This window comes from Aristolochia californica, unplaced genomic scaffold (assembly GCF_029961685.1).
Source record: "Aristolochia californica isolate CCGP_79_NKW_82.1479 unplaced genomic scaffold, dmAriCali1.0.hap1 SCAF_12, whole genome shotgun sequence".
NCBI classification, from domain to species: Eukaryota; Viridiplantae; Streptophyta; class Magnoliopsida; order Piperales; family Aristolochiaceae; genus Aristolochia; species Aristolochia californica.
The window spans coordinates 25228638-25296503 of NW_027181793.1; the positions used below are offsets into that span (position 1 = coordinate 25228638).

General features: G+C 37.7%; 9 protein-coding genes and 1 pseudogene across 14 annotated transcripts; 4 read left to right on the plus strand and 6 right to left on the minus strand.

The window, feature by feature from the left end:
• The first annotated feature begins 1132 nt into the window (after nucleotides 1-1132).
• LOC137946237 (uncharacterized) lies at nucleotides 1133-3469 on the plus strand. Its single transcript, XM_068792454.1, has 4 exons — nucleotides 1133-1931; nucleotides 2651-2721; nucleotides 2809-3007; nucleotides 3120-3469. Exons 1-4 carry the CDS (start codon nucleotides 1812-1814, stop codon nucleotides 3312-3314), a joined length of 585 nt encoding a protein of 194 aa, XP_068648555.1. The 5' UTR covers nucleotides 1133-1811; the 3' UTR covers nucleotides 3315-3469.
• Nucleotides 3470-5488: 2019 nt separating this feature from the next.
• Nucleotides 5489-6617, minus strand: LOC137946533 (chaperone protein dnaJ 8, chloroplastic-like). Its single transcript, XM_068792870.1, has 3 exons — nucleotides 6260-6617; nucleotides 6066-6134; nucleotides 5489-5942 (listed from the first exon to the last, which is right to left on the minus strand). Exons 1-3 carry the CDS (start codon nucleotides 6458-6460, stop codon nucleotides 5745-5747), a joined length of 468 nt encoding a protein of 155 aa, XP_068648971.1. The 5' UTR covers nucleotides 6461-6617; the 3' UTR covers nucleotides 5489-5744.
• Nucleotides 6618-7994: 1377 nt separating this feature from the next.
• LOC137946136 (uncharacterized) lies at nucleotides 7995-11867 on the minus strand. 2 transcript variants are annotated; one of them, XM_068792336.1, is made up of 5 exons: nucleotides 11848-11867; nucleotides 11543-11710; nucleotides 11030-11451; nucleotides 8330-9064; nucleotides 7995-8208 (listed from the first exon to the last, which is right to left on the minus strand). In XM_068792336.1, exons 2-4 carry the CDS (start codon nucleotides 11631-11633, stop codon nucleotides 8339-8341), a joined length of 1239 nt encoding a protein of 412 aa, XP_068648437.1. In that variant the 5' UTR covers nucleotides 11634-11710; nucleotides 11848-11867; the 3' UTR covers nucleotides 7995-8208; nucleotides 8330-8338. The 2 variants fall into 2 exon arrangements, with proteins under 2 accessions (XP_068648437.1, XP_068648436.1); XM_068792335.1 differs by lacking the exon at nucleotides 11848-11867 and having other exon boundaries at nucleotides 11543-11730.
• Nucleotides 11868-13626: 1759 nt separating this feature from the next.
• LOC137945678 (transcription factor MYB3R-1-like) lies at nucleotides 13627-22530 on the minus strand. 2 transcript variants are annotated; one of them, XM_068791650.1, is made up of 12 exons: nucleotides 22230-22530; nucleotides 20868-21062; nucleotides 20522-20576; nucleotides 20171-20228; nucleotides 19822-19916; nucleotides 19396-19499; nucleotides 18371-18499; nucleotides 16563-18222; nucleotides 16003-16292; nucleotides 15430-15547; nucleotides 14662-14874; nucleotides 13627-14297 (listed from the first exon to the last, which is right to left on the minus strand). In XM_068791650.1, exons 2-12 carry the CDS (start codon nucleotides 20969-20971, stop codon nucleotides 14154-14156), a joined length of 2970 nt encoding a protein of 989 aa, XP_068647751.1. In that variant the 5' UTR covers nucleotides 20972-21062; nucleotides 22230-22530; the 3' UTR covers nucleotides 13627-14153. The 2 variants fall into 2 exon arrangements, with proteins under 2 accessions (XP_068647751.1, XP_068647752.1); XM_068791651.1 differs by lacking the exons at nucleotides 19396-19499; nucleotides 19822-19916; nucleotides 20171-20228; ... (1 more) ...; nucleotides 20868-21062; nucleotides 22230-22530 and having other exon boundaries at nucleotides 16563-18217; nucleotides 18371-18405.
• Nucleotides 22531-23980: 1450 nt separating this feature from the next.
• Nucleotides 23981-28997, plus strand: LOC137946310 (uncharacterized). Of its 2 annotated transcripts, XM_068792551.1 has the most exons (6): nucleotides 23981-24044; nucleotides 24309-24643; nucleotides 24789-24970; nucleotides 25263-27095; nucleotides 27449-27593; nucleotides 28234-28997. In XM_068792551.1, the coding sequence occupies exons 4-6, from the start codon at nucleotides 25266-25268 to the stop codon at nucleotides 28869-28871; spliced, it is 2613 nt and encodes an 870-aa protein (XP_068648652.1). In that variant the 5' UTR covers nucleotides 23981-24044; nucleotides 24309-24643; nucleotides 24789-24970; nucleotides 25263-25265; the 3' UTR covers nucleotides 28872-28997. The 2 variants fall into 2 exon arrangements, with proteins under 2 accessions (XP_068648652.1, XP_068648651.1); XM_068792550.1 differs by having other exon boundaries at nucleotides 24309-24970.
• A 913-nt stretch (nucleotides 28998-29910) lies between these two features.
• On the plus strand, nucleotides 29911-34885 carry LOC137945320 (glyoxylate/hydroxypyruvate/pyruvate reductase 2KGR). 3 transcript variants are annotated; one of them, XR_011110984.1, is made up of 3 exons: nucleotides 29911-30456; nucleotides 33799-34492; nucleotides 34656-34885. XR_011110984.1 is itself a non-coding variant. In XM_068791161.1 (2 exons), the coding sequence occupies exons 1-2, from the start codon at nucleotides 30034-30036 to the stop codon at nucleotides 34315-34317; spliced, it is 942 nt and encodes a 313-aa protein (XP_068647262.1). In that variant the 5' UTR covers nucleotides 29911-30033; the 3' UTR covers nucleotides 34318-34580. The 3 variants fall into 3 exon arrangements, 1 of the variants encoding a protein (XP_068647262.1); XR_011110985.1 differs by having other exon boundaries at nucleotides 34701-34884; XM_068791161.1 differs by lacking the exon at nucleotides 34656-34885 and having other exon boundaries at nucleotides 33799-34580.
• Nucleotides 34886-35394: 509 nt separating this feature from the next.
• LOC137946238 (exocyst complex component EXO84B-like) lies at nucleotides 35395-42919 on the plus strand. The gene is made up of 7 exons (XM_068792455.1): nucleotides 35395-36163; nucleotides 37760-37857; nucleotides 38650-39700; nucleotides 39880-40395; nucleotides 41206-41394; nucleotides 41516-41652; nucleotides 42344-42919. Exons 1-7 carry the CDS (start codon nucleotides 35990-35992, stop codon nucleotides 42504-42506), a joined length of 2328 nt encoding a protein of 775 aa, XP_068648556.1. The 5' UTR covers nucleotides 35395-35989; the 3' UTR covers nucleotides 42507-42919.
• A 1356-nt stretch (nucleotides 42920-44275) lies between these two features.
• On the minus strand, nucleotides 44276-45584 carry LOC137946164 (uncharacterized). The gene is made up of 3 exons (XM_068792375.1): nucleotides 45365-45584; nucleotides 45041-45200; nucleotides 44276-44941 (listed from the first exon to the last, which is right to left on the minus strand). Exons 2-3 carry the CDS (start codon nucleotides 45176-45178, stop codon nucleotides 44801-44803), a joined length of 279 nt encoding a protein of 92 aa, XP_068648476.1. The 5' UTR covers nucleotides 45179-45200; nucleotides 45365-45584; the 3' UTR covers nucleotides 44276-44800.
• Nucleotides 45585-45937: 353 nt separating this feature from the next.
• LOC137945694 (la protein 1) lies at nucleotides 45938-60802 on the minus strand. Its single transcript, XM_068791675.1, has 10 exons — nucleotides 60627-60802; nucleotides 60451-60529; nucleotides 60197-60346; nucleotides 48833-48975; nucleotides 48580-48728; nucleotides 48341-48412; nucleotides 47841-48225; nucleotides 47230-47377; nucleotides 46830-46908; nucleotides 45938-46356 (listed from the first exon to the last, which is right to left on the minus strand). Exons 1-10 carry the CDS (start codon nucleotides 60675-60677, stop codon nucleotides 46239-46241), a joined length of 1374 nt encoding a protein of 457 aa, XP_068647776.1. The 5' UTR covers nucleotides 60678-60802; the 3' UTR covers nucleotides 45938-46238.
• Nucleotides 60803-61321: 519 nt separating this feature from the next.
• The window catches only part of LOC137945211 (V-type proton ATPase subunit B 2-like), a 6828-nt pseudogene continuing 283 nt past the window's right edge, over nucleotides 61322-67866 (minus strand).

Consider the following 67866-nt stretch of genomic DNA (forward strand, 5'->3'; position numbering starts at 1 on the left):
CCTGAGCCTTCAGGCTCGTGATTCGTGAACACCCATGAACAGCGCTCCTTCTGTGACTCTGACCTGGCTTCCGAGCGTAAGAAAGTCATAAATCGATTCACTAGTCTTCCGCCCGTCTCTTGTTTCTTCCCACGTTCAATGACGATGGCTCCGAATTAACGAAGAGAGAGAAGGGGCGGTTGGGTTGACTCTGCTCATCTTCTGGTCTGGGCTCGCCCGTGTCCACATCCATGTCTCCATCAAGCTGAGAAAAGATAAAACAAAAGGGAAGACAACCGTATCAAGGCATTGAAGAAGGAGCCAAACCCACCCATCTGTAAATTAAATAAAAAAGCCAATCACCGACAGATTTCTCAGAACGACTGCCAATGAAAACAGCTTTCCAGCTCCTTTTCCTCCTCCCTACGGACGGCTTTGAAGCAATCAACCGTCTCGATTCACAAGCGGCTGAATCTGGACTCTGGAGTCTTCCTCAGGCCTGCAACAGCGTAGGGGTTGGCTTTCAGACTTTCAACTTTTCATCTTTGATGGGTATGGTGACTGGTTTCTGTTTTCTTTCCCCCCTCGCACGTTACAGAAGCTGTTGCTGTACCATCTCTTCTGTACAGGGTATTTTACCAAAATATCCCCCTCCTGCTACCAGTTTCTTTTGCACTTCTAGATTAACGACCTCTGAGGACTGTTCCTGGTTAAGATTGGGATTCCATTCTTGACGAAACCTGATATGGACGTGAAAAAGGATAAGAGGATGGAGATGGATCGTTTAGATTTGAAAAGAAGAAGACATCCTTCTTCCTTGGAAAGAATTCCACAAATTTTCTTTTACTTCTGAGAGATTGGAAGGGAGGATTTTGTAAAACACAGAAGGGAAAAGAAAAATAGGAAGCTTGAGATTGGTCAGAGAAACAGCTTCGCAGGCAGTTTGTTGATTGCTTCCATGTTAGACTTTGTTACAGATAAATCTGGCTGAACAGAGTTGGGAGAAACGTGACAGCAATTAGAAAAGGAAAGGGTAAGGGGTATTTTGGTGAACTGGAAATATTTTAATGGGGAAGAAAGGGAATCCTAAGTCACCACGCCCGCCCGAGGGTGGAAGAAGAAAGTACAAGGCAACAACTGCAGAGACATCAGAAAACAGCGGCCATTTATCTCTCTGCTTTTTCGGCACCTCTCACTCGTCTTTCAACCAAACCCATGCGAGCACAATCAGAGGAAAGGTGAGAGAAGAAACCAAAAAACGACCACAGGCCATGAGACCAGCCATCACCCCCCTCTTCACTCTCTCTCTAAGAATCCCATCCCAACCAAAATATACCTTCCCTTGACTCTCTCTCTCTCTTCCTAATGGCCCAGCTGGACCAAATTTATGTGAGAAGATAAACAAAAAAGAAAGAGGGAAAGAGGGACGCAACGAAGGGAAAGAAAGATGTATGTCTTCAAATGTCTTCCAACCAAAACGAAAGGCCCCCAGGTAAAACAGACTTCCCAGGAATGCCCTTCTGCAACGCCCAAAAAATCTCTCCCCTCAATCAAACCAGACCTGGTTTTTATTCCCGATTTGAGTGGGCTTGCTGTGGTTGTCTTGGTCATAATTTCAGAGGGAAAACAGGAGACGGTAGACTCCTCTTCTTTCTTTTCTTCCTTCCTTTCTCCTTTTACTCTTCCTCCGTCTTTATATCTATCCGCCGGCCTGCATATTTCTATATTCTTCTGGTGGCTTCTGGGTTCGAGTGAGTTATAACGTTTCTGGATCTGGTCTATCTTTGTTGCTCTTTTGTCAAACCGTGGGTGGTTTTTGGTTTGGAGATGAGATGACGAAGAAGATGAAGAGGGTAGGTATGGAATCTTCGCCTTCTTACGCCGTTGTCGAAGAGGCCAAGCATCGATTCAAGCTTCAGAGCCTCATGCAGGACTTTGGCGAGTTATATAAGGTAGGATATTTTTTGGGTTTTCTGTTCCCTTGATTTTTTTTAGGGTGGATTTGGATTTGCTCTTGTATGATCTGTAGTTTTTTTTCTTAGGGTTTTCTTCTAGGGATGATTCCTCAAATTTATTCCCTTTTAATTTTTGTGTTTGGTTTCTTGTCTCTATTTTCTTAGATCTGACATTTCTCTGTATATCACCTAAAGACCTGGGTTTCATCTTTGCTTTGTATTTTTTGTTCTCGTTAAGAACGAGATTTTGTTATTGTTGTTTTGAAAAGGAGATCTAGAGTTTACTTCTTGCTTCTTGTCTTGGTTTTGTTGATTTATTGAATTCAACTGATGGTGCTAAGAGTCTGGTTTTGACATTGGATTCTTCTATTTTTTTGGGGTAGTAGTTTCTTCTTCTTTTTGTGATATTAACTTTATCTGTGAAAGAATTAGGTTCTACATTCTTTTTGGATCATCGCTATTTTTGTTTTTAAACAGCCGTTGTTTCAAAAGGGAAAGAACGATTCTGCATAGGGTTCAACTCAGGTTATTTTATTGAAAAATTTCACGTTCTTCTTATTTTGCCGATTGAGCTTTTAACTTTATTGCATAATTGATTTAATGTTTTTCTTTCCCTTCATTGTTGATGAATCTTTGCTTTGTTCTGCAAATATCTTTTTCTTAAATTTAATTCTGTCAATTCTGAAACAAATTCTGGACTTGGGAATATTTGGCAGGAAACAGATGATTTGAAGAAAAAATTGCAGAAAGCAAAACAGAAGAAGATGACCCTCTTGGCTGAAGTTCGGTACGATTTGTTTCTCTTAATCAGTGTCTGCTGATATGGGTCATTCATACTGGACATAAACTGAATAGCTATATTACTCCTCTCCAGTTTTCTGCGTCGGAGATACAAGCATCTGATGAGAAACTCATCCCAGAAAACCCTAGCTGAAAATTTCGTTCAGCAATCGAAAGCAGAAATTCCAAGAGAACCACTAACCTCTGTAAAAGAAAGAAAACACAAGGAGAAAGAATCTGCAAAACATAACCTCCTCCCCACACTGTTAGACTTGAATGAGGTTTCGAATCCGGTAAGTAGTACAAAAGTTTCCCTCGACTGATTCTTTGAATCAATTTGCAAATATTTCCATAGTTATTTCCAATGTTGTAACAATGTGTTTGTCTGTTTTGTAATCAATCCAGAGAGAAGAAAATGGGGAATTTCAAGTGGTCTGGGAGCCTCTAAGAATGGACAAGAAACTGAAGAGATGTTCTGTGGAGGGAGAAACATTAGCAAACGATTTGAATCTATCAATCTGTAGGGATGTGGGAAATGGATCCAGCAGAAATGGGAAGAGGAAAATTAGATGGCAAGATCAGGTAGCCTTAAGGGTGTAACGTTTGACAAGCTGATAGACTTCACATGTCAGTTGGTAAATGTTTTTATCTTTCACATATATTGTTTTGGTTATGTAAAAAAAATCGATATTGACTTTCTTGAAGAAACAATTACTTTGGTTTAACTCCAAAATATTATTGTTTAATTCTTTTCTTGATTTGGTTTTTATTGCCTCCCATGGGGAAATCTTCTTTTCATCAAATAGTGGAATTGGTGAAGAAGAAAACACTAGAAAAATTAAACCATTGGTTTTGCCTGAGTTTTGGACCGGACCCGCCCGAGTTCAGCTGAGTTAATCTGGATCAACTTGTGGAAATATATTATTAATGCTAAGTAAAAATCCATCTTGAATTAATAATAAAATAATATTTTTTATTTATCCATTGTATTTATTTTGGTTTGATTAACCTATTTTTATAATTAATAAAACCAATAATTTTAAATTTCATGAAAAAATATTATTAATTAATAATACATAAAAATATATAATGTGTTAAAGTTAGCCTTTGATCAATTATTTTTTGTTTAATTATTTATTTTTATGTTAAAATAAATTATATGTTATTAATAAATTAATAACTTAATTTATTATATTCGTTTATGTTATTTTTAGTTATTTTTATATGAGTGTATAGTTAATTGGTTCACGTAATTATTGTATTAATATATAATAAATTGTAATCATTTAATAATATAATATTTAATTAATTAATTAATATATTAATATATTTTAATTATACATTAAATTACTTATTCGTGTAGTAATCATGCTTTTTTTACTTAATTTGGGATTTAGGTATTATGTTTTTTTTAAATATATTATTACAAGTTACTTATTCTCTTGTTTTTTATATTTTTCTCATTTATGAACTATCCACACTAATACCAAATTTGAAGATTGAAATGAATTTGAAGTGGTGTCACGAATTAGGGACGTAAGGGCCAGAATGAAATCCTATATGATTTCCACTTTTGCAAAAGGGTCACTTTGTCCCGTGGAAATACCTTCGAAAAATAGGGTTTTTTTAAGAGTTTCTAATTTTAATTTCTTAGAAAAATACTGTTATGGAAAATCATTCATGCTGGTAGGTTCTTTTCACCAACTGAATAAGTCCACATTTTTATGTTTGTAGGTGACTTTCAAGTAGGACTTTAATATGATTTTAAAGTGAAAATTCTTTGAAAACCTATAATTCAGATAAAAAAATAAAAATCAATCTTCAGGTAAGGGAAAAAGTTTGAACTTTGGTGACCACTAACCGGTTAAAAGTAACTATGAAAAGTCTTTATTATTATGAACTTAGTTGGTGATTGGATTTTGACTTTTGAACCTAAATCAAGATTAAGCAAGTAAATATCCTCGAATGAGGTAAGAGTCACATATTAATAACAAGTATATTTAGTCCACTCTTTATTTTTTAATTATTAAAAAATTCTTTTTTATTGGAGTCCTTTCTACAACTCTTCACATTCACGATGATTCAATTCCTCCATAAGGCATATTCTATTGTGTCGAAGAATAAAAAATAAGTCAATTCTTTTAAGTGCAAAAGAAGAAGAAGAAAAAAAAACATCAACGGCCCGCACGCCACACAACCAAAACAACATATACAAATAATTAAGGTAAAAAATCCACACTAATACCAAATTTGAAGTTAAAAATTCATATAGACGATTGAAATGAATTTGAAGTGGCATCATGAATTAGGGACGTGAGGGCCGGAATGAATTCCCATATGATTTCCACTATTGCAAAAAGGTCACTTTGTCCTTGGGAAAATCTATTCTAGGTAGAAAGAAAGAAAAAAATATTATCTCTTTAGTAATATACCCTGGAAAAATAGGGTTTTTTTTAGGAGCCTTTACCTTTAATTTCTTAGAAAAATACTGTTATGAAAAATCATTCAGGCTGGCAAGTTCTTTTCACCCACCGGAATATTAAAGTATAGTTGGTTGGTGATTGGATTTGGACTTTTGAACTGATTCCTTAATCAAGATTAAGCAAGCAAATATCCTCGAATGAGGTAAGAGTCAATAGTCAGCATATTAATAACAAGTATATTTAATCCACTCTTTATCTTTTGGTTCATCCTCCTTTAGGGATATTCTATTGTGCCGGAGGAATAAAAAATAAGTCAATTCTTTTAAGGGCAAAAGAAGTAGAAAAAAAAATAAAAAACGGCCCGGACGGCCACACAACCAAAACAACCGATACAGACAAATTAAGAAAAAAAGTTCTTGGATTAAGAAAGAGTTTTAGGTACATTTGATCTCCATTAACATTCACAGCGGAGAGGTAATTATCACATCAATGCACATAAAACAAAGAGGGCGGATTAGGAAAATAATTCCAACAACCTCTTCCTTTTGCGGCGACGGAATTCACAGAATAACAAGAAAATTAAAGAAGAAGAAGATGATGAAAGGAATTAGATGTAAGGGTTGATGTGAGATGAGTAGTCTCGGATTCCGGCTCCTTCCCAACCCATCCATTCTTCCCATAAATCCCAGCTCGAATCGTTCATTCCCCTGAAGGGTTCGTCGAAACCGTCCGCGTATTCGTAGCTTTTGGTGTTGTAAGAATACGATTCGTTTTCATCGGATTCCCTCAAACTGCTTATCACCATCTGAACACGGAAAAGGGTCGCCGGAATATATCAGTAATCGATCTTTCTGATTTTATTTTGTGGAAGGAAAACAAGGGAATGGATTAAAACTTGGAGAGAAAGGGGTATTTTTGAATTACTTACATCGTAAGCTTCGTTGATCCGATGAAACTGAACGCCGCAGTTGTTCCCCTTGCATACATCTGGATGATACTGAAAAACAATTGCGGCATGCGGACTCGTCAGAAAACCCATCAATGACGCACAAGAAAATTTAAAGAAAATAAACAGAAAAGAGTTGTTTCGCTTTATTTTGATTTCATTCTAAAGATCCTCACCAGCAAAGCGAGTTGTCTGAAGGCCTGCTTGACCTCCTTCTCGGAAGCACCAGGTTGAATCCGGAGAGTCTTGTATTGATCCATCAAGCTTGAAGAAGAACAAACAATCCCAGTTTTTCTGCATCGGCTCCCCGTCTTGTTTTCCTTCAAAAATCCAGTCCTCATCCAAGACCCAGAAACAGTCTTCATGCAATTCGCCATCTTCAATCTCACAATCAAACAAAAAAAAAAACAACAACACCCCAGTTGGCTCAAGCCCCAAAGAGTTTCAGTTTCTCAAAACCGTTTATAAAAGAACACGCAAGAAAAACATAGCAAGAGAAGGTATATATATAAGAGCCAGGTAGGGTAAGCTTTCGCTTTCGCTTTCGCGATTCCAAATCTGTTATCGCTTTCGCCATTGACAGGTAATTTGTTTTTGCTGCGTCATAAAATAAAAGAGTGGCTGGTTCCAAGGGTAATAAAAGCTGGTAGAGGGGGAGAACAGAGGAGACTGTCGGGAAGCTTATCCGGTAAGGGCCTGTCAATGGCGTGGCAGTAGCACGATTCTGAAAACGGAGGGACGTCCTTATCCATCCTCTGGCCTATTCTCCAGGGAATCTTTTTCTCATTTTTTAAAACGTGCCATCGACTGGTTCTCTGCTGACTCAGCGCGTCGCGGCGGGGCGCGATGACGACTGGGTGGTCATCAGATGGGCTAGCCTTTGGTCATTTCTCCTATGCGCGTCGAATACGGCGGGTCAGTCTCCATACAGAGTTACGTGCTATGGAGAGAAGACGGGTTTAGGGACACATTGACCCGACCCGACGATTCATAGATTTGACCCAAATTATTTACCATATATATTTATTTATTTATTTATATACGGGCAAGGAAATCGACTAGATTTTTTTTTTTTTTGTTTTATTTCCAATTATAGAGAATCTATTGCAATGATTGTTCTAAAATATCTGACATGGAAATCTGTAGGGCCCACTCAAAGGATAAGATTTAAGCTATATATCTATTCTTGTTCTTCCTTATAAAATTAGTAACTTTCACGTGGTACTAAAAAGACGGCTTCTGATATTCCAGGATTGAAGATTAAAGAAGAGTGAGAAATAAAGCTGTCAGAGTCCCAAGAGAGAATAGGTTTTACAAATCCGAGGATCGAAGAACCAACGCAACATTTTTTGTGTGGGGCCAGATGCGGAGACGTTTATTTTTCTAATTTGCTGGTGCTAATGATTGATTGATTGATTGCCTACTCTTCCTTAATTCAATTCATCAGTCGTAATCACGTTATGAAATAAGACCAGATTAATTTTCTGCGGGGAACGTTCACGGAAAGTTGAGAAGACAGATAAATATAAAATAAATGCAAACGGATAAGATTGCATCAATTTCTAAAACGTAAAACTATTGAAGACTAAATAATTGATTCAAATAAGACAAAATAAGTTCTTGCTGGAAGATAAAGACATCATCACTAGATTTTGTTTTCATGCGAGAAAAGTAGCAGCTAAATAAAACCCACTCCAGTGTCTAACTGTTCATTTGATAGTCCGTAGATTCAAGACCGGAACCAAGTTTTATATCAGATATGACACATCCATGACACTGGAACCTATTCACAACCCTTAATGCGATTGAAAGAGACCAATCTAAATGCTAATCTATCGGAACCTGCAATACACCGAATGGAATATATACAATTTTACCCAGAAGCAATTCTGGACTTATAAGATGATGATGGAAAACATATAACTGCATGCTCAAATCAGCCAAGCCCTATCCAAAAGAACAAGCTCCCCAAAGGCCAACACATAAAAAAAAACTGAAAAATCAAGGATAGTCTGAACAATGTGAAACACCAGAACACACATACCAAGTCCTTGAGACTTCAATTTGCAGAAAGTTGCCTACTCTGGCAATGGTTGCAACAGGCTTGAAGAGAAATCATGTCAACCTAAAAAACAGATCAAGGGGTGTGCAGTCTCCATGAGTTAGATATTAACAAGAACCAACACCGAGGGGAATGGACTAGTTATTTCTTAGACAAGTTCCCAAGCTAATTTGACTGGCATTACCTCATTCAATTAATTTTCTTCTGTATTCATGGACTCCATCGTTTGGTTTCCCTCGCTGTCATCAGTGACCTCCACCCTTTCATCTTTGTTGTGTCCCTCTTTCCAGACTTCATCATTGACATTTTGTATCTGACTTTCAACCACATTGTTGTCAACACCTTCAACATCCTCTTTTTCATTAAGGCCCACGATGGTGGTCACCTTGGCCCTATTACCATACTTCACCCGGGCCTTGTGCTTCCTTCCCTCATAATGCCCATGCAGCACAGTTTCACTGTAGCACTTTATATTACAAAGTTCACATACAAGTGGAACTCTGATCTTTCCCCCACCTTCAGTTTTCTGTCTTTTACTCGGGGGTTGCTTTACTTTCCTGGATCTAACAGTTTTTTGCTTCTTCTGCCCCTGATCCTCTGATTGTTCAGGATTTGGCATGACTTTGTTTTCATCCTTCCCTGCTGGACTTGGAATTTCAGCTTTCTTTTCAAGAAAAGCGGAAAGCTCCGAAGTTGGTTCCCTTCCCTTTTTACTTCCTTTCAGTTCAGCCTCCTTAGCTCGGTGCTTCTTACCTTGAAGGTGTTCATTCAGTCCTTCTTTGCTGGTCGCACTCACCTGACACATTGCACAGCTCCATTCCTTCTGTATTTTACTGTTCACATTAGACAACCATGCAAGTTCACTCCCCGATGCCGGTTCCCTCTTTGTTCCAGTAACCAGACTTGTCACAAACTTCACCTGGAGCCATGAAACATCTTGTTAAGCAAGGTTCAAAACACTAGACACTGGAAATCGTACATAATTTCAAAACCTTCAGGATAGACATCAGGTCAAACTGAAACAGACTACCAGACTTCATATTTAAAGGTCACATAAGTAGCTTTGGAGGGTGGTGTGCAACCAAGGAATGTCATTCCCCATAAGTCACATCTACAATGACTTTCTTCAAGTTGTGAGCTGGGATTACTTTCAGACAAATATTTCCAACTCGATAGTCAATGAGCAAGTATTTGTCAGAATCAGAATCTGACTGCAAGAGATGGGGAGAAAAATCTACACTTTTCCAAGTAAAGAAATGCACAATCATTCCCTTAGGGTTCTTGCTGACAACTTGTCTAAAGAAAACAACGGGTGCAATGCATCAGTAGTCAAGGCCTTATTCCTCATTAATCTCAATAAGAGGCTGTAGCCTCTACAATTTCTCACACAAGAATTATTTGGAAAATGTGTCTGATTGTGCAAGTAGGACATCCCCTATGAATTAGGAATGTTGTCTGACATGAAAAATGGAAGTTTTGTAAAAATTTAAGAACCTTTGACAGAACTATAAAGTTAAATTTTTTGGACTAAGACCTCAATAATGAAGCAATGTAATGTTTGTTACCAGAACCCCAAAGGGCAAAGTCACATATATCAACCATACAGGTTTTTGTTCATACAGACACTCTAGCTTAATTCATGCAGACACTCTGGCTTACAAGGGTAAAAAGTACAAGTGTTTTTGGTAAGGGGTAAAACTAATGATACAACAATAATAACAACAAAAGAAGAAGTTAATTAACTGTCAACTTAGGTAACTTCCAGCACAACCCACAAAGAAAGAAGTGATTTGAAATTAAAAGCTAACCAAATTTACTTAAAAAAACACAAATTGACAAAATTCATCGAAGATTCTTTAATTTTTTTGCTCACATTTTGCTCCAGATCATATCTGCATAATATGAAGAATGTCAAGATTGTGGCCATTTCAAAAAAAAAAAGATTGTGGACTACCATTCATTATTCATTTATTGATAAAAGTTCTTTTTTAAATTAAAAACAAAACAAAGATAAAAACAATAATAACAGCTCATCAGCACACAAGGAATCGTGTGGGTGAATTCATTTTTTCTAGAGAATTGGAGACAATTAAGTTAGTTAACATGCACGGGCAGGCGAATCCAACTCACTACAAGAGTTAAGGTATGGTGATTCATTGCCCACACTCAAGATAAGGTGCATGCACACATGCACAAACAAGTTGGGATCTAATTTACTAAGAGAAATCACTTTCCACCTTCAAATAAGACAAGGTTTTGTGATTTCATTGTCAATCTTAACTTACATTTAGTCTGAAAAAATCGCATATCAGTCTGACATAAACACTTACCTTCACTCCCCCAGGTGATCTACTTTATATCCACTAACCTAACCCATCACAACCACAGTTTCAATCCATCGGTATGCAGTTTGTTATAGATGAAGGCTTTTCACCTTATAAAATTAAGTGAACCACACTTTCAAATTGCCCACACGCACACGCACACAGATGTGCATGTGTGAGCACACACGCTCACACTCACAGGCATACAACTCCTAAAAAACTTAGATAACCCCGAAATAAACCCTTTCACTTTCTCTAACCCCTGGTGATCTACAATATCTGCACCAATCCCATCACAAGAGCAGTACAAATCCATTGGTATGCAGTTTGTAATCACTTAAGGTTATTAAACACTAAACAACTTAATCATTCACTCATAAAGGATTTACTTGCTCTAATAGAGACACATTCAAATAAACATATTAGCTCACAATACAGAAATTTCAGGATAAATCAGAGAAACATGCATGGACAAATGATGATAATATGGTGTTTCCGCACATTCATTGATATGATAAAATAAATATATAAAAAAAGTTGGAAAAAGATTAAATGCTCACCCTGTCAATTTCATTGATCGATTTAATGTCGCTAATAGTAAGCTCTGGCTGAAGCTCAGTAGACAACCTACCAAAAGAGCCCACTTCATGGGAGCGATGAGTTGCAACTAAGGATCTCTCGCCAATCCGACTATCAAAAAGAGAAGGCAATGTTGCCCCACGATCCGAAAGCAAAGACGAAGAAGAAGCAAAAGGAAACCTATCGGCCTGCCGACGGAGAGCAAACTCTCGTTCTAATGCTAACTCACGTCTCACTTCCTCTTCAAGCTCTCGCCTCAGAAGAATCTCCCTGGCGATGATCTCTTCCCGAATGCGCTCCTTTTCCAGCTCCCGCGTTATAGTTTCTCTTGAGGGAACACACGGAACGTGACCATTCAGTACAGAATCGGGCCTCCGAAAATCGCCATCGGCAACATAACCCACTGAAAACAAGGGGCACGAAGTGAGAAAGTAAATTCCAAAACGAAAACATTGGAAAGCAGAGTAGACTAGACAGGGTAGGTTCACACAAACCTCGCAAAGCCTGGGTAGTAAAATAAACGTCTCCTCCTGGGGGATAATGAGGATAAGGGTTCTCGTCGCCCGCTCGGTACCGAAATTCCATTCTAGCTCTGTGAAGAAGAGTAGGGTTTTGACATGCGAAAGCTGATACCTTCAATGACTTACATGCGCGATCACCTCCTTGAAGGGGACAAAAACAATTCGATTTTAATGGAGACAAGGCGCGATTTTGCAAATAGAGGACTAGTCCCAATTAAGTCAACAAGAAACTAAGCAAAAAACTAAAAGGCTTTCACAAAAATGGGAAAGATGTTTACAAGTGATTTACTCTTATTCCTTATTCAAACTTGGACAATCCTCCACCAAGTAATCTTCTTTACAAAGAAAACAAATGATCTTTCGATTTTTAGGATTAACTTTCTCCATGTAACTCTTCTACTTTTCTCCATTTTTATGGTTCTATTTATCTTTCTCAAAAGTTCGTCTCCAAGAAGACTTCTTTTTATGATTCTCATTATTCTTGTTTCTATACATGGATATGATAGCATTATCATTTGATTTTCTCTCAAAATTTGTCCAACTTCTCTGTGGTGGTTAAAGCTGTTGCAAACATATTCACCTCCCGATGCATTAACTCTTATTCAACCCATGGACGGAGTCCCACAAAAAAAGAAAATAATTGATTTTCATCAATCATGTTAGAAATATTTAACATTAAATAAGTAAAAGATTAAATATACTCACAAATCATTTTTTTTGCTTCAATGCACTTAATTCCTTTCTAGCTAGGTAGTTAACATTTTCTAAGAGAAAATGGCACTTCAATTCACGTTTGAAATACTCCCAAGTGTCAATCGAGTTTTCACCATTTTCGGCATCATCAACCTTTCATCATCACAAGATAGAATCATCAATGAGAAACAAAGATGTGGTACTAACTTTTACTTTCTAATCCGTAAGATTTATAAGTTTTGAAGTACTGTTCAACTTGCTATAAGAAGTCCATGATCGCCTTTGGATCTCGTACACCCCCATACTATTTAGGCTCAAGAACTTTGATCTTCATATGCATAATAACCATTTCCCCATTCAAAACGGCTCGATTGAGAATCGTCATTCTCGTCTATATCTCTTCTAACTCTATTCACTTCTCGTCAAGATCGTTACGAGTATCAGCCTTTAGAACTGTAATGGGGTCATGCACATCATCCTTTTGCCCCTTGAATTGTTTCAAGGCTATGTTCTTAAACGCCTGCCACTTCTTGTTTTTCTCCCTCCCAAACTCGATCATCGGCACTTCACCTTCTTGATACTAGATTTAAAAGAAATTAAATGAGTGTTAGTTTGGAAGACTTTACTATTACCTTTGTTTGGTGCAATTTTCATATGTCAGAAACCATACGTTGATACCAACTATCACATGCTATATCTATATCGACCTAGAAAAAACTCCTAGTTTCGAGACTCATACTTCTCTCCCTTCAGCCAAAGCAAATACTTTTGACATAGTGGATCTTATTTGGAGGTATTAACAAGTACATCCATCCACGTGAATCAATCACATCTTTTAGAGATGTCACAGTAGCAGACCTGGAGATCCAATAAAAAATATTCAAATCACTGCCCTTTCTAATCTCTGTGGTGTCAATATTATATGTGTCTTGTAAATAAAATGCACCTCTCATCCCTTTGTCTGTTCTTTTCTTTCTGGGGGTTTCGTTTATGTAATTTGGCCTTTTTTTACTACTTATAAGTTATCTGCTTTGGTTTCTGTGAATCGCCAGAACAATTCTTAGTTATTAAGGGTCCGTGTGTAAGGAATTCTTTCAAAGAAAGTGAGAGTAGGCAGTCCCATCATCAGGAACATCGATATCTTTGCATAGATTCCTTTTCGTCTTTTTGACGAGGCCCACTCCATCTCTGGGGTTTTATTTGGATTGCATTGCCAGGAAGTGAACAAACAATGATTCCACCATTAACTCTCTGTCTCTCTCCCTCCTTCTCCCCCTTTGCAGCAAAATATTTCAACCTTTATCATCACATAAACAAGTTGAATTTCAATTTCTTCGTTTAAAGAGAGAATAACTGACAAGCATACACATAAAATACAGATATATTGATACTATAGATGATAATGGTAATCATACACGGTGAACGCTTAATCATCTGTCTTACAATTGAAAATGTTCCAACTCAAAAGAGAAAAAGGAGACAAAGGAGGACCCCACTTTTATAATTCAGAGCAACAGCAGCTGCATCTTCTAAATCAGTAAGGTCGAGGGACTCTGAGCTCTCTGTTCTGCAGAAATACTATTGAAAAGATTCTGAGTTGTAATGCAGCAACACTACGACAGCTGAATCTTGTATGAAAGAATAATGCCAGGAGAGAAAGTGAAGAGGAACTCGGAATTGTTTACTCTATAGACGACTCTTCTCAAGAGGTGCAAAGAGGGCTGAGAAAGCTTGCTTTTTACACCATGCTCCTGGCAACCTTCCAGCAATCCAAAATCAGGTTCTGGAGCTTAGAAAGAGAAAGAAGTTAACAAGCACCAGGAATGCATGCGTTTTAGAGTAGAGGTTTTTCATCCAACTGGTACCAACAAGGTCGCAACCTTTCAGCCTACTATCTGCAACCTTTCAGCAGATATGAAGATGGACTCGACAGACTTGTCTCGGTTCCTGAACCATGCAACTTCCTGCCTTCCACTGCTTTGCTTGGGGTCCCACAGCCACTGAAATCAAGTACCCGACGCTCAGATGGGAGAGGCTGCCTCAAAATGAAGATTAAATTTGTCAGTGGCAAAATTCAATGTCATAAAAATAATGATTACAATCAACCAAAAAATGCATTAAATTTTTCTGAGACTAAATATGAGTTTAAAATAAAAAAAACAAAAAAAAAAACACAGGAGGTGCTTTCTCACAGTACAGCAGCACCCCAGAGAACCTTCACTCTGAGCCCAATTAAGAGAAGGCTTTCAAATTACATCAGTGGACCCACAAAACCCTTACCTGTGTTGCTCCCTGGCTGTGCACTACCCCAAGCTTTCCTAGTCTACACTTCATCTAAAACAGGAAAGTAAAAAAATTCACATAAGGTAGCACAAGGACATCAGGCTTCAGAAAATCACATTTTTCATCCCATCATTGGGGTTCTCGTCTGAAGAAATTTGGTCGCCAGGAAGTTTTTCATTTACAAGGGAAGTAGATGCATCAGCACGAGTTCCACTAGATAAAACCTCTTGTGCCTCAGCAAATGCAGTTGCAGTATGCTCACTCAACTGTTTCATCAGCCCAATTGCATCAAAGCTTCCATCTCCTGGACTCATGAAAAAACCCAAATCCTGCAACACATTTACAAACAGAGAAAAAATATCATGGGTAAAATACTTCTGTACTACAAAGATGAAAAATCCGAATTCACAAGAGCAGCCAGTAAGAAATCCATCTTGAATAGACAAGAAATGTTTTACGAAAACTAGTCCAAACATACAATGAGACCAATGACAACAAGGGGAGCTTGACATCCTGAATGTAAGCTAACCTTAAAAGTACTATAACAATAATTTCAGGAATGGAGAAGGTCAAATGTCAATAACTAAAAACAACCTTTTTGCTTGGACAAAATCCACCTACTGACATACCTACCATCAAAGGAGTCCTTTGGCAACTTCAATCAGTTCAGTTGCACAACTCTTATAACATAAATGCAACATGTGAACAACAAAAGCACAAAAAGAAAACGATTTTCTTATCATAATAGTAAATCAGGAGATTGTTACCATGTGTACATAGAAATAAAAAAGAAAATTAGCTAGTAGAAAACTATGAAGAACAAATCAAGATAAGCACAAAACAAATTCATAAAAAAGTAAGAAATATTTTAGAAATTTGCATACCTCAAAGCCAATATCTGTATCAAACCTTTGTCCCGGAATAAAGGGACTCATAAACCAAGGTGACTTCCACGCTGAAGGAGATTCAATACCTCTTTTGATGCCAGGTGTGTCACCAAATCTGTGACAAAAAATTAAAATCAGAAAAAAACAATGGTTATAATATGCTTTAATGTATAAAAGAAGACAAATTGCCATACATGGCGAGTGATTAGCCACCACAACAAAATGTTAGCCTACCTGATAAAAGTTGTTAAAAAAACTGAAAAATATTTTCTAAGACATAGTAAAAAAAAATTAGTACAACCATTTAGTGGCCTATAAGCTCTACTTACTATCTTATCTTGCAATCATAACATCATTGTTGCATAATATTTAGGTGGAATTTGAAATGTCTAACCCCAATATCATGTTTGTGTTATCATACATCATAATTCATTCAGATGGAGTATAATATATCATACTATTTTTGTTTAAAAATTTGTATAATATATCATAATATTGCTAATGAATGACTGTATTTAACTGCAAGAGAGAATAATAGAGGGCATACTACAGGCTAACCACAAATCTTACATGCTAATATTTTCAATGCCAGCAGTATCATTGGTCAACCCATCCTTCTCAACTTTAATATGCAAGGGGTGTGGAACCAGCAAATGGTGGTTGCGCTTCCTTTCACCACTATTAGGTGAGAATACGCTAGAGAAACACAGATCTGTAGAAGGTTCTCTGGGGTTCGATGTGACCTCTGACATTTCAGAAATTTTAGCTTTGGGAGTCCAAGCACCAACATCTTGAGCAGAGGCGATTATTGTTGTGTCATTCCGGTTGTACTCAACAAGCACACCTGTGGTCTGCTCCACCTGAGACAAGTGTTTTTCTATTACATTCAAGCACAATGAAAATGCCAGCAACTATAACGTAGGCATTAAAAACACTCAACTTATAGTGTGTGCCTGGGTGAATTGCATTTATGAAATAGTAACCTAATTCAAAGAATAAAGAAAATAAAAAATATTACAAAAGTAAATAAAAAATAAAGCAGAGCAACAACATCCCCATGGCCATTAGAGGGTCCAGTTTCAAACCATAAAGCCTACTTGTACTACAAAACTGAAACATAATAGACTCACTTCTTTGTTAGCGTTGATGTTGGCCTTGTTCTGGGAATTATTTTCATCAAAACATTTTTCAAATGACGTGAAATTTGGAATCATCATTTTACCCTCATAAGAGTCTACTTGATTTTCCTTTTCTCTCGGAGAAGCTGGAGGTTTCTGTTTCAGGCAAGAGGAAGAAAAGACAGCTGTCTCAATTGTAGAGAAGGACGCTTTACAGCTTCCAACTTCATCAAATACAACATCCAAACGGGAGGATTCCCTTCCAAATTTTTTATCACTCTTTTTTTCTTGCAAAGGTGACAAGAGATCACGGTGCCGTTTCCTTAGAATAGAAGGAGTGCACATAAAGCTCTTAGCAGCACTCTTTAGAATTGCTTCAGGACTCTTATCATAAGAAGGTGATTCCCATAATCTATATGGAGATGAGCAGTTCATTGAGGACATCATCAGTTGTCGAATCCCTAGTGGACTATAAGCCTCACTACCTGATTGCACCAGGTCACAGCTGACAAAGGGAATATCCAGGCATGGAAAACGTGGAGGCTCATAAAATAAACCTCCAGATGCCTGACACTGGTGCTTCTTGGGAGTTATGTTTCCATCCATACAAGCAACAGTCCCACCAGTATTGATGGCTGCAGAACCAAAAACATACACTGGCAACTGTTTTGGTGATTCAATTTCCTGAGCTGGTTCCGTGGATATGTAAGTTTTGGCCTTATCACTACCACAAGGCGAAGAAATAGAACTCTCTGGATAAAGAAAGGTATCAGATGGGCATGAAATGAGCTCCAAATCTTGCAATCCACTTGATATGTCTCTGACTCCTGTGTCCTCGCTCCTGAGGATGAGCCTTCCATCAGGACAAATTAGAGAAGGAGAAATAACAGTATAGATATTTTGGCAGCTGGAAGCATCTAATATCTCAGATGATCTCTGGTCGTAATACAGTTGAGAACATGAATCAAGGTTATGAGCCACCAAATCTGAACCCTGGATTTCAGATTCACAAAGAAGTTGACCAACACAGCTATCCCTCAAGTTGACAATATTTGATCCCTCCAAAGGATCTTCCGCAGAAAATCCACTGCAAATCCCAGTCTCTGAAAGTTGATTCATACCATTGTCGTCAGATATGAAGGCATCATCCACTGGTTTATTAGAAGCTATAATGATACTCCCCAATGAAGTAGGGGCATGGATATCATGATGGTCGTCTGAGTGCAACTGGCAAATCTCACTTCCAGGTATTCCAGCCTCGCACAATCTATTATTCTGGTCAGCAGCTTTCAAAGAGTAGGCCATACCACAAGGAAAACCTGAGACACAACGAATCTTTTCCTTCTCGACGGCATGTTCCTCAGAACCTTCACCAGATGAAAGGGAGTTTTGAGCAGGCTCATCTCTCAGCTCGAACTCCTCAGGCTGATAAACAACAATAGCAGAGGAACCTTGACTACATTCAGATATTTCTTCATGTTCTACTCCCCCTTTGACACTATCTTCTTCACAGCCTCGCTGTTTTACTGAAGTAGAGGAGGAAGCACATTGTTTTGAATTCTCCTGACGAAGAGGGAGACCTTGAAACTGCGCAAGCAGACCAGATGCCAAGTATGAATCCAACTTCTTTTTCACGGAGCTGTTCCAGTGATTCTTTATTGCATTGTCTGTCCTGATGAGCATAGTGAACACCAGCATTACAATAATTGCATTGTCAAAGAAGCAAATAATGAGTAAAATAGATGGTAAGAAGAAAAGCTCCAAAGTTTAGGTTACACTAGTTTGACAGCCTAGATCTTTTCTCCTGTAATTACAATTACCTTCCATGGAGGAATTTCGTCAACTCTGCCCACTTGTTCCCATAAATTTGATGAGCCTGAATCAATGCTAGCTCCTCCTCTTGCGTCCATGCTTCTTTGTTTATGGCAGGGTTAAGATGGTTATGCCACCTGAAAGTTTTATGATTACTAGTAGTCTTTTTATAAACTCATTATAAAGTTAAAATTAAGAAATTCCTGAGGTTCAAAGGAAAACTAGACTAGTACCTCAATCCAGAAGACTACACTAACACCAAAAAAGAACATTTAAAGCAATATTGAAATCAGGACCCAATGTGGACAGCTACAATTGAGTTGATATTTCTGTGGAAGACTAGTAGACGAATCATGGAATGTTAAACCACTAGGTCCAACAATTAATATGTAAGCTAAATAATCCCATTGATGTCTTCTGAAAAAGAAACAAATCCCAAATCTTTCCAATTACTTACTAGAGGCACACGACATTCAGTCTTGAGCTGAAGATCCAAGTAGTTCAACCAAGTTAATTAGGACAGCACCACCAGAATAAACACCAACAGATTATTATCCTTAAGGTTGTTTTCACGTTTATAAATCATTGGCAACCATCACACCCAAGAAAACTATTTGAAGCAATTTTTTGTGGAGAGGAAAGAAAATCAATGGCTTATGACAGTTAAAAATTCCTTTTTCAAGCATTGTTCAAGGCAGAAACATCTCCAAAATTACTTCAAAAGCTGATTAAGACCAGAATTTCTTTGTTTGAAGAAATTTTGTAGCAAAATAGAAGGGCAATAACAATTTTTCAAAAAAGGGAACTTGAAAGTTTTTCTACTAGTACTAACTATTGAGACTTAGACACTGGCTAATTTCACTGCAAGCAAAGAAAGGCTTCTAAAATTTTAAATTAGATCCAAGATCAACACAGAAAAATAAGGGTTTCGAAATAAAGATAAAGAGGAAAGAACTAGCATAGCTTATGAAGCCAACAAAAGCTGTTATGAAACTCCGTACTGTGCAATCATAAGCCTAGAGTGTTTGTATACCTTTCTCGGCACTGCTTCCCTATGCGACCAGGCAATGCTTGGGCTATTGTTGACCATTTTTTAGCTCCATATTTATTCACCAGTTCAATTATTATCTCATCTTCCTGAAAGTTAATAGCAAGAACATACAAGATTTATTCCCAAGGAAGGGGAAAAAAAGAAAAGAAATGTTGTAGGATCAGAGGTGGGCACATCGTTTCAGGCATCTGTGTTGAACTGCCCATAATATGAATCATACAGACATTATATGTTACGTTAAATCCCTTGTACGAGCTGTAATTCATGATTCACCTTGAAGGTGTAATGTAACATTACCCTCCAAATCCAAGATGTTTTAGATGTGTAACATCACAAAAAAAAAACCAATATGTCCACCCCTGAGTAGGATTTTGCGAAGATACCAGTTGTTTACTCGATAAGATTTACCTCTTTTGACCATGGCCCCTTCACAAGTTCAGGATTCAGAACCTTTTGCCATCGGTGCAGGCACTGAACATCAGTCCTGTCTGTAAAGCATTCAGCTGCGAAATATCGGCAAAAGGTATATAAGATTAGAATTCTCATGGTTGGCTCTAGGACTTGGTTATAGACAACAATTCAGAAAATGAATAAGAAAAAAAAGATCAAGAAACAGGTCAAATTTATGGGGGGAAATGAGAAAAATAGCCAGAAATAAGCACGAGGGACAAAAAGGATGACATATGAAGTAGGATCATGAAGTAAGTTTTATCTAAATACAGATTGTACAAGAAAAAAAATATAACCAAAAGTACACCTATTTTCTTCCAATTTCGTCCCTTATAACGCTGCACAGCTTTGCACAATAGAGAATCCTGCAAAGAGTACCAATACTCCAACTCATAAACATGTGAAAAATAACTAGAAAGCCAGTTTATAGCAAATCTCTAAAGAGAAGACAGATACATGTTACAACAGTTCAAGCTTATAATTGCAAAATATTCTGAAAGTCTACAAATAAATGAAAGCAACATAACTAAAAAAAGTGAACTTGTATCAATTCTTTCAATAAATTTTGAATGTTTTTTAACTCCCACATGAATGGAAGATTTCATCTATCATGACATTTATCTTACTCCCATAGTACTGATTTGTGCAATATTATTACCTCTTCAGGCGTCCACTGGCCCTTTGTGGATCTCCTAGTGGGGCCACTTGTCCTCCTACAAGTAACATCAAGATAAGAAGGTGAGCCCTCTCTCTGGTGAACTGGTGGACATCAACATTGCTATATCCTCAAAATAGCTAAGCTTTAAGAGGAAAAGAGAAAGGAACGATTGACTGTCCTCTATTCAAAATAAATAAATAATCCTTCTCTAAACAGAAGAAAATACGCATACCATCCACTAATTACAATCAGATGAGAGGGACAGATACAATCTTCCTAAACTGTAATATCAATGCATACCAAAATAAAAAAGAACCATGCACAAGAACATCTTATAGAACAGTACCCATGCAATGGTCGTGGTTTCGGCAAACCACCATTGCTGCCATCAATGGGATCAGCAACAACAATTTCACCTCTCTTGGAGTTTCTTGACTTGTCACTGGCCATCGTTCCTTGCTTGGAAAGAGTAGTAACATAAACAAAACCCAGTTCTGTAGCAATCTCCAGGATATGCCCTCCAAATCATCGTCAAACTTCCCTATATGGTTACACCAGGTTTAAACTGAGAAGGGATAGTTGACAAAATGACATTGGCACATGAAAGAAGGAACACCTCAGTCACATAAGCAGAAATAATGCTCTATTAGGGAGAAAAGAATATGCTGAAAACTACAATAAACACCAAAATGCAGCCCAAAGAGAGGTGGTGAATCTCCCCAAAGTTTATCAAGGAAACCGAGAGATTCAAGCAATCCGATAAAGGACAGAAGCCACGCCTCTCAACTCCAACGAGAACAAGATTATCTTCCAAGAGTTTTATTTACCAACTCAAAACAAAATATATAAGTAGAAAGATGTTCAGATTCCATTAAAGGGTGGAACTTCCACATCAAAGGCTAAAATCATATTTTCAAAGAGTTGGCAATGAAATCTTCCAGAAATAAAGTATCCGGCATCTAGTGTTGAAAGTTCCTATTTTTTTTTTTTTTAAATGAGTTGAAGGTTCCTATTAACAAGCCAATGTGAAATAAAAGAACGCTCTCTTTCACATTACACGAGAGTTCCAATTTTGAGGTATGCAATCAAGGTAGTATAACATATTCAACTGAAATTTTAACTTCACAGAGTAATATATGACTCTAGGCATTTAAAATTCTAAAACAAATATTGTCTGAACCGTAAAGCTTGCAGTTTCTGGAAAACAAGAAAACCCAACGGCTGGTACAAGTTAAAGTTAAAGTTCCATTCAGTGTTCTACACAAGTAAACTCCGCTTCCGGTAGGATAATAACACCCACCACTTCGAAGATGATCAAAAGAATATTTGGGCATAAGATCTAATAATACGGAATATAGCTGAAACAATCAAAACAGAAATTAACCGAAAGAATCTCGTCATTTTCACGACAAGAAAGCAAATGATTGAATTGCCAGTTTCAGAGAAAAAATAAAACAAAATAATCAATGCTTCAGACTGGCTATGTACAATCTGTGCAGCTACAAATGGATTCCAAAGACATTTTTATTTAAACTCATCGGTTCTACAAGATTAAGAGGAAGCCATGAAATTAAAAAAAAAAAAAAAAACGCCTCAGTCGTTTCCAAACAGACAAACGCTTGAACCTCATTGAGCCCTTTTCCTCGACGGAGCCAAGTTCCAGTCGATCAATTTCCACCCACTCCTCCAAAAATGAAATTAACGATACCTGTTAATACAGATTAGGAAGGCTTCATCGGCACCAGGATCGAAAAAATTTCACATGATCTGAGGTCCCGTCCGCTGAATCTCCTCCGATCTGCGACCGCTCGAATAGACACAGCGAGAGAGGGAGAGATGCACAGTCAACATACTACAGAGTGAAGGACGTTTCAAAATAACCGATAGATTTTTGAACCAAAAGAGGCGGACTCGGCTAGTTCAAACCCTACGCTTTAATGTCAAAGCTGATTACATCTGATCGAACGGCGGAGCGGATTTGGAGTTTGAAAAGGAGACAAGATATCTGCCGTGAGTTTTGAAAGGTCTTATGTGTTAGCGGCTGTCCGCATTTATATTTCGAATCCCCAACGGTGGGCAACCGGCGTTTGGGGGTAGCCAGTCAACTTACCGTACGGATGCATATTGGCGTGTCGGCCAAATCTACCTGTTGATCTGGACCCACATTCATAGCTCACCAGTCACCAGCACGGAGAGCCTCGACCCAGTTGCACGCTGTTTCAGATATATAATTATTAGAAGGATGTCATTAAATTATTATAAAATATTTTTATTTATATATATATATAGACACGCTCTTCAACTTCTTTATTATGAAAATATCTATTATAATATTTTTGTAACAGTCAAAAAATGATTGGTAAATTCCATTTTTCTTACTTAGACGAAGGATTGGTCTATTTGAACCTAATTCAAATCTTTAGTGTGGTCCATGTTTGAAAAAATTGGCTTGAAATTTAATAAATTTAATTGTTAGATTAAAAATTAGGTACACCTAACTTATATTCAATGAATTTCATACTCCTTTTGAAATTTATTTACTAAAAAAATATTATCATTCTTTCTCCAATAAAAATAAACATAAAAAAAATTAACCTCGGTCAACTTCAAGCTGATCATTCACGTTAATATTTGCGTTAATTTAGATTTATTTTTAAACTACGTTGTTGTGTTTAATTGTAACTTGAATATTGTCTGTTTGAAATCCACGAAAAAAAAAAAATATTTTCTATTGTTTAGCAGTAAAATCATTGAGAGAAAATAAAATAAAAATATAATTTTTATATTTTTTAACCGTAGATAAGTAAGAGGCTGTGTAGTTGTGAGGTGGCTTCATTGCTACAATGTAACCAATACGGTTTCCATACCCAAATCGGGTATGAAACCGGACGAACCGAGTTAAGGGGTGGGACTCGGAGTTTTTTATGTGCCGGCCGAGTCCCACAACTCACGTACGGGTTACGACTCTCGAGATCGCTCCATACAAATTCAATTGATTCTAAAACCTGGCCAATGACGTGGATCTCACTCCAACAACGCCTTTCCGCCGTGCACTTTTGTCGCCAGCTGCAGCTGCATGTAATCCGTGACCTGGTATCGGTACATCGACACGTGTCAAAAGTTCAAACATGTTTAAATTACCAAACGGTCCTTTATGAGCCACCCGTGGTTACAAAAGATGAGCTGGATCGCATCAATGAATATGTTCCGGCGTTTAATGAGAGAGTCACAAGGAAAGCGGGGGGTGGATGAGTCCAGGGACCCGCGTTAGGTCGAGCAGAGTCAGCAATGTATTACCCGTTTCCGACCGATGCTTTTCTTGGTAGTCAAACGACACGTGATTGAGTAATGGTGTATTAAATCCTCTTCTCTGACAAGATTTTATTTTTCTCTGCATCTTCTCTTCATGCACAGCTGGGAAGCTCCTAACATTTATAGTTTAACAACGACGCTTATATTGCTTTGCTGCTAGGGTAATCATAACTTGACGATAAAGTGAGTCAATTCATAAACCCTGCTTCCAGTTACGAGTCATCCAGGATCTCTCTTCCTCATTTATACTTTTTTCTTCAATGGATAATACAATTCCCTTCCGACGAGAGATTCAAGATGATCTCTGCTTTTATTATAGTTTCATATGATTAATGAAATATTCATTTTTTTTCTGTATGAATATGATTTTTTTTTGTTATCTGAGTATCGCATAATGCGTATGAGTTTGTGTTAAAAATTTAGTAGAATATTAATTTATCCACCGACTAATTCTGGATCGATTTGGTTTTTGCAGAACTGATACATGTTTTATATTTGTTGCTGTTCTCCGTCAATCGTCTTTCATCATCTCTGAACATCAGATAAGAAGTCCGAACAAAGAAATTTTTTTTTTAATGGATTTAACTAATCCAATTCTGGCAATAGAATATAGTATAGATAAAACTTAAATCAGTGGTTGCTTCGGCAGGTTTGCAGTCTCTGGATTCTGGAAATGCCAGAGGAAAGAGAAAACGTGATGTTGATGCTTTTTCCATTAAAAGAAAGAACGGCTTTTACAGCGAGTCTGCGACTTCATTTACATCTTCTTTTTTCTCTTTGGACAAATAATCTTTTCAAGAAAAAGAAATGGTAACCACCAAATGCTCACAAGAAAATCAAAACTTTTAGTTCAGTTCAGTAAATTGTAAATGGGAGTCTCTGACCAGCGCATCATTGTACTTTTTCAACTTCTCTCCTTCCTTATTGCTTACTTCCTTGCTTGGTACCTTCCAAGCTTTTCTCTTATTGCTATGGGATGGAAATGGGTAGAAATTCATTGTGCCTTGTACCAATCTGCGGATCTGCATCTTCAAGATTGCGAGCTTACGATGAGAAGGAGTAGATAGGCGGGTTCTACTGAAGACGTTGCAGTTGAGGCAGCTCCTGAAGTTCGAAAGTTTTACTGCAAATTTGCAGGTTCGTTTTCCTTCTTCCTCTGAATGAGTGCGGCACTTGAAAAAATTAGAGTTTTTGGCTGGAATAGCGACATTAAACAAAATGTAATCTCACCCGTTGTTCCATCTGTGAGAAAATTTTAAATAAAAAATGTATCTATAAATTCTTATTTGTCGGTCTTCATGTTTCTTTTCTCTTCGTCTTTGATGTTCGGTGCTATTTAGTTTTTCATAATACGTTAATCCATTCTGGGTTCCATCAAGTTTGATACTTTCTGTTTCAGCTGACCTTGTCAATGTCTCTTCTCTTACAGAATATGCCTCAAGACAACAAAAACCCAGTTGTTTACAGATCGCAGAAAACGAGTGTTCATGTCCCTTCAGAAAATTCAAACTATATCGATCATTATGAGACAAGAAGAAGATCCAAAGCGTCTTCTCCTACGACGGAACCTATCGTAGAAAAGAGAATAATTCTAGAAGATCGGAGGGAGGATTCCATTTGGGAGCACAAAATGAAGACTACGTTGGTCACAGGAATCAGTGAATCACAGGACTCGTGTAGTTTTGAGCTCTCACAAGTTTCTAAGGAGGTTGAGAAGCTCAAGGAAATGATGGAATCATGGTCAAAGGGCAAGGATTCAGTTGGGCAGTCTCAGAGCATTGCAAGGGATTTGCTAAAAGGTGCTTTGGATCTTCAGGAATCACTAATCATGCTAGGGAAGTTGCAACAAGCTTCGAATTTCATGGCTGGTTTGAAGAAAAAATCCAGACACAAGTTTGAGGGAAATGCTGGAAAAGATACCAATGTTGAAAGTATAGGTTCCAGTAGATATGGTAGGTATGGGAAGAAAATGGAGAATCCTAGGCTTTCAGTGGATGGGTCCAAAAACTCCGTTCAGGACCTAAAAAATGTGATAAGAGAGAGTCTTTCCAGGCAAAACTTGCTGGTCACTGAAGAAAGTTCATTGAGAGAAAAAGATTTTAATGCTCAAAAGCTGGGTTTGGACAGATTTAGAAATTATAGTTACAGGCAAAGGTCTGATAAACCACGTATTTCAGTTGATGGGTTTTCAGGAAGCCGTGGGGAGGAGCTCAAGAATGTGATCAGGGACAGCCTTTCCAAGCAGAGTTTGATATCAGCTCTGTCAGCCCCTTCTGATGAGGGGAAGCCATTTTCAGCTCAGAAACAATCCAGTTGTCTTCCAGATGTCTGTTCATCAAGTTCGAGTATATCATTTTCTGCTCCTTCAGATGGTGGGTGCAAGAATTCAAGTGATCTAAATGTGCTGAATGAGCCAAAGAAGGCTAAGTCGCTCAATTTGATTGCTAAACTCATGGGACTTGAAACGCCGCTCCCATCAGAAACAGCAGAAACCAAGAAAAAGGAATGCAAGACCAAGAAAAGTTCTCAGTGGACTCCTGTTATTAATATTGAGATGCCTAAGGTGAAGAGGCCACAAATGGTTGATAATAATGGGGATCCAGGGAGAAAGGCATTGAAAGAAATACTTGATAGTATGCAGTTGAAGGGACTTTTGAAGAGTAATCATAGTGGTGATCTTAAATTTCATACAGATTTTCTGGGTGCAAGGACTGAGAAATTGAATACCGAAAAACCACCTATTGTGATCATAAAGCCCTTGCATTCTTCTGGCAATGGGAAAGATGAAATTCAAACAGAGGAGCTGGTTAAACAAGATAGAGCTTCTGACTCCAAACCTTTACTCACAGAAGTTGCAAAGAAGGATAGAGAGATTAAGCAAAATGATGAAAATTCTTCTCGTGCTGGCAGAGCTCCTGTTTCTTGTAGTTCCAGACCGCTTACAAAGGAAGCAAATAAAATTCCGAAAAAGGCTGAAAAGATGCCTAAGGGTGTAGCTGATGCAAGAAACTCATCCCAACAAGAGAATACTGAACACCCACAAACTTTAAAATCTCATGGAAAGACAATCCCCTCCAAGTCAAAGAAGCTTGAAGTTTCTCCTGTTCATCGGAAAAACTTAGCCACTCCTCAACGAAGCACATTGGAGCATCATAAATTGAAACGTTCAACCAAACCTGTACAGATTTCCACTGAGCAGGCTAGGAAAACAAAAACAAAAAGGCCAAAGGTGGTGAAGAAATCCACTGCAGTGGAGTTGGATGTAAGTTCTCCCATACTTTTTTATTGCGAGTATGTGCAAAAATAATATGTTTTTCCTTTGTCTTGGATGCCTTTTTTATGATAATTTATTTGTAAGAAACCTTTTTTCATATCTTTTATCAGCATTTTTAAACCTAATGATACTCTTTGTTGACCAAAAATGTTAAAAGGAAAAGACAAGGCTACTCACAGAGGAGAAACCTGTTGTCTATTTTGTCTTATTGATTAGATAGCCTGACAAGTTTCTCAGTTTAAATGGGATTCACTGTTCCTGAAGTCATACTCCATCTTCTGCCAAATGAAAATGTTAAATGGTTCACCTAAGAAAAATTACTATTTGTTCATCTTTTGCAGATAGAGAACAAACAGAGCCAAGTCGATGACAACAACACTAATTCCCATAATCCAGCTACCAATCTTTTCGCATCCTCTAGCACATTGCCTACTGATGAAGCCAACATGGAGACAAGGCAGGAGGATATTGAAATGCCAGTCAAAGGTACCTAATTGCTTTACTTCAATTTGATGACAATAATTCATGTTTTCATGATGCAAAAAGTGGCTTCTTACCCTTCCTGGATATCCATATATCTATGTTTCTTGTATACAAAGAATGTAACTTTTCATTTCTTGAACAAATTAACAAGATATCCAGGAAGACATCTTGCTTGTCCTGTCTTTTCCAAATATAATCGTACAAATTTCTGCTTACATTACATTTATCAGTATTGCAAGCTTAGTATGCTCATGGCATTGTCAAGTAGTAGTAAATATAATGATTTACATATGAAGTCAGAAGTGTTAAAGTTTCTTAATTCATTAGTTTATGATCTCCACTTGCATATCAAGGTAGGAGACATTTAAATTTAATTTATTCGTTTGATCATTTTATTTGCATAGGTCTGGATCTACTTATCTGTTTGTTGGTATTGTTGTTTTGACTGTAATGGGTTTACCTTCTAACTTTATCAAGTCCTGGATATAAAGAATAAGTATTCTATCTTTTTGTAGGAATGGGAATGTTCTTTGCATGTTTATATTGCCGTCTGTGAATCACTTGGAAAATGTTAGTAATGCATTAGTTTTTAAGAAATCTACCATACTGAACTGGGACTCAACCATCTTTTTTCTGAGTTCAGATCACAACGAATGTGAACTTAAACCCCTTTCTCAAGACCTGCCAGAGGCTGATCTCATAGAAGGTTATAAGTCAACTGAAGACTCCGAGCAACTCCTTGCGGACAGAATTCCAATCAGCAATTCCTCCAAGGATGATTTAAAGTTTCTGCTTTTGAGCAGCCCATCATTCATCAGCTGTGCTGAAGAGCTTTTCCATTTTCACCATGACCAACCTTTGGTATACCAAACTAGCAAGGTGGATGAACTAGGAAAGATCAACACAAGACTCTTGTTAGACTGTGCAGACGAGCTCATGGGACGTAAAGTCCTCCAAATGGTTGCTGCTAGCCATCCAATTAAGACCCACCTGCAGCGTCAAGCAAGATTAACTTTTGATAATTTCGTGGAGGAATTGATTGATGAGATGGAATATGTGAGAAATTACAATAAGATTACTGACGATAGTTTTCGAAAAGAGAATCTCCATCTGATGCTGGAGAGAGATCTCATGTGCAGTAATATGGCGGTCAATGGCGTTTGGGATATGGGTTGGTTGAATGGATTGTACCAGGAAGAAACAGAACAAATTGCAGGTGAAGTGGAGAAGCATGTTGTAGAGGCATTAGTTCATGAAGCCGTGATAGATTTGGTAAACTAGGATCTCCTCTCATGACCTCAGAAGCATCAGCTAGTGCTTTGTATACACGACCTTTCATGGTTTTGGTAGTTAGTGGGTGACATTATCCTCAAAAATTTGCTCTCTCCAGCAAGATTTAAGAAACAAGCAGCTTGATGGAAAACAAGGGTCTGTTTCACTTCATTCTCTTTAAGACACCTGCTCTGATTCAGGCTAACAGCTTGATCATATGTTTATAAATATGAATCTATAATACTTTAAACTTATTAAATATAGTCTCTTTTGTTTGAATACATGAGAAAAATAAAAAATAAAAAATAAAATAACATTAGTGATATTTCCTTTTCTCTCAACGATTTTCTGTTGTCGAACAAAAAAAATAAATAAAAAAAATTTCTTTCATTTTATTTTTTCTATAGTTTCCAAATAGGTCATATCTCAAGTACTTGAGATTTATGGTCAAGAGTTACATATCAGTTTATCCTATTATTGATTAGTTTTACAATATAACAAATATTTTTTATTTTATAATTAAGTTCAAAGCTTCTAATTTAGATAGATATTACATAACAAATCACATAAAAGTACACATAATCTAGGGGATTCTACCCTAGCACAAGTTCATAAATACCCCCAAATTAAAGTTTAATAGACTAGACTCACAGGCACAATGGCATAGGCTTCAAATCTTTTAACCTTTTGAATCTTTACTTAGTGGTAGGTCGTTTTTGTAATTTTTGATAATATGTAGATCCAGTATTCCTAGAGAGTGGACATTTCTAAGTGCATGAAAAAAAACGGTCGTGAGAATATGCAATAAAACACGAATATGATGTCATATGAAGAGATTCCACCCAGTTAAAAATGCGGATTGCTTCTCTAACTTACCCTATGCGGAGTATCCGGAAAACCGAGAGGAGATCGCTTTCTTCCCAGACTGCAGGATGCATGACCTGTGGCTTGAGTGGGTCGGATCCGACGAAAACAGACGCTATCGACAAAATGCCCGACACTTACACCTCATCAAAATTTATTTTCCGACTGTTAAAAATCACCGACGACGCGCGGCTGGAGCCGGCATTCACTCCTATGAAAGTGGAACTTCCTTGCCGTCATTGCCGACTTCCTAACACCACTTCAGTCGGATACTTTCTCAGCTGCAATTTCCTTGTTTCGATCGGAAATGGAAAGCCTCGGCGTCCTGTTGACCTACCCAATGGATCTCTACCTTCAACAAGAGCTCGACAAGCGATATAAGCTCTTCCGGCTCTGGGAAGCTCCCCAGAAGAAGGAATTCATAAAGGCCAACGCGCACGCGATTCGTGCGGTCGTCGGCAACGCCTCCTCCGGGGCCAACGCCGAGACGATCGATTTATTGCCTAATTTGGAGATTGTTTCGAATTTCAGCGTCGGGTTGGATAAGGTGGATTTGGTTAAGTGTAAAGAGAAGGGCATCAGGGTTACGAATACACCCGATGTTTTGACGGAGGATGTTGCTGATCTTGCAATAGGATTGATCATTACGACACTGAGGAGGATTTCTGCGTCGGACCGGTATGTTAGGGCCGGCCTATGGAAGAAAGGGGATTTTCAGCTTACGTCTAAGGTTGGATCTTTTTGTCTTCTCGTGACAGTCTATGGATACAAACTTATGAAAAATGGTTGAGTACACTGTACACACACATGGGAGTTGACATCAATTGGTGAGAAGTGATGTTTTAATGGTAATGACATGAGTTAGACTGATATGGGAATTTTTCCCCCAGGAATGAGATATTACTTCATTCCATGATCTTTACTTCAAATGAGTAGAGTGCAGAATGGTAAACTGAGATTGTTAATATACAACAGCTTGGTCTGGTCAACTATAACTAGAATGGTTGAACTTATAAAAAACGAAGTAAGAAAAAAAGGATGTATCTTAGTGGAAGTTCTCTACTAGGTGATTTAATAACAGACAAAAGGTATATGGTAAGTGTCTTGTCTGCTTATTCTAAATTTAAATGAAAAATCAACAATGGCATAGGCTTCAAATCTTTAACCTTTTGAATCTTTACTTGATGTAGAACTTTCAAGTTTCGGAAAATGCTCATTTTATTGTCACTTTAAATCAGGGGCTGAATAGTAAGCATCAATCACTTAACACAAATTCCTATAGTGATGAAGTGTTTTCTTAACTATTCTAAGTTATGCAATATGCTATCTCTATGATAAACTTAGTTCTCATTAAATCCAATTTCTCACTTACTATGTTCTTGTATCAATGTTGTCTCCTTAAGTTCTGCAATTTGAAGCTTAAGATCTGTCTAACTGTACAGTGACTGACTCAAAAAAATTTCACCTCACAAGAATTGTTATTACTTATCGATTAATTTCTAACCATAGGGGGAGAAGGTACTTTTTTTGCTGACATATATGAGCAAATGTTATAGTGCGTCCCCAATTCATCCCAAATGATATTTATTTTATCGTTGAAGCATAAGTTTGGGTTTTATAGTCAACTGGTTGGGTTTATGTCGTAGGTGACTTATCGTTGGTAGGTTTTAACTCTGTTCGGTTACTCTGATGCTAACCTGTCTCTCTAGGTATGAATTTTAATTAAATTTTAATTGATCACAATTACATCACTGTGCAACTACTCTATGTAATGGTATCTCAGACAAATTATGTCTAGGTTTGCCGTGGGCAGTGTGCATCTTGATTGGTTTCTGTTGTGGTGGTATCTTTTGCTAGTAAATTCCTTAGCACTTCTATCCAATTCTCTAGTAGCTAGTGCAGCAATCCTTAATCCGGTTATGTGCATCTTGATTGGTTTCTGTTGTGGTGGTATCTTTTGCTAGTAAATTCCTTAGCACTTCTATCAAATTCTCTAGTAGCTAGCGCAGCAATCCTTAATCCGGTTATGTGCATCTTGATTGGTTTCTTTTGTGGTGGTACCTTTTGCTAGTAAATTCCTTAGCATTCCTATCAAATTCTTTAGTAGCTAGTGCAGCAATCCTTAATCCTGTTGTGTGCATCTTGATTGGTTTCTTTTGTGGTGGTACCTTTTTCTAGTAAATTCCTAAGCACTCCTATCAAATTCTCTAGTAGCTAGTGCAGAAATCCTTAGTCCTGTTGTTGACCCTGCCTGGTAATATGCCTTCTGATTTCCAAGTACTTACCTAAGGGTGGATATATACTTGGCTTATGCATCTCTCGAAGTTCAATCCACGGACATGATTTGACCTTTTGGCTCAACAGCCACATGAGAGAGTTTGTCAATGCGAGGCCTTAGGTTCAAGTTTTGCAGATGATGGAGTATTTGATTGTGTATGGCATAATTAAAAAAAGAAAAAGAGTAAGGAAGTTGTCTAAGCTTCTTTTGGTATGTTATAAAAAATGATGTTTTTGTGTGTATTGATTTAAGTAGAAATATTAATATAATTCATTATTTTGATGTTCATGAAGACAGACGAATAAATATTGCTAACATACATTTCAACACAAGTGATGCAACCATGAACAGGTCAGCATCATATTCAAAGCATTGCTTAGGACGTTGTTATTTTTTGGACTCTTAATTCTTGGTCAGCCAATAGTATTGCTGATAGGTTAGCTATGAGGGATTTCATCTTCTTACTGCAATGAGGCCTCCCTCTTGGCTTTCTTTGTTGCTAATCTCCTGGCTTTTTTGGTTCTCTTCCTTCATTTTATTTCCCAAGAAAATTGATGTCCTTCAATAAAAAAGAGAGAATACTATTTGTGATAAGTTTATCTATTTGGAACTTAGATGCACTGCTTGTCCAAAATGTTTGAGCATATTGTGTTTTTATTTTTCCATCATTTGACAATGTGCTAGAATGATGTTTCATTTTGATGGATGGATTTGAGTGGGCTATTTGAACCTCTTGATATTATCTCCCCTAGAAAGGGCCACTGCATGTGTCACACTGTTCCATCAATAAGTGAAGGTAAGAGGATGATGTTGAGTCAAATTTGAGCTTTATTGTACACCAGTGGATCTATAGCAAAGTTATATTGGTCACTCATTGGTGGTTTAAATTTCCCACATTGATTCAGTAGGATCCTTTTGATTTGTATTTCCTAAAGAATGTACTAATCTGTCATGTTGATGTGTGCTTACATCTCAGGCAAGTTGTTGTGATTATCTTTCACATTTTTTTGTGTCTCGACTGCAAGATAATTTGGCCATGAATACTACAATATCAACTCTGTGATCTGTAGACAGTTAAGTATTTGAAGATTGTACATCAGAAATTAAGATTGGTCATAAATGCACGAAGCTGAATTGTGTATAATGGGGTATGCCTGCTCTTGTCAAAACACATACATTTATGAATGCTGTGGTTTGTTGCTTCTTGTATTGTTGTATCATGTAAAAAAATAGCTGCTGTTGCTTTCTTAAGTAGGCTATTCTTTTCCAATGTTTTTACTCTCATAACTGCTTCTTTATTTATTTTTTATTTTTTTGTTCTGTTTTGTGGCAAATGATAGAATTCATATAGGCAGTGAAAACAATGGTGATGATGGTGATCTATTTTGGTCTATTATAGATGTGTTGTATTGATGGTTTTGCATGTCTTAGTTTTCTGCCGTATGGACAGTTGAGTTGCCATCTGTAAAGAAGTTGCAAAAATAGTCTGGGAAGCAAGTGGGGCTCTATCACCTTGGCTTTGTCCTCTTTCTAACGTTCAAAACATATAAACAACAACTCCAGTTAGCTAATGTCATTCGAAAGAGACTATTTTCAAAACAGAAACATTAAGAATCGGAGTGGGGAAGTACTTTTGGGTCTTATACTGGAATATAGGTTACTTGAAGCTAATAGAGCGATCTGGGCATGGAAAAGGAAAATTTTCTGTGTTTTTTTAACTACTGATTTATATTTTGACCACAAATTCTGCCTAATATCTCACTTATTTGTCTTGTTGATGTTTTTGAATTGCAGTTCAGTCGCAAAACAGTGGGGATTGTGGGATTGGGTAGAATTGGTCTTGCAATCGCCAAGAGGGCCAAAGCATTTGATTGCCCCATCAGCTATTACTCAAGGACTGAGAAGCCAGACCTACATTACAAATACTATCCAAGCATCACGGCTCTTGCAACTGATGTTGATATCCTGGTGGTTGCATGCCCTCTAACAGAGGAGACTCGACACATAGTGAATCGTGAAGTCCTGAATGCACTGGGACCCAAGGGAGTGCTTGTGAACATTGGACGGGGCCCTCTCGTGGATGAACCTGAGCTTGTATCTGCGCTGCTCGACGGCAGGCTGGGTGGGGCTGGTCTCGATGTGTTCGAGCGTGAGCCTCATGTGCCGGAGGAGCTCTTCAAGCTTGACAACGTCGTGCTCCTGCCACATGTGGGTAGTGGCACATGGGAGACCCGCAAGGCGATGGCTGACCTGGTCCTCGGAAACTTGGAAGCCCATGTGATGAAGAAGCCACTGCTCACTCCGGTGGTCTGAGCTATGATTATGGATGAAGGTTGTTACTATGGCCGCAACCCGAAATGATCACTCCTCTGGAAGCATCCATTAGAACTATTGAGGATAGGTTAATAGAGAAAGAAAAAAAGAGTGGAGATAGGCCATTCTTAAAAAATCATCAGACCATCAGACTGATTTACGACTACAGACATTGGTACTACTTTCTCTCTTGAACTGAAGTGATTTGAAAAGCTCCTATGATTTCTAGTCATTTCATTATATAAATCAGCTTTCATGTTGGATGTTCTTATTGCATTTACAAATTCGATTATTGATCATTATAACAAAAATTAAGATAATCTGATCCTTAATAATAGAAACTTCTGGGGTTCATCAAGAACTGAGACACGCCAGCTACGCAGGTAGAGTGACGTCCAATCATTGAAGAACATTGCCTCGTGAGTACACAGGTATGCATTGTTTTCAACTATAGAGATATTTTAATACTTTTTAATGCATATTATTGCAAAAGTTGCATAAATGTAAGTATTAAACTGAATGAGTTGCGACGCTGAGTTGATATGGGTTGGTAGGGGGAAGTTAGGCCCTCGGAGCTTTTAAAATTCTACACGCCACCCTCTACATTTTATAAAGTAGAGAAAAAGAGCGAAATTTCAACCTAACGGCGAGTGTAGGCCACCGTCGTACTCATTCTCGGTCCCGCCGATAACTGTTCCTGCAGATAATAGTTTCGGCCTCGCGGATGTATGTTCTATATTCCGAGTAAATATGTACGTTACATTTTGGGGAGGCTGACACCGGATGTATTCCGATGATCGACGTGGCCTGCTGGGGGGGTTTTGCTGGCAATAACTCTTAAGTATTGAATTTTCTTTTAAAAGAAAGGTTTAGTAATATTAATGAATTAAATGAAGGGAACCGTATTCGTTTCGAAACTTAAGAAAAACAAATAAAAATAAAATAATTTAAATATTGTCATGCCTTGAAGCAAGTAATTATATTGTTAGTCTAGTTTCATTTCTTTTATATGTTAAAAACCAAAAAAAAAAAAAAATTGGCCCACAGCATCACTTGCCACGTATGTGGTGACGAGGGCTCTCGTAAGTACCACGAATGTGTACTCGCGCCGTGGTTTAAGCTTATCTAATTAAATTTCATGCAAGTAACAACAGATCAGAAACAGGTGTTACTGCGAGACGGCTGCGACGAGGAAGAAGGCAGAAAAGAAATAAACTAACAAAAAAAAATTCCAACATCTTCATTTTAATTTTCCTTTTTTTTTTTTTTTTTTTTTGTTCTCTGATAGAAAGTAGAGAAATCAAGAAACAGAGATCGAAGGAGGCTCAGAAACAGAAAGGAAAATCAGGAAAAAGAAAAACACATAAAAAGAAACAGAGAGAGAGAGAGAGAGGAAAGAGGGATTACTGTGATGATAGGCGAGGCGTTGAACGTGGTTTTCATCTCAATCTCGATTTCTGCGTTGTATTTTGAAATTGGGTATTGCAGGTATCTTCTCTAACAGATCGATCTGGGAGTGGTTTGATCTGCTTCTCCTTCGTCTTCGTCGATCATGCAATTAGAAGGGAGTGATAGGCGGCAGCAGAGGTAGTGAGGAAGAGAGTTTACAGAGATTGAAACTACAAGGATCTGAAGGAGAGAGAAAAAGAGGAACAGAAATAGGGGGTGAAGGATGGCAACAGCGAAGTCGTCTCGGTCCCGAGATGCCATACCTTCGGGGCCGTTAAAGGGAGGCAGTGCCCAGGAAGCAAACACTCAGCTTGAAGAAAAGCTTGAAGTCTTCAGAAAGGAGCATTTTGATCCCGATGCTTTTTTTCAGTCCAAATGCCAAACCATGAACGAAAAGGTATCTTTTATGCTCTCGTCTCATTTTCACACGTTTAGCGTTTTTATTTGGATAGTTCTTGTTTGAAGTGTCAATCCGTTGTTGTGTGCGGGTTTCTCAACATGGGTCCCATGTCTGTGGTGGATTTGTTTGGACTTGAATCTATGTGCTTGGTTTTCGATTGTGATTTTTGTCACTTGTGAAGCTTCACAATTTTGGATTCGGTGTTTGGTTGCTGTAATGTAGTTTTTCAAAGGAGATTCAGACCGCTTTTGAAGAGTTATTAAGGGTTTCCTGCCGTAAAACAAGACGAGTCTAAGCGATGTTATGTTTCCTCTTCAGTATTTATTAGCGTTTGTGTTAGGTACGAGGTGTTCAATGCTTTAATTCGGTGATGTCAAGTTCGATTTGGTCTTGTTTCTGTGAGTTGTAGTAGCTCCTAGGAGTCGGCACTTATAGCATGCGGAGGCATTTTATTTCAAGAATGCCTTTTAATAGAAGCTTTCAGTTATTAACAATATGTCATAATATCATTCTCCTGATCGATTCTCAAGGAGCCCTCATGTGAGAAATTAAGAACTTGAACAAGAGCAATTCTTTGTATGCCCATAATAGTTGAAGCCGACTTGGAGACAATTTTAGTGGCTGAGGAATTCTAAGACCATAACAAGCTAATTATTTTTTTGCTTGCTCCTGGTAGGCAGCATTTCCTTCTCAATGAAGAAAGTGACGAATTTCTGTATCTTACTAACTTAATCATCTCCTCTTAAAGGTTATGCATTCTTGGTGAATTGAGGAGTGCATCCTCGAACTAGGTGGATGCCACTGTTCCTTGTTTTGAAATGGTAGAAGATTTTATATTAATATACATAGTAGAAATGCCGGAAGTATATAGGTGAAAGATGAGTTAGTACATGGTATGCTAAAGAGGAAAGGCTAATAATTTATGCTAAAAATTGATGTTTTTACTTTAAATTCTTCTGTTGGATTAGCATTGCAAGCCTGTGAGACTATCACTGGTTGTGCAGATGGATGGCCAAATGTTTTAAAATTTGAGTGGAGCTGCCATGGCCTATATTATTTATGGAACATTTGCCAAGGAATCGGTACATTGCTCTCTAAATAATAGTATTGGAGTCACAACCAATCATCATGGTAGAACAGAGTGCTAGCATAAGAGGTTCTATCCAGAGAGAAGGGTTGACCTTCCTGTTAAGTTCTAGTGCCAAAGGGGCTGGATGAGTAAAGCTGAAACTTTTGGAGGGGTATAGGCAATGTGTCATGCTAAGAGAACATTCTCGTGCTTACAAACAATTGTGGCTCCTGCTCTAGAAGCACTGTAATTGATCTTTCCACTACCTGATAGTGATGATTCTTCTGCAATCCATCTGTCTATCTGTGGAAGACTTCTGTGAGTATTGCTGATTTTGGTGCTGGGAGATTGTGTATGTCAATGTTCTCATGTAGTGTGTGTGTGTGTGTGTGCTTGGTGATTGTTTATCACGTTATGGTTTGCTTATATATTCTTGAGAGATGTTCTGGTTTATGTGCACAAACTTCATTTCTCCATTTGTTATTTGAAGACCTGAGGATAACATCATGTTTATTTTTTCACAGGAGATAAGGCATTTGTGTTCATACCTTCTTGATTTGAAGAAGGCCTCTGCAGAGGAAATGCGCCGAAGTGTATATGCTAATTATAAATCATTTATCCGGTGAGCTGATGCAGCATGTTATTTTATGTAGTTTTGCAGCAATAAAAGGTGCTTTGAGATTTCTATTTGATGAACAGATGGGAAATATATATTCAGGAAATTGTGTCCGATACTTATTATTATTCCTGTAGCGAGTTGCTCAACTGTTTCTTTTGACTTTTTTAAAATCAGTGAGAGTGTTTATTAAGGAGGACCAAAGAATACAATAAGGCCTATTTTTCTTTTGTTAGAAAATTGGACGAGCTCTTACCCAGGCTGTGAGGCTATCCTGGATTAACTTTTTAGGATGTTAATTTCTTACTCATATGTTGTTTGACATACTGTAGGAGAAATTGCATTTAGGTAAAAAAATAGCTTATTTTTACTACATGGTCTAATCAACTGAAGATTCTAATATGTATGTGTCAGGGTTTGAACTTGATCAATTTTCTATGAGTACAATCATATTTGAAACTTGTTGCCTGCATCCATGCGTTAACGGGTGTATGGAATGATTTATTTGATCTTCTTGCTATTGATTGGTGCTGAGAAGTCTTAAAGAACTCAGTACTATTGTTAGAATATTTTACGTTGGAAGTTTTACTTAATGATAATTTAATGAAAACATTCCTAAAATTTACCACTGTCATAGCAAGTCTTAGTGTTTTTACATTGATTCATTTGCATTCTTGTCCCCACTCGTTGTATCCCTACATCTTCTTGTCTTCTAACAGGACCACTGGATTTTTTTACTCAATTAATTTGTCAACTACTGGGTCATGACATTTGACATTTGTGTTGTTTCTCTGACAGGACATCAAAGGAGATTTCAGATCTAGAGGGTGAGCTCCTTTCCATCAGAAACCTGTTATCCACTCAGGCGGCTCTTATCCATGGTTTATCTGAGGGAGTTCATGTAGATTCCTTGTCTACGGGCTCTGAAGGTACAGGAGCAAAGGATGTATCCAGTTTTGAAGATAGGGAACAGTCTGATATAGAAAAATGGTCTGTAGAGTATCCAGATGTACTTGATGTTCTGTTAGCTGAGAGGAGAGTGGACGAGGCCTTGGCTGCTCTTGATGAAGGGGAGAACATACTCGCAGAAGCTAAAGAAAAGAAAACTCTTTCATCTGCTGCAATATTCTCCTTAAAGACTGCTATCAGCGAACATAGACAAAGATTAGCAGATCAGCTAGCTGAAGCTGCGTGCCAACCATCCACTCGTGGTGTTGAGCTTCGTGCAGCTGTTTTAGCCCTTAAAAAACTTGGAGATGGACCCCGGGCACATACTTTGCTCCTTGATGCACACTACCAAAGGTTTCAATACAACATGAGAAGTCTTCGCCCATCAAGCACTTCCTATGGTGGGGCCTACACTGCTGCACTCTCACAGCTGGTTTTTTCTGCCATTGCTCAAGCTGCTAGTGACTCGTTGGCTATCTTTGGTGATGAACCTGCCTACTCATCCGAGCTTGTGATTTGGTCAACTAAGCAGACAGAGTCTTTTGCTCTTCTAGTAAAACGGCATGCATTAGCCTCATCCGCTGCGGCTGGAGGGCTACGAGCTGCTGCAGAATGTGTTCAAATAGCATTAGGTCATTGCTCTTTGTTGGAGGCTCGTGGGTTGGCCCTTTGTCCAGTCCTTTTGAAGCTCTTTAGGCCTAGTGTTGAACAGGCTTTGAATGCAAATCTTAAGAGAATTGAAGAGAGCACAGCTGCACTTGCAGCAGCTGATGACTGGGTGCTCATGCATCCTCCAGCAGGAACCCGTGCATCCAGCAGATCAAATGCACCTCTTGGTAGTGGCATTGCTTTCCTACCCAAACTTTCAAGCAGTGCACACCGCTTCAATGCAATGGTTCAGGTGAGTTATTGACCAGTTTCTGGTTAAAAATAATTTGTCTGGGTACTTTAATCTTTCATTAATTTTTTTTTTTTTTTGCAACTGTACGTGTTACTCCAGAGATTTGTGGATCATCTTGTGACTTTCTGAAGGACTACTAATTTTGGTTGTGTTGTTTTGCATACTTCAAATGTTTTCAGGATTTCTTTGAGGATGTGGGACCACTCTTGAGTATGCAGTTGGGCGGTTCCACTCTGGAAGGTCTGTTACAAGTGTTCACCTCCTATGTCAACTTGCTGATAAATGCTCTACCTGGTTCAATGGAGGAGGAAGGAAACTTTGATGATTCAAGGAATAAAATTGTAAGGATGGCTGAGACAGAAGCTCAACAAATAGCTTTGTTAGCAAATGTATCTTTGTTAGCGGATGAGCTACTCCCTCGTGCAGCCATGAAGCTTTCACCACTTTATCTTGCTGGAGGCAAAGATGATCCCCGTAAGAGAGCTTCAGACAGGCAAAACCGTCAGCCAGAGCAGAGAGAATGGAAAAGGCGGCTCCAACGCGTGGTTGATGGATTAAGAGATAGTTTCTGTAGGCAACATGCTCTTGATCTTATCTTCACAGAAGATGGGGATACACATCTTAGTGCAGAAATGTACATTAGTATGGATGCAAGTGCAGAGGAGCCAGAATGGTTTCCATCTCCAATTTTCCAGGTAATTTATCTGCACCTCTGTGTTGGCCATGGCAAATTTTATCTCTGCTCTCTTTTATTTAATCATTTTGCATGTAAGTTGCCTTAGGCTTGTTATTTATGAACTGACTTCCTGGGCTCTTTTAACATTTTCTCTTAACTAGTCCAACACTATAATATAGGTTAGAACATCTTTGTTATTAGGCTAAAGAGTTATCATGCTCTTCCTGCTTTTGGGGCCTTAAGAAAAAGTAAATGTATTTATTGCTTGTTTTATAGTACAAGTAATGAAATATAGGCCCTATGAGTGAATTCTGCCACCTATCCACAACAAATTAAACTTCTGGAAGGTAGTCCTAGTGTGCAACTGAGCTTTCTAACTTTGGTCAGCGGATCAAGTTATCTAGTACCAATGCATTATATCAGAGTGCAAATTGTCCTTTTTCTCACTCATAATTTGTCACCTATTTTACCACCAGGTTTGCATTTTAATTCTTCTTTCAAAACTGCATTGCATCTCGGCAATATATTATTTTAACTCTCATGTTGTTTTCTCTGAAACCCCCTTGAATTGTGAAATCTCATGACTGTGTTAAAACTGAAGTTCATTATTTTCTTATCACTAGGCTCTATAGTACTACTGTAATGAAAAAAGAGAAAGTGCTGTGTAATCTAGACAAATATCTTGTATTATGCTTGTGCCTTAGACGTCCAATTTTTTTATTAATTTGCAGATTCAACTGGTTAATGCACTTCATTAGCATCATTACTAGTGCAAATGCTATTAACTCATAGGTACTTATGGTTTATCATTGATGTTGCTTCTATTCAGGAACTTTTTGCGAAGTTGAACAGGATATCTAGCATAGCTGCGGATATGTTTGTAGGAAGGGAAAGGTTTGCCACACTATTATTGATGAGACTCACCGAGACAGTAATCTTATGGCTTTCAGATGACCAGACCTTTTGGGATGATATAGAGGAGGGACCAAAGCCTTTAGGTCCCCTTGGCCTACAGCAGGTACATATGGTTGTTATCTGTCTACAAAAGATTAGTTTCGATATTTAGTAATGGTTTTAATTATGCTTGTTTAATTGTTACTGATAGTGGAATTTTGTCTATGTTTGGCATTTCTCTGTAGTTCTATCTGGACATGGAATTTGTAATTCACTTTTCTTCCCAAGGGCGGTACTTATCGCGCCATTTGCACCAAGTTATCAAGGACATTATATCCAGAGCTATGAATGCATTTTCTGCAACTGGAATTGATCCATACAGGTAAATGATCCACAACATTCAAGTCGCTTTCCTTGCATACAATAAATTTCTTTTTGTTTAAAATCAAAAGATAATTCATATTCAGTAGGAAAGTTTACTTCAACAGAAATATATGTCACTTGTCATTGTTTGAGGGATATTTACAGGGTGTTTTATTTGTTTAAATCAATTGGTTGTCTCATAAATCATGGTGGTTTTTTATCACTAAATTAAATCAAAACATACGATAAAGAAAATATATAGACCATCATAGATTTGCTTTTATAGTTTTCATTTATTTCTTTCTGAATGATAATTTTTATTTTTTTATCGCCAATCATTCTCAAAAAATTCAGAGAACAGGAGTAACTTCCCTGAAGTTGCTGGAAAATATTATCAGAACAGCATATTTTTTCAATTGAAAAGTTGCTGAAGTGTTCTGGAAAGTCCTTCAGTAAGCAGACCATATGGTTGCTTCAAGTTTGCATTGGAATGTTGATCATTGTTTACCCAGCGATAATGGAAGTTTTAAGTAGCTACTATAATCCTGTTTTAACCTAACAATCCACGTTGCTTTAGTATCAGTAGCCTGTTTTTATCTGCTAGCTCTGATTTTGTTTTCTTTTTCTTTTTGCCTCTGAAAAGTATTTATTTATTTTTGTTTATAGTTTTCTTTTTTACATGCCTGATAAAGATACAAAATCCTTGTCAGTGTACTTCCTGAAGATGACTGGTTCGCAGATATTGCTCAAGATGCAATAAATAGGTTAACAGGAAGAGGCAGGTCAATTAATGGTGATCGAGATCTCAACAGCCCCACAGCTTCCGTGTCAGCTCAGTCTATGTCGTCCTTCAAATCTCATGGAAGTTCCTAACACAGTTTCTCACCTTGTAAAATAGAGAAACTAATGTCAACAGGCTCAGGAAACTTCCAATAAATTGACTTGCTTCGCCCTTCAACTCTGACTAGTTGAGTAGCTATCAGAGTCATTATGAAGACCTGTCTGCTCCTGGTGGTCACTGGTCCTTGTATCATAGGTAATCATTTTTATACTACTGTTATTGATTGTTATTCTTTCCATGTTAGGGGAAGGTCGCCTCTTCCATAGCTGGAGTCACAGGAATTCTTTGCTTCTTTCCCACTTTCTTTTTGTTTCCATGCCAGTAGAGTTTGTAAATGTTGATGATGCCACATTGTACCATTCCTGTTACTGCCTTTTTGTTGTTGTGTTACAGCTGCACCCTTGGAAAAGTAAATATTCTGGAGTAGAGGAATGCCTTTTTTCTTTGATCATTTTCGTTTTGCTCAATTACTCCTGCAATAAGGTTGAGATCTCTCCGCCCCAGATTTTGGGTTCTTCTCCATCTTTTCTTAGTTTTTGGTCATTGACACCAGAAAGCAGCAGATGTTTATATTTGGAGTGACGAATCTTGTTCCTTCACTAGTTGAGAAGGACTGGCAATGTTCTCTTGCCAGTTCAGAAGCAACTAGCAGCATAGGGTTCCCATTCCCAGCAATCTTTTTTTTTTATCAATGAAAGAATCAACTGAAAATATTGTATTAGCTCCATCCATTAAGAGCAAAAACAGCACAAAATTCGTGCAAATATACTATTAATTTTCAATTATGTTCACAGTTCATCATAGAATTGGATGAGGATGTGAATACCTTATTCAGATAAAGAATCATAAAAAAATTGTTTGAAGTCGTCCAGTAGGTCACTGTGGATTGATCCAAAAATTCAAGTCTCACTTATCTTTCCCAAAAAAACAAAAATGAATGATACTAACTCTTCAATTCAACGTTATATACAAGTAGGAAATGTAGATCGATGATTCAAGCAAAGTGGGGAATGTGTCACCCAACTAATCTTTGCTCCTTTGTTGAGTGGGGAATCTAGCTGATGCTCTCAGTTAGGCGGGCTACTGGTAGTGGATTTGGAGCATCTTTTCTCAAGCTTTGCTTTTTCTTTGTTGGCGAAGTTGAGGTAGTCTTTACCATCTGTAATTTTGTCCCTCACGGATTAGAGACAGAAAAGAGGAACTGGAAAAGGATTAAACAATGAGATCCATACAGTTATTGGTATCATTTATCTTTTATTGGAAAACGAGACTCCTGCAGAAGGTCGGCAAAGGAAAACGAGTCAGAGGAGGCTCTGGCTCTCGGCCAGCTGAAGGAAAAGTTGGATTCATGGACAAGCATCATCAATGCTCTATCAAATATGCTGAGTCATTTTTCTCATCAATGGGACCGTGTCATTTGTCATTTTCCGGTTTCCTCTGCTCGGGAGAATCAAGGGTTGATCGGAAGTTCCCATCAATGAATTGCTCTACCTATTAAATCCCAAACATGCAGCTCGACGATTATGATCAAGGAAGATTTGCTTATCTCCAATAAGAGGGTAAGGGAAAGTGGAATCCCTCTTTTGATCCGATTTGGTTCCTCCACCAGGAATCTCCATCATTTTGGCTGCTGACCTAAAAAAGCCTCCAAACCAAAATAAAAAATAAAAAATGATCCACCTGATTCATGGCAGTAAAAGTGACGGCAGTGGGTATATATTTCAGTGATGCATTTGATAATCTTCATTTTATCTGATGAGATATTGGCAGCGGAGTAACTAGAAGATCAGGCCAAACAAAATGGTAAAAAAGAAGAACTGCTTCATCCTCGAGCCAGAACATCAATAAAAAATATTATCCAATGCTAAAATAAATCAAGGGTGTTTAGTGGCAACTCTACTGGAGTCTGGGAGGATCCAAAGACGCATGTAAGCCAACTGCACACAGATAAAAATGGCTTTGTTTCACCTTAGGTTTTTGTCGATCCAAATTACCAAACCGGCATCACGGATTCACTCCTAAAGAGTAGAATATAAAACTGGAGCATGAGAAGCCAATAACTTTTTAACAACAGCCCCATAACTCGTCCTGTACAAGCGGTGACATTTACATTGCTAAAAAACACCAGAAAAAAAGAAGAAAAAGCCCAGAAATTGAAATGGGTGCAACCCCAAGTCCCAGCAACTTTCTCTATCTGACTCGATATATCCTCAGAATTTCGATCAAGGGCATCAATTACACAAACTAGGCCATGGAGGGATATCTACAGAAAGGCATTGTGCATTCGTAGAAGTGTCCATCTTCTGAGTCAATGTACACACATTCATCAGGAGGCCCCTTTGAAGATGAGAAAATTGAGGGTCTCCAAACAGAAGTAGATAAAAGTTCCCTGAGAATGAGTGAAATAGCAACCGAAATTTGATCCCACAACACATTGCCATCCTGATCCGTAGGTCTTGTCAAATTCCTGAAGAGATTTTGGATGGAAATAAAAATCACTGACACGATTTATTTAAAAAAGGAGGAATTTCATCCAGTAACGTTCTGATGAACCAAGAAGAGTTACCCGTTTTATGTGACGTGCAATGCTCTTGCAGTCGCAGACGTCGAAGAGATCGAGAGCTTGGGAGGCATAAGTCATGGCTTGAATCTGCATTTTCACGGGCATGTCTGTGTCTTGGACAAGAGCTTTTCCTTCCAACATCTTTCCCTTTCTCTTTCAGTTTCTGAAACAACAAAAAAGTTATTTACTTTTTCTCCTAAAGCACAAATCTCAACAAAATCCAGAAACTGTACATCACTGCAGAGGATTGTAAGCATGTATGCCATAAAAAACAAGGAAGCTTTGAAGATATAGAGGCGAAGAAAAGACACAGGAACAGTTATGCACCTCTTTGTTCACCACGGATGGAAGAAATGAACGCTGAAATTACAGTCAAGTCTGCAAAACGCTTGTCCCCTCTCCCACCTCTCTTCGGATTATAAAACTCTGCAACTGAAAACTCTTCTCCGTTTAATGAAGCAAACGAAAGGAAAGGGTAAAGAGGCTCCTGATGGGTCTCTGGCACTCCTATTTATCAAATCCAAATGTCTGTGACTCCTGTTCCCAAATGTAAGGGAATCCTGGATTGCTTCAATGCATGCAAACTTCCAGGCTGGCACAGAATCCAAGCCTTAACTTCTCTCTGGTCTGGCGCCACGTCGTCGGGCCAATATTGTCAAGGATAACGGTGGTGAGGCCGAAAAGAAAACATCAAATCTCAAGATTAACTTTTTTTTTTGTTTTAATTAAGAACTTTAAAAAATAAAGACTTAAACACAGTTATTTCTCTTGTCCTGATTATACTAAAATATCTTGTTCAATGCCAAAAAAGAAGTTGAAAATGTCTCATCTAGGCGCATTATCCGTAGATATTTACGCCGCATTCCATGGCCACCGTAAGCATCCACACTGCAGCCACAATTTGAACATTTCTACTCTTTATCCCCCGTAAGCTAAACGAAATCCTTCGGGTAGTTCGTTCTCATCAAGCAACACTCACGAACCATGGCTAGAGTTAAATATACATCCAGGAATAGAAGGGGATAAAAACAGCCGTCTAAGATCCAATTGTTTCTTCTGGTTAGCCAAAATTGAGGGCCGCAACATTAGCAACATATTATTTTTATATAATATCATAAACTTAACCAAAAAACCATGACCAACATCCCACGAGGGGGTCGTGGAGGCAGTCAATAAGCCAAGCTTATTCTAGTTAAACGCTTTAGGCAGCTGCAACTTTTTGAGCTTTATTAGGTCGGGCCCTGTATGAATCACCTCCACTGGATCGAGAGTGCTTGCCGTCAAAGCGTTTCGCACCCCTACTAGTGTTTCGGCCACCCCTGCAAGACAGAGAATAATTTATTAGTTTTGTATATTTGCGAGCAATGATCCATGTACATTGGGAATTTATATTAAAAATATGTTCATCTGCATATTCCAACAAAACGGGTTTTATTTTAAAGAACTCATTCAATGGAATTCCCCATAAGAATTCATTCACAACCCTCATTGCTTCTCATACCTTTTTTTCAGGATCAAGAGAGATTTTAGATAGAAGCGTTCACAGGTAGGAGTTTGAGGAATTCGAACTAACCCTCTTCTGAAAACTATTCAAACTCGATGATACGGATCAATAAATGAGAGATACCATTCCTATTACTTTTTCTAAAAATAATAATTTTGCAAAAGCCATGTCGTTCAGACAGTTTGATGTTAGATGTTTCTTTTTTTTTCTTCTATTTTTGTTAAAGATTGTCAAGTTGATGTCATGATATAATAGTAGAAAAATTGAAGCACAGGTTACATAGCATACCTTCCTCTGTTGCTTCTATTTTCCCGGTTTCTGTCCTGATTGCTACGGAGTAAGCTCCAGTATTCCTTCTCAGCTTCACCTAACAACAACCGGAAAAAAAAAATCACTTCAGCTACAAATTGACATATTCTGGCTATTTATTTCACAGCAAGACTAATATAGCATGGTATAACTCTTTCCATTTTTTTTAAGTTATAACTCCGTTTTTTATCCTTGTTAAGAGTGTCTCTTTTCGGGTTTACCACCACCATATCTTTAATGTTTTTTAATAGTTATATGTTTTTTATGTTGTAAATATATTCCAAACAGATTAGGTGCAACACATGAACAACTTCATGTTGATGCAACTAATAGAAATGGAAAATGACACAAGGACATGAAAGATGGAAGGTATCCACACCAGTGACGGGCTCCAAGATAGCTATAAATTTTTTAACAACCAGGCCCCCTTCTTCAGTTAGCACGGCTGCAGCACGGGCCTTTTGACCAGCCTCTGGCTGCTCAAAACGAACATATCCAGACTCCTTCCCCATGCTATAGTCAACAAACTTCAAAAGCACCAGAAACATATTATCAGAAAATCCACAATACAAAAAAACTGAAAAAATATATACCATGCTCATGATACATGCACGGAAAATTTAAAAATGCAAAAATAAAAATCCCAACTTGACTACAGGTTATCCACATATTTGCCAAACATTTCAAAGAAACTAGTAATCAAAGTTGAGAAGAAAACAGTGAAGCTGGCAACAGACGTTTCAGATATGACTACTATATGGTTCAGAAGAAATAAGCAAAAAATAAATGAAAAAATTTATAGAAAAACATACACAAAATTTAAACAATAAGACAGCGATGACACAAAGAACATAGATTCCACAAGAATAAGAGTACCGTCCCAATCATTCTAGTTGCGTTTCAGCTTTTCATCTATCTTTTCTCCCTTCTGAGAGATAGTGACGTTTACTAAAATAATGACACTAGCATAAGATTTGATTAGCACAATACCTTCACAGTACCAAATCTTTGGAAAACATGCTTTAGATCCTCACGTAAGACAACTTCCTTATTGTCCTTGGATTCAGTAGTGGAGGGTGTCTCCCCTGCATGAGTATCCTCTGCAATGGTACCGTCAACAGCTTCCGCATCATGTGCTTGAGTGGCATCTTCAGTAACTTTTTCTTTATCCTCTTCAATACAATTTTCTTTAGCGTTCTCTTTTCCAGTGCCATTCAAAGATTTTTCAACCACATCTTTAGCATTCTCGGAACTACTTTGGTCAGCCTCCGGTTTCCTAGTACCACCATTTTCCTGTCCATTATGTGATTCGTCTTCTCCAACTCCTTTCGATATACTCTTCAATTTGAATGCAACAATCAAGCCTTTTGGATAACTATGACGATCACAATGCAAAACAGACATTAAAAATGAGTAATAATAGCAAGCCTTAAAACAAATATTAACTCAAAAAAAGCAAATTTTACTATTACAATAAAAATGGTACTAACCCATCAGTCATATCAGAATCATGAGATTTATGACTATCAATCATTTCTTGCCTTTCAGCATCAAAACTTTTCCTGAATCAAAAGTCGCAGTGATATTACAGTATTCAGATTCAGGAGTAACAGCAAACGGAAAGGAAAGTTGCAAACTTGTACTCCACATCTTAGTCGCTTCAGATTAAGAATTGGAAAAAAATTATACATACAAGAAATGCTCAATACAAAGCATAAGCAGTGCTTACTTGGTCTTTAGTTCTAGTTCTGCACCTACGTAAGCCACATTCTGGTTTAAAATATTCTTTGTCTCTTCCTCAGATGAGAATTCTATCAAAGCAGAGCCACAAAAGCATCTCTTGTCAGCAACATGTCGGGGTAGCCTAACACTATTTACCTGAAAAAGGAATCAAGCAAGAATTATACATTTTCCTACATGAATACAAAGTGACATAAAGAAACAATCGAACTGAAGAAATCCTCATAATCAAACATGCTCACTTTCCCATATTGAGAGAAGAAGGATTCCACATCTTCAAGCTTCACATCATATGGAAGAGGCCCAGCAGCAACAGTTCTTGAATCTATTTGTTCTAAAACTTCTTCTGGCTTTAGCAACTCGGTGCTCCTGCCAACCTTCTTCCCTGGAAATAAGTATAATAAATTGTTTTTCTAATGCTAGAACATAGTTCATGTGATAAAATCTTCATATATGAACTTGGGAAGGCATGCTCATAGAAGGAACAGTTTGAAATATACCATATATGCATTAGTGATTGTTGAAGAGCAAATATGGCTGGATCTTATATGACTCTAATGGTAAAAGAGTCTCACAATGAAGAATTAATATGGAAGAATCTACATGAGTCTCACAGGAAGGAATCTCAAAAAAGGTCTTTTAGTGTTATCAGTTCTCTACAATCGTTGTTTACTTTGATTCCAATCAGGAGTTTTATTCTACAAGTAACTGAGACATGGGTTTACCTTTACTTAATTCTATGTGCTCTCTCTATCTTTTTTTTTTTTATAAATAGAACACCTAGAGAACTCAATTAGACACCCTAAATAAATTATTTCCTCCCCTAAAATTCTAACATGGTATGAGAGGAGGGTCTGTGAGTTGACTTGGTCAACCCATAAAGACAGTTTTTTTCCTTCATCAATCTCATGCCTCTCTTCCAATTTTCTTTTAATTGATTCTTAATTTTTTTTTTCAATTTTCTGTTGTTGTCCCACTACAACCCTTTGTTTCTTTGAAAGCTTCCGCTCAGACTTCCCAAACCATCTAGACTTCCCTAGTCTCCTCACCCTATCCACAATAAGTCTTCTTCTTGCAAAAAAAAATTACATTGTTTTTGTTTCTGCTAGCGACGCTCTCGTTGTTTTGGCTGAACTCCGTAGCCAAGCTTTGTGGCTGCAAACTCTGTGTGTGTAGTCTATCAAAAGAGACAACTTCTCTTTTCAAGGAATAGAGGGACCATAGCTGTCCCTCCATTTTTCTTCAATAAAACTTCAGGTGCCTAGTTTTGTACACAAAACCAAATGGCTTCTCTGACGTCAATAGCTCAACACCGTGTACTTGATAAAGATGGGAGGTTGAAACTGACCTGCGGTAGCAGATTGCTAACCACCACCATTTCTTGCCAAAAACCTCTTGAATCATGGATGCAGATGTCGCTGCCGCTGCAGCGACCACGATGCTCATCTTCGGCAATTCAATGTTCCACCACGGCCCATGTGATTGCCTCTGCTTTCCTCTCTTCTACCGCTTTAAGACTTGTTTCCATTTTCAATTTTGTCGGCTCCACTGTGGGTGACACTGGTTTTTGTACCGCTTCTAACACTGGTGCTTGAACCACTGCTATCGCAAACACTGCAGCAACCCTATGCATCCGCTTCTCAACAGCCTCCTTGTCCATGATGGCCGCCATCTGGTTGAAGTACCCTTGTTGTAGTAATATGTAAAAAATGAAGGCTAACATATGGGCGTAATTTTTAACTACATCTAAGTCCTAGTCATCAACAATGTTGCACCGACCTATGAAGTATGTTGTGGGGATTTAATCGATTGCTCTTTTGAACACCGTTTCAGCCGACTAAACTAAGTAACTACCTAAACGTTACTTCTCTTTTCCCTATCCCACTTCTTTCTACCCAAGAAGTTCGACCAAGTTGTGGAGGATGGCTGGAAGACCATAGAACAAGTTCAGCCTCCAATGGGACCCAATAGTAGCTACTTTGTGATAGTTCACTTTATTAGGAGTTTATGCTTGACTAGAAAACTTCATGTAAGCCTTGAGGTACATAGAAAGCTCCAATAGAGCCCATGTTAGAATAGGAATGTTCTAGAGAGTAGTTGGTTTATTTCCAAAGTAATGCAATGTGGAATTCTTAAGTCTCAGATAGGTAGAAGTAGGAGAATTGCTTGAACTCGAGCACTATAAATAAATGTAAGCTCCTTTTGCAATTTAAGAAAAAAAACCCCTTTATTTGAACTTTGTCCAAACCAAGGTGTCTTGACTGATGATTTAAAGGTCATCAGATGGCTCATCCCCAATCAAAAGCTTTTATCCTTCCCCAAGTAAGTTTATCTCGTGAGGTAAGCTTGTTCGATCTCATTTATTCATCCAATCTTGTATATTGGTCTTGTCAATATAGGTGTTAGCAATAGTGTAGTCTTGCGTAGTTCAATTGGAGCTCGTGTTGCTAGAGATTTCAGTTAATAGAACAAGTATTTTACTAGCTATTCATTTAGCCTTCCATATTACTTGTGTATTATAAATCCATTCCACAATAGTCCTTGAGTTAGAGGTTTATTAATTCATTGATCAAACTGAGTGAAGCTTGCAAAAGAGTGCAAGCATTAATGAAGTGCCACTTAGCCAGGTCTCTTGCAAAGGTCATTCATTACTCCACCTTACTTCCTTATTCGTAAGCACTATTATTCCTAGAGTCTTTGTTAAAATACTAGTTTAAGGGTATTTTGGTCATTTCAAATACACTGATTAATCTCAGTTTTGTCCCGTTAGATATCTTCATTAAGTTCTTATGTTTCAAGTTTCATTTAATTCCAAGTTGTATTGTATAAGTTATAACAGTTTTTTTAACAAGGGGTATTTCTGTCCTTTCTTGTAATTATCACTTAAGTGGAGATAAAATGAAGGTGGTCGTGCTTTTACGGGCATGCACTTCAACGCAGCCTTGGCTGCTCTTCCCTCTCTTCCACTCAAATCTTCTAAAGGTTCTTATTTTTCAGTCTTTGTTCCAGTCCTAGTGTCAATCTCGTGTCCTATCTCATCCATCTAGCATCTAACGTATGTGTTTTCATAGAGTCCAAATCCTAGTCAAATTGTGTCCATGAGTTATGTTTAATTTAGGTAAGTGAATCAAGTTTTTAATTGGCGACTACTTACTTTGAGGAGTTCCTTAAGTAGACTACAACTTTCCCTACCTTAAGAGTCCTATAAAGAGTCCACGAAAACCCCATAAAATTAATCCTAGAAGTCCTCCAGAAGTTTGAAATAAAATAGGAAAGTTTCCTAGTTTAGGGGAAGAGAACTCTAGTTATGCAACTTCCTTAATTATCTTATCTCTAGGTTTCCCTTTCCTACCCAAACTTGTTCATGTTTATTCTAGTCTTTCCCTACTCCAACAAGAATCCACTAGCTCAAAACAAGTGTCCCTTGCTCCCCAAGTCATGTGAGGAAAGAAACTTTCCTGATCTGGTTTCCTAGTTAGCACCAATCAATGAGATTCGCTTAAATCACTTCCTAATTAAATCTAAACATATCTAGGGTAATTCTAATCAATCTATAAAGTTCTTCCATGTCCTGAGTCCCCAAAATTTATAAATACCGTCCTAGAGTCGTCCCTTGAGTCATTACAAGCAAAAACACCAAAAAAGCTTTTATTGCTGACTCCCTAAGCAACAAGCAGAAAACACCTATTCCAACCACTTCCCCATATCCAATGCTCACAAAACCTATACCATTCATTTCCTAACTCATCCATCTTTTCAATCATACCTCCATTCTCCCATCCCATTCCTAGATCTCAAGATATATGAGTGAGAAGACAGTACTTCTGTTCTGCCAGCGCAGGAGAAGTTCTTGTTATAGATAGATCCATGTGAAAATCTTTGAGTTCTTTGCATACAACGAGTTTTAGAGGTATCTAAGTCATAATTCTATCCCCGTGAGTCATTGCATGTAAGAGGGAATGAAACAACTGAGGGTAGGTGTCTTATTAATGGCTATTAATTCTAAAGCTCCCTGACCAGTAATGAAGAATATGCAAGGGAAGATAGAAGATCAAAACTTTGCATCTATGAAGAATTTTACAGTCCAAAGTTGAAGAAGAAGACAGTGATTTTTTTCTTTGCAAGCTGAAGTCAAAAACTCTAGTTTCGGGGGCAGTGTTGAAGAGCAAATCTGGCAGGGTCTTACATGAATCATGACTATTATAGTTAAAGAGTCTCACAATGAAAAATCACAATAGAGTCTAACATGAGTCTCGTAGGAACGAGTCTCACAAAAAGAGGTCTTTTAGTGTTATCTATTATATGTGCTAGTTGTTTACTTTGATTCTAATTAAGAGTTTTATAGTGGATGTAATTGTGACATGGTTAGTTTACTTTTATTCTAATTCTATGTGCTGTCTCCATTACAAATAGAGCACCCAGTAACTCAATTAGAACCATCAATGAACTATCCTCTCCTAAAATTTCAACAATAATCAAAATATGGAATATGGAAAAACTTACACCTCAAAACCCAAACTACACAACCAAAGAAAACCCATACCAGGTATGAACACAAGTCGGTAGTACTCTAAATTTAGTGCAGTCAAGTAAGCATTTTCAAATAAATAGCAAGAAAAAAAAATAGAAGCCCAGCTAAATCAGAGTGATGTAATTACGTTTTTTTTTAATGGTGGTGATTTATTATAAAGAAGAAAGCTACCAAGAGGGAGGGGAAAGCAGCCCTCTAAAGAATTATTTTTCTTGCAATTCCAACATGTTATCATTTACACCTGAAAAAAGTGCAGACCAAATTTTATCTCCTGAAATACAAAAGAAATTGCTGAAGCTTGCCTATGTGACCTAAAAAGAATGCAGACTAGACCTTAATATGACCGGAGCGAAAGTGGTCACTAATTCATCCGAAGAAAGAAGAGTAAGGTCCATCCTGCCCTATCTCCTCTTTCACTCTTTCAAGCTGAAGCTGTTAGAAAACCTTAATCTTAAATCCGAATCTAGAATTTCCAGAATATTAGGATTTGGGATACGGGATAAATACCTGGATCCATTATGAACGACCGTCTTCTATTGCGGAATTACTACAATGATCGAAACGAATGTATAAATGGTTTTATGATCTTCCTCAACTAAATCTCCTTTATCCTCTTGGGACCGTTGTCTCTCTTCCAGAAGGGGAGAAGAGAAATCATGTTTGATTTAGTCTCTGGGGACCGCAACCATAATGTTCTATTTATATTGTTTAATTAGGGTTCCCATAATTCCCTAATTAAGACAATATGGGTATCTACTCAATTGGCCCATATTCCTTCTTTAGCAGTCTATGGGCTTTACCAAAATTAGACCACTTAATTTCAGTCTATTCTAGTAAATAGTAAATATAATTGAATAATTAAACATGTTGCCCAAATTAGATTAGGAAACGTGAGTTTCCTAACAATCTCCCACTTGGGTTACATATCATTCCTGAAACAATTATATCACAAATTCTTTAGGTGCGCATATGTATACTATTAATAAAGAAATCATCTTATATATCAATAATGGAACCACCGCGACTCTCATCACTATACAGTCGTGACTAAACCATGATGATCACCATACTAATACACTCAATGACATAGATCAAATATGGATGAGTAGCATGGAAATTACATGCAATGTGATCTCAGACGTACCTATTTCCAATTAGTCCTTCTTTAGTCTTTAATGAGAACTTTCCAAAGTCTTTAATGCAATGCGAACATTGCACATAGAAAAACACAAGCAAGTTCAGAAATAGAATCATAAGCAATCAATTTTTATACGTAGAAAATCAAATAACTCAATGTCTAAAGCAAACATATAGTACATAAATGACTCCCACTAAACCAAGGTATCCTTAGAAATAACGCCCATATGAGCAGTGTGCTCATGAAAAACCTTAGGCATTAAGCCCTTGGTTAATGGGTCTACTAGCATGAAGTCTGTCCCCATATGTTCTATAGAAATTTGTCTATCCTAAACTCTCTCCTTAACAACTAGAAACTTGATGTTGAAAAACTTCGACTTCGTCAAGCTCCTGTTGTTATTGGAATAAAGTACCGCCAAGTTATTGTCACAATAAATCTTTAATGGCCTGTCAATGCCATCTACCACTCGCAACCCAGTGACAAAGTTTTGCAACCATATCCCATGGTTGGACGCCTCAAAGCAAGCATTGAACTCCACAACCATGGTTGAAGAAACTATGAGAGTCTACTTAGCAAACTTCCATGAGATAGCTCCTTCACCCAACATAAAGATGTAGCCTGATGTGGAGCGCCTGCTATCTTGGCATCTCGCAAAGTCAAAGTCTGAGAACCCAATGATCTCTAAACTGTCTGATCTCCGATAAGTGAGCATGTAAGTCTTTTGTTCTCCTCAAATAACATATCATGCGTTTGGCTGCATTCCAATGTTGCATACCTGGATTGCTCAAATATCTGCCCAGAACTCCTACTATAAATGCTATGTCGGGACAAGTACAAACTTGAGCGTACATTGACTCCCTACTACTGATGCATAGGGAATTTTCTGCATCTCTTTTCTTTCAAGATCATTATTAAGACACTGTTTGAGATTAAACTTGTCTCCTTTAGCGGCGGGTGTGTCTCCTGGTTTACTATTTTTCATGCCGAATCTACTCAAAACCTTATTGATATAGCTCTTTTGTGACAACCTAAGGATACCTTGAGAACGATCTCTAAGTATCAGAATACCTAATACAAAAGAGGCATCACCAAGATCTTTTATCTCAAATTTCTACGTTTCGTGCAGTAAGCCTATATCGCTACTAACAAGCAAAATGTCATCGACATATAATATCAGGAAAATGTATTTACTCCCACTAAACTTATGATATACATGACCAACAACATTCACCTCAAAACCGTACGAGGTGATGACTTGATGGAACTTGTGATACCATTGACGGGAAGCCTGTTTGAGACCATAGATGGATTTCTTTAATTTACAGACCATAGACTTAGGATCTTCAGATACAAAGTTTTCTGGTTGTACCATATAAATCGTTTCGTCGATGTCTCCATTAAAAAACGCAGTTTTGACATCCATCTGATATAGCTCTAGATCTAAATGAGCCACTAGTGCCATTATTGTTCTAAAAGAGTCTTTCAAATATGCCGGAGAGAAAATCTCTTTGTAGTCTATACCTTCCTTTTGAGTAAAGCCTTTAGCAACTAGACGAGCCTTATATCTCTCGACATTACCCTTTGAATCCCTCTTACTTTTAAATATCCATTTACAACCAATGGGTTTCGCACCTTTAGGCAACTCGATGAGATCCCAAACGTCATTGTCTTTCATAGACTTCATCTCATCCTTTATGGCACCAATCCATTGTTGAGAGTTAGAACTGCGTATGGCTTGACAAAAATTAATCGGGTCATCTTCTATCAATCCGATGTCATCCTCATGTTCTTGGAGAAAGATGATATAATTATCTAAAATCGCATTTCTCCTCTCCTTAGTAGATCTCCTTAATGACACTTCTTGAGGTTGTTGAGTTTGTTCTAAAGGTGGTGCTTGAGGAAGAATTTCATTGTTGTCTTGATCTGGAACAATGATAGGAATAGAAGCCCGAACATTGTCCTCTAGTGCCTGAACTGTGTCTTGAACAACAATAGGTATGGAGACCTAATCACTGTCAATAACAGATTTTTCTTCATAGACAACATTCTTTATGTTTTCTTCTCCTCCAAACTCAATATCCTCAAAGAATCTCGCATTTCCCGTTTCAAAGAAGGATCTTGATGTGGGATCATAAAACTTATAGCCCCAAGAGCGTTCAACGTAACCAACGAAATAACAGTTAACCATCCTTGAATCCAATTTTCTTTAATGTGGCCTACAAGACCATGGCTCAACTAGACAACCCCAAATGTGCAAGTGCCTAATGCTAGGCTTCTTGCCTGTCCAAAGCTCATAGGGGGTTTTGGCAACTGCTTTGTTCAATACCCTGTTAAGGATGTACACTGCAGTAAGCTTCTCTCCAAAGTGGCTCATGGCAAAGGGGAATGACTGATCATACTCCTTACCATATCCTTAAGAGTTCGTTTTTGTCGCTCTGCAACACCGTTCATGTTGGGTTTGCCCGGTATGGTGTATTGCGGAACAATTCCACACTCTTTGAGGAAAATCACAAAGGGTCCTGGATGTGTTCTCTTGATCCATCATACCTTCCGTAGTATTCACCACCACGATCGGATTTGATAGCCTTTAGTTTCTTTCCAACTTCAACTTTGAAAGACTTGAAGACGTCCAGGGATTGTGACATCACGTGTATTAAATATAAGTAACCGAATCTAGAGTAATCGTCTATGAAAGTAATGAAGTACTAAGACGTCTGTAGCTCTTTCGGCACCTAATTTTCTAACATTGTTTGTTTCCCCTTGGTGCACTCAACACAAATTTGGAAGTTTGTAGTATCCAGGGGTTCAAGAATTCCATCCGACACAAGCCTCTGAATTCTCTATTTAGAGATGTATCCTAAACGTTTGTGTTATAATGTGGCGGAACTCTCACTTAAGTTTTTGCTTCGTACCATGTGAACTTGTTTGCAATATTTTGTTATAGGAACTAACAACTTCAAGCATATACAGATTATAAATTAAAGAGCTAAAACCAACAAAATTTGAATTTTGGTAGAGACTAACTTTATTATTTCAAAAAGAACAAGAAAAACCTGATTTGTCCAAAATAGAAATAGAAATTAAATTCCGCCTAAAAGACTGTGCCCAGTGTTTAATTGTAATCTAGAAGTTCCTATAGCCTCTACTGCAACTTTATTGTTGTCGCCCACAAAGATGAACTTTTCAGCATCACTTGGCAGTTGGCTCCACAGGCAACCCTGCAAAGACATACTTATGTGAGTGGTAGCACCAGAATCCACCCACCAAGTATCTTTAGGTACAGATGCTAAATTAACTTCAAAACAAACTAAAGTTAAAGGCATACCCTTGTTTACACGCAAGGCGGCATACTTGGGACACTCCTTCATGTGTCCCAGCTTCTTGCAGAAGTAACAGGTAAACTCCTCATCCTGCTTCTTCGGTTTCTTATTCTAATAAGATCCTTCTGCAACATCCTTACCTTTCTTCTTCTTCCTGTTTTGAGAGGTCGAGACCAAGTGAACACTTTCAATCTTATCTCGTTGTTACCTCTCTTCCTCTTGCACACAGTGAGATATAAGCTCATTAAGGACACATTTGTCCTTCCGAGTGTTATAACTCACTTTGAATTGCCCAAAGTGTGCAAGAAGAGATATCAAAACCAAGTGCACGAGCAAGTCCTCATACAGCTCCATCTTAAATGACTTGAGTTTTGATGCGAGATGAAAGATCTCCATGATGTACTCCCTTATGTTCCATTTGCCCTATTACTTCATCGAAACGAGTTTAGCCAAAAGGCTACTCACCTCCGACTTTTCATTCTTGGCAAAATATTGTTCAATTTCCTCAAGGAACTTCTTGGCATTCTTGCTCTTAGTAATAGAGCCCTGAAATGCCTCCGGAATGGAGCGTTTCATGATCATCAAGCACATTCGGTTAGAGCGCTCCTACTTCTCAATGTTAACCTCATTGAGGTTTTCCGAAGTAGAAGTGGGTTGTTCTGCCCGAAGTGCAAGATCCAAATCCATACAACCGAGGACAATTTCCACGGTATCTTTCCAGACCTTAAAGTTCGTCCCGCTCAACATTGGGATGTTGCTGATTTGAGCAGTAACATTTGTAGCAGTAACAAAAAAAATTGTATATAGAACAAAATAAACAAGTATATTCACATTAACTAACATGTCATATAAAGAAAAATAAGACATATACAAACAATCCAAATTGAGGACCCATCTCAAGATACCTAGGACAACATTAATTCCTAGTCTTTCTTTGAACCGACTATTGGTCACATGAAAAGTCATTATAATTGTCGCACATTTATTATCATCATAGGCACGTTGTTGATTTGGCCAAACTGTGTCTTCCTTTGGGTCGAGCACAGTTTGCATAAATAACTCCGCACAAACATCTATGTATTTTTAGTCAAATTAATCTACATTGCAGAGGTTACTTTGGCAACATATAACTTCAATCAATTTGATAAAAATACTAGACCAATTGCAAAAAAATAAAATAGGAATTTTCACAATTGAAAAATCAACTTAAATATGTACATTATAACTTCGTGCACGCATAAAATATTCATATGAATATAAATTGCAAATTCTATAATTTAATATATATGAAATTTTTTATTCAATGATGACACACGAATGCCAGTGGGCCGAATCATCATTGGCGCCTAAACTGAATTCCGCGCGCAGGTTCGAATCCCCTCTGGCGCAAAGATTTAATATTGAGAACTGAGACGGCTCGGTCCTCTCTCGGGCGAGTCGACATAGCGAATTGGAATGGGCGAGCCGACTCAACCTGTCTGACTTGACCCGAACCGCCCGATTCAACCCTTAATTTCCGAATCGTGTCAACCCGTCCGACTTGTCTCAACTAACCCGATCTTTCGGTTTGAGTCGACTCATTATTCAAATGAAACAGAACCTAAGTTGAAAAAAAATAAAATCTTTCATGCAAGCACTGGAGGTCGTCTTCAACCTTCAGCCACGCGCAAAAGGGGGGGGCGCTTGGTTTCCTTCATCTGACCTTGGTCGGGTGTCAGTCTCCCATCGGACGTTGGCCGACGCACAATGCCGAGGCGAGTTCCGTGGAGAAAGACAACGGTTTTGCACAATGCCGACACTCTCTACAGAATTACTCCATTCTAGAGAAATCCCAATAATCTAACAGTAATGAACTGCTCTGATACTACTTGTTAGAAAACCTTAATCTTAAATCCGAATCTAGAATTTACATCATGCCAGAATATTAGAATTCGGGATACGGGATAAATACATGGATCCATTCTGAACGACCGTCTTCTATTGCAGAATTACTACGACGATCGATACGAACATATGAATGATTTTATGATCTTCCTCAAATAAATCTCCTTTATTCCTCTAGGGACCATCGTCTCTCTTCCGGATGGGGAGAAGAGAAACTGTGTTTGATTTAGTCTCGGGGGACCACAACCATAATGTTCTATTTGTATTGTTTAATTAGGGTTCCCATAATTCCCTAATTAAGACAATATGGGTATCTACTCAATTGGCCTATATTCTTCTTTAAAAGTTTACATGCTTACCAAAATTAGAAAACTTAATTTTGGCCCATTCCAGTAAATATAATTGAATAATTAAAAATGTTGCCCAAATTAGATTAGGAAACGTGAATTTCCTAATGGAAGCTGCTATTATTATTAAATCCCCCACCAAATAAAAGAGATGGAATAGAAGTGATTCTCCAAATTTTGAGAAAAAAAAGTTTTTAAACCACATTCAATCACCAATAGTAAAACTGACCAATGACCACAGAGTATTTTTAACCGAACTCAAACAACAGAAAGCGCAAGTAAAGAAACAAAAATATTGTTCATCTTGAGGACTACAGTAGAAATGAACACGAGAGAAAAATGTTAGTAGCTAGAGCAGTCGTATCCACGATGTTACGAAAACTCACCATCTTCGGAAACTTTGAGCGAGGAAGATTTCCTAAGGGTATCAGCAACAGCCGCCACAGTTTCTTCAGGCACCTCGTCAGGCTTAACAGAACCCAGCCCGAGATGATTCCTCATTCGAGTGAACGAACATATCAAAGCCAAACTCACCACTGAGAGTCCAGCAAATAAACGAATAAGTGAAACAACAAAAGAAATACCATACATTGAACAAATTAAAATAATTATACAAGTTCAACAACCAAAGAGAACTTACATCCATCCTCGCTCTCGTTTATTGAATTCGTTAAGAACTTGTCGCGTGGCAGATTGCTATCACTGAAATAAAACTCCACCTGAAAAGCAGAAAGAAACAAGGTTCAGAGAACAGTTGATTCATTAGAGGCAAGCAAAAAACATCGAAAAAACGAAAAGGTTAACAGAAACTTTAACCTGTCTGAGGACGTTTTTCGAAGTTTCTTCGTCCAAGGAAGTGGTCGCCATCGTCGTTCAAGTTGAAGTTGCGGATTGAGGTCGTCACAGGGAAGAGTGAGAACTGAAAGGTGACGAGAGCGCTTAGGGTTTTGGCGGTTTTAGGGTTTTTGAGTTTCTTCCTGGAAACTTTTAAATATTAATTATCTCTGCGGCTAAGTCCCAACTCAACTGCTAGCCTTCTACGCTTCTTGCTGCCGGCCCGAACCGGTGGGCATATCAACAGGTAAGGCAAATTTTAAATTAATTAAGCAAGTGCAGATGCCGTATTTAGAAAAGCAGCTTTATAATTTGAATTGGATAATAAGTAAAACAAGTTTTTTTAAAAAAATTGGTCCAGAGAAACTTATTTAAAGATATTCTTTTATCATCTATCTTATTTAAAAAAAATCAGCTTTTATTTTTTATTTTCCACTTATTATTTTATATTTTCAACAAGATGTTAACAAATAAAATATTTTACTTTCATATACAAGGATAATATTAGAATCACATGAAATAGAAATAAATAAACAGTAAATTCTTAAATAATAATTCTAACTTAATAAATCTAATCTATAAAGAAACTTGTATCTCAAATACAAATACACGAGCACACTTAAGATAGTCATTCATCATAATCGGACAATTGAGATAACCGTTTTGCACTAAATGATTTTTCGTATTAGATTTAACCCTTTGTACATAAGTATTATTTACAAATTAAAACTTACATTATCGCTAATGGATACGGAAAGAGAAGAGACCAACATAACATACACAAAAGTTCTGGTATACAAAAAATGTCACAACCATTACAATGTCAAAAACCGAGTAATATGTTGAACTAGGAAACCTTTCAAATCATCTGTTCCAAACCAGGTTGGAATGTGGCATGGCTTCGGCACAAAGGGTACAGAAGCTGAATAATGGAACTAAGCTTCCTATTTCAGAAAGCAAGAAACATGATGTTTAAAGCATTTTCTGACTATCAACCTGTTTATTTATGCTGGATTAAGCCACTAGTCCATAGATTACGGCTTGTATCATTATTCATCAGTGAGCAGAGATTTCTCTGCTGTAGTACTGGTCTAGTGTTTTGGCTGGAATACGATGGAGGAGTTCACGAGGGAAAATTCGAAGAAGTGTCCATGCCAAATCAAGGGACTGGAAAATGTTCCGTGTGTCATATGCTCCTTGTGCCACAAATTTCCTTTCAAATTTATCTAAAAACTCAAGGTAGAGCTGCAACATTAAAACCATGTGAAAGAAAAATAGTATTAGCTCCTTATACAGGTAAGAAAGAGAGAAGGAGAGAGAGAGAGAGAGAGAGAGACCAGATCCTCCGAAGAAAGAGCTTCTTCTCCCACCACAGCTTTCATTGCCTGAACATCCTTTCCAATTGCATAATTTGCATAAAGCTAAATATGAAATTGAGTCAGTTATCTTATCAAATAATATGATTTTCTGATTGAATTTTGCTTCCATAAATGATATTTTACCTGGTTGGATACATCAGCATGGTCACGACGAGTCATTCCCTCCCCAATTGCACTCTGTTAGAAAGAAAAAACTCAGTAACACCATTCCTTACATCCCCACACTTCCCACTCATGTCGTTATATTATTTGCTCACAGAAGTATACTAAAGCCAAATTAAAACTGGTAAAAAATTCTTGGTAAGGCTCACATCTGGCAAATACCTTCATCAACCGTGACAAAGATGGAAGAACAATGATTGGAGGGTATATCTGTTGGAATGCAAAATAGTCAGTTTCCCAATCAGTCATGCACTACACAGTTGCTCATGAAGGATGCCGAACATAATTTGCACTATCGCTATTAAGAGGTCAAATAAGCTCCCATAACAAATAAGAACTTGAAAGCTGATGAAGTACCGGACTCAAACATTTGTCCAAACTGGTCCACGATAAACTATTGATTAGTAAATCAGCTACATCATGTGCCGAACAGTTTGGCAAATACAGGTTGCCATTATAAATGTAACCTTTTGTAATATTTAAAAAAATAAAACCACAACCTGAAGCGACAAAATTAATCTTCAAATTATGTTATCAAATGGCTTGGATGAAAGATAATGAACTACCGAAAGGATTTAGCAATTTCGATTTTCACATAAACAATTTGCATCCTGTAGCAATTGTATTTCATGGTAAACAGCTCATACATTCTAACAACAATGTGAGTTCTACTTTCTTTATCCATCTTTTTTCTACTTTTTTGTTTTGGCTTGTCCATATATTTTTAGTATAGTTTATGTTCATGTTATTCAAAAAAACATGCATAATAGGACCAACAATAAGATGTCAAAAATAGTTAACAAAACCTTTTTTCTTTGTGCTTTTTCTATCATCCATAAAGTACACTCAACATCTCAGTGATGGAACCCTACCTGTCGGTTGTGAAGTTGCCTGTCAACGTATATTTGACCTTCAGTGATGTAACCTGTAAGATCTGGAGTAGGATGTGTAATGTCTGATCCACAAATGTCAATGTTTAGCACACAAAGAAAGTCACTAACCATAAATTTGTAATCAAACAACCAAACGTAGAAACTACCATCGTTAGGCATAGTTAAAATGGGAATTTGGGAGATGGAACCCTTCCGTCCTTCAATACGTCCAGCACGTTCATAAATTAAATTGTAGCCAGATCAGTGTACATATAACCAAGATAACCACGTCTGCCAGGCACTTCCTCTCAGGCAGCAGATACCTGTGAGCCACACAGGTTACGGTTTCATCAAAATAATACATTTGCAAGTCTCCATTTGTACACCCATCTTGCCTCACTGGAAGCTAGAATTGCATGTCATCTTAGGTGAGCATAAGATTAACCCTTATGCATATAGGAAAAAAATGGCTTTTTCAAGCAACATGTGCAGAAGGATAACTCTATCAGTGGTCATTTCAGAGCTGGGCAGCATACCCTGATTATGTACAGGATTTATTTGATGATGAACACATTCTATTTCGGGATCTCGACCTGAAAAGGTCAAAGATCAAATATGCATAACAATGGTATTTAAAAAACACATTTTGTTAGAGGTTATAGGAGCTAGTCCTAGAAGAAGTAATCAAGGCAAAAAGAGGACCCACACAATAAATATCTCGTGGCACCTTTCAGTTTTCAGACTGCATAAAGATCTCAGCATAAATAAAGAAACCACTCTGACAAAATCCTTCCATCTTACCTTTCCACAGGTATTGAAGAAGTCACTTCAAAAATCTCAACAGTGACTTCTCATTTTTCTCTTTTCCTATCATCTGCAGAGTGATTTATGCTTCCTTTAAGAAGATCAAATTTTCAAATTCAACAAAGCAATTATTTCCTTTCAGTGTTTGCTTTGTAAGAATACTTCACCAGCCGTCATACATGCTGGATATAATTAACAAGCCAGATTCATTTTCTAATCCCAAAAGACATCGCACAGACAATAAGTACATGGAAGTAGTAATGTGCAAGGCTACTAAAACACAGAAACAAACCCACAAAGAAACACATGCATGCAAGAATAATCTGAATTTCATACCTCACGAAGAGCATCAGCATATGAACTCATATCTGTTAGAATAACCAAGACATGCTTTCCACATTCATAAGCTAAATATTCTGCAGTTGTGAGAGCGATTCTAGGAGTGATAATACGTTCAATTGTCGGGCCATGTGCCTGTAAGCAGAAGACAAAAAATAAGCACTAGTGGTGGTAAGGTTAGTTACTCTCAACTGTGAACATTACGTATTTAGCATCATTGAAGGATGATAACTCAATAGACCCTTGACAAGGGTTAGTAACTTGGACGATCATTAGATTTACCAGATTTAGAAAGAGAGTCACTCGCTCCATAGAACCATTCTCTTCGAAATCTCGTTTGAAAAACTGTGCTGTCTCCATATTTACTTCCATAGCTGCAAATAATATAGCAAAGTTGTCTTCTCCTCCACCCTGAGGCCATGCAAACAGATAAGAAAAACTATGTTAAGACAATTTTTAGTAAGTGAAAGCAAACAGCACCCATTTAGTAATCACGGCAAGAAAAACAGCAATTTACTAAGAAATCTCAAGCAGAAATCATTAATTCAAATAAGTATCAAAACCTTCACAGCATTCTTTTCAAAGACGGTAAACACTTAGTAGTTGGTGAGAGTGTCAGGGGATCAACCCAGCTATACCTCAAGAGTAACAGACAAAGCAGAAAGTTGAAAACAACTTCCCGTTTACTTCCATTTGACTAGAATGATACAGAATCTTTTTGGGATCTATAGATTGGAAATAAACCATATACTCTCCTTCTAAATTGAAATTGTCTTGTTCCGCATCAGGAAAGAAATTCAGACATTGAAACAGCTTTTATAATCTACATTATCTAGTCCATAAAATTGTGTCATTCACTTTTACCGACTGCAGTGTAGGAATCTTTTCTTTTCCAAAAATGCTGATGCAAGAATTTATATAAACAGACTTAGTAGTCCTGTGGTGAAAAGAGTTCCATAGAAAAGTACTTCAAGAAGATCTTCAGAATTCTCCAGGCGCTTAACAAGTCCAGCTTGACGACAAATTTGAGCAGCAATTTCATTATGAGGGAGCCCAGCAGCAGAGAAGAGAGGAATTTTCTGTCCACGGGCAATGGAATTCTTGACATCAATAGTAGAAATCCCAGTTTGAATCATCTCTTCAGGATATGTTCTCTCACTAGGGTTGATTGAACTTCCTGCAACAGACAATCCCAGGGTGGGTTCCAAGATGTACATGAAAGATGCAATTTGGTGGTAAGATAACTGTATGAGATAGAGACCAGTTTTTAGCCACATAATTTTTCTATTTACCAGAAATGTCGAAATAAGCCTCTGGCAGTATGGGAGGGCCATTGTCTATAGGTTTCCCAGATCCATTAATTATCCGTCCAAGCATATCCAATGAAACAGGAGTCTTCAAAACCTACCATAGGAGATAAGAGAAGTCATGAATATGATGAATAGATAAGAAGCCTGCAAACTAACCTTCATATCAAGTGAAACAAAATCTCAGAATTGAAAAAACGAGTGCATATCCCACAAGAAAAGCAATGGAATCAGCGATTCAACTTTTAGAATATGGCGCAACAACGCCATGATGTGAATGAAGTCCAAAGAACCTTGTTGAGCTTGATTAAATTTTTCTTTGAAGGTTCTTGCCCACATTTTTTATTTATTTTTGGATGTTAAAACCCTTTACCCTTGTGAGACTTGAACCTAAGACCTCACACTAAAAACCCCCATGTAACCATTGAGCCAAAGTCCCAAGTAACATTGCCCACAAATATTTAAGAAGCTAAATCAGGAAATCAAACATAAAACCAAAGAGCAGATGTTCCAGAATAAATAAAGAGCCTCTTTACCTCCCCAGTGAACTGGACTGTAGTATACTTGTTGTCAATTCCGGATGTTCCTTCAAAAACCTGAGAGAAGCAGACAATTGCATGCTGAAATCTTAAAAAAGTACATGCAGTAGACAGAATCACCACATGAGGTATCATGCATGGTAGATTGAAATGTTCAGAAAATAAAAGCATCAGAGGAAAGACAACCTGCACAACCCCATCAACTAGTAAGACCTAACCTCTTCTAGTTGTGCCATCACCTAGTCGTATGTTGACAATCTCTTGAAATTTAGGACCCTGAAACAGTCAAGAGAAATTGTAAGTAGAATTGGAAATGATCTTGTCTAGGAACACAAGTAAAATGGAGAGAGAAAACTTAAGCTCATATGCTTAAACAGAAGTAGCAAGCATACCTTAACCTTATCCAGAATAACCAGAGGTCCTGCAACTCCAGAAACAGTCCGATACTCTGAAAGCACATACACATGACAAAAAGAAGATTAATAATCTTCAAACATGAAAACTAAGATGAAGATTTCACTTCAACAAACTTTGCTGTTGGGTTATGTGTTTAATAAAACCATCATGTGAAAAGTAACTTTCACAGAGACAGTTTATAACCTTAAAACAAATTTATGGCAATCTCACAACTGAAAATCCTGCAAATTTTCTAGATGCATACAGTGGAAGCTAATCAGCTAGAAAAAAGTGTAAATCAACCAGAAAACAAAAGTTTTGGCCTCTACAGCCATGGTTTGCATTTTCAGATCATTTGAAACAACAATACACAGTGAAACAAGCTATTTGTTCCTCAAACAGAGAGAGATGTAACCTGAGCCTCATCTCAGGAGCAACTTCTTTGAAAAGACAGGATTCCTATTTTCGGCATTTCTAAAACACAATGTACATGGGTTTCCTCACATTCGATAGGTAACAAAATAGGAAACACTAGAAACACAATTCATATAAAATGATAAGGCATCCACCCATCGATGATATAAACTAGGTGCAGCACCATGGTATCACAGGGAATTATACTAGTAATACATAACAATGACGAAAATAATGATAATCATAAACCGTTTCAGGTATTGGGAAACCTGTCCCTGACGAAGCCCGTGTCTACCCCTAGTTGGCAGGAGAAGATCGATGAAGTAACCCAGCTCACACGACCCAATCGGGCCTGAACCAAGCAGTCCTGACTGATTTACAAAGTAAAACAACGGCGACAACAACTGTGCACACTGGAGAGAGCATTGAATTCGACCATTTCATCAAACTATTCATTCTCAGTCGTCAGCAGTACCGAGTTCAAAGTTGCAACATCTGTTAATGGCACAGGCAGCCAAAAAAACAAAAAATAATGATACAAGAAATAGCTGATGAAGAAAACACAACATTAGACTTACCCATGCCAATCTCCAGTGATCCCTCTTCGATGTCCGATGTTTTGGTTGGCGCTCCCATCTTCAAACTCACAACCTAAACAAGTATTCTCATACATAATCAGGAAAAGAAAAAGGCAAAAGGAATTTTAAACTAGGAATACCTGTCACCAAGTCGTTCCTTCAAATCGTCAGTAAAATCACCAAATCAACATCTCAAGACAATTCAGGAACCTTGGCATTAGCTCAAAACCATTAACTAGCCAATATCACAACAAATCGGAAAAACTCAATAAAACTAGCAGTAATAACCCAAAATCACAATTCACGCAGATTGAAAACATTAATTAAATTGGTCAACAAGAAACTGAACTACAAACCCAACTGCTACCACCAGCCCTACAGTTTTCCAAGTTCAAAATCAACCAAATTAAGCTTAAAAATCCCAAAACAAAG

Bases quoted from the DNA above. Each gene is read 5' to 3' on its own strand.
- LOC137946237 (XM_068792454.1), top strand. From the start codon at position 1,812: ATGACGAAGAAGATGAAGAGGGTAGGTATGGAATCTTCGCCTTCTTAC. The intron at 2,722-2,808 runs GTACGATTTGTT...ACTCCTCTCCAG, and splicing joins ACCCTCTTGGCTGAAGTTCG to TTTTCTGCGTCGGAGATACA. The intron at 3,008-3,119 runs GTAAGTAGTACA...TAATCAATCCAG, and splicing joins TGAATGAGGTTTCGAATCCG to AGAGAAGAAAATGGGGAATT.
- LOC137946533 (XM_068792870.1), bottom strand. From the start codon at position 6,460: ATGGCGAATTGCATGAAGACTGTTTCTGGGTCTTGGATGAGGACTGGA. The intron at 6,135-6,259 runs GTGAGGATCTTT...ATTGTTTTTCAG, and splicing joins TCAGACAACTCGCTTTGCTG to TATCATCCAGATGTATGCAA. The intron at 5,943-6,065 runs GTAAGTAATTCA...TTCCGTGTTCAG, and splicing joins GGATCAACGAAGCTTACGAT to ATGGTGATAAGCAGTTTGAG.
- LOC137946136 (XM_068792336.1), bottom strand. From the start codon at position 11,633: ATGGAATTTCGGTACCGAGCGGGCGACGAGAACCCTTATCCTCATTAT. The intron at 11,452-11,542 runs GTTTGTGTGAAC...CCTTGTTTTCAG, and splicing joins TACTACCCAGGCTTTGCGAG to TGGGTTATGTTGCCGATGGC. The intron at 9,065-11,029 runs GTGAGCATTTAA...TCATGGCTCCAG, and splicing joins CGATCAATGAAATTGACAGG to GTGAAGTTTGTGACAAGTCT.
- LOC137945678 (XM_068791650.1), bottom strand. From the start codon at position 20,971: ATGGCCAGTGACAAGTCAAGAAACTCCAAGAGAGGTGAAATTGTTGTT. The intron at 19,500-19,821 runs GTAAATCTTATC...ATTAACTTTCAG, and splicing joins AGGGGCCATGGTCAAAAGAG to GAAGATGAGATAATAATTGA. The intron at 18,500-19,395 runs GTATACAAACAC...TAAAACTTTCAG, and splicing joins GGGAAGCAGTGCCGAGAAAG to GTGGCATAACCATCTTAACC.
- LOC137946310 (XM_068792550.1), top strand. From the start codon at position 25,266: ATGCCTCAAGACAACAAAAACCCAGTTGTTTACAGATCGCAGAAAACG. The intron at 27,096-27,448 runs GTAAGTTCTCCC...CATCTTTTGCAG, and splicing joins CCACTGCAGTGGAGTTGGAT to ATAGAGAACAAACAGAGCCA. The intron at 27,594-28,233 runs GTACCTAATTGC...TTCTGAGTTCAG, and splicing joins TATTGAAATGCCAGTCAAAG to ATCACAACGAATGTGAACTT.
- LOC137945320 (XM_068791161.1), top strand. From the start codon at position 30,034: ATGGAAAGCCTCGGCGTCCTGTTGACCTACCCAATGGATCTCTACCTT. The intron at 30,457-33,798 runs GTTGGATCTTTT...TTTGAATTGCAG, and splicing joins ATTTTCAGCTTACGTCTAAG to TTCAGTCGCAAAACAGTGGG.
- LOC137946238 (XM_068792455.1), top strand. From the start codon at position 35,990: ATGGCAACAGCGAAGTCGTCTCGGTCCCGAGATGCCATACCTTCGGGG. The intron at 41,395-41,515 runs GTACATATGGTT...ATTTCTCTGTAG, and splicing joins GTCCCCTTGGCCTACAGCAG to TTCTATCTGGACATGGAATT. The intron at 41,653-42,343 runs GTAAATGATCCA...AATCCTTGTCAG, and splicing joins ACTGGAATTGATCCATACAG to TGTACTTCCTGAAGATGACT.
- LOC137946164 (XM_068792375.1), bottom strand. From the start codon at position 45,178: ATGTTGGAAGGAAAAGCTCTTGTCCAAGACACAGACATGCCCGTGAAA. The intron at 44,942-45,040 runs GTAACTCTTCTT...AAATCTCTTCAG, and splicing joins TTGCACGTCACATAAAACGG to GAATTTGACAAGACCTACGG.
- LOC137945694 (XM_068791675.1), bottom strand. From the start codon at position 60,677: ATGGCGACCACTTCCTTGGACGAAGAAACTTCGAAAAACGTCCTCAGA. The intron at 60,347-60,450 runs GTAAGTTCTCTT...CTGGACTCTCAG, and splicing joins AAACGAGAGCGAGGATGGAT to TGGTGAGTTTGGCTTTGATA. The intron at 48,729-48,832 runs GTGAGCATGTTT...TTCCTTTTTCAG, and splicing joins TCTTCTCTCAATATGGGAAA to GTAAATAGTGTTAGGCTACC.